Source organism: Crinia signifera, chromosome 8 (assembly GCF_055691185.1).
Source record: "Crinia signifera chromosome 8, ASM5569118v1, whole genome shotgun sequence".
Lineage (NCBI taxonomy): Eukaryota > Metazoa > Chordata > Amphibia > Anura > Myobatrachidae > Crinia > Crinia signifera.
In genome coordinates this window covers 50,998,480-51,070,568 of record NC_139224.1, presented here as the reverse complement: position 1 = coordinate 51,070,568, position 72,089 = coordinate 50,998,480, and the positions used below count along the sequence as shown (strand labels likewise).

The 72,089-nt window shown below is 44.4% G+C and overlaps 1 protein-coding gene across 1 annotated transcript; it reads left to right on the top strand.

Moving 5' to 3' along the window:
- Positions 1–28,476: 28,476 nt before the first annotated feature.
- Positions 28,477–50,205, top strand: PVALB (parvalbumin). The gene is made up of 6 exons (XM_083158025.1): positions 28,477–28,562; positions 29,831–29,987; positions 35,843–35,919; positions 39,875–40,007; positions 41,726–41,835; positions 50,014–50,205. Exons 3-6 carry the CDS (start codon positions 35,856–35,858, stop codon positions 50,040–50,042), a joined length of 336 nt encoding a protein of 111 aa, XP_083014151.1. The 5' UTR covers positions 28,477–28,562; positions 29,831–29,987; positions 35,843–35,855; the 3' UTR covers positions 50,043–50,205.
- Positions 50,206–72,089: the final 21,884 nt, after the last annotated feature.

Genomic DNA, 72,089 nt, shown 5'->3' with positions numbered 1-72,089 from the left:
GCTACAGAGCCCAAATAGCCCCAATTAACCCTTAAATGTCCCCCCAATTTTTGTACGCCACCCCACGATCCACGCCAACCCGAAGCGTGGCGAGCGCAGCGAGCCCGCGAGGGGCGGCGGTACGCGTCCTCCGACCTTTTCATGCCCTACTATCCACGTCGGCGTGGAGTTGAGAATAGAATAGTGTGGCGAGCGCAGCGAGCCACCGAGCCCGAAGCGTGGCGAGCGCAGCGAGCCCCGCGAGGGGACGCGGATACCTTCACAGGTAAACGCGTCCCTTCGCGGGCTTCACAGGTGTCCGCGTCGCCACGGACACCTGTGAAGTCCGCGAGGGGACGCGTATAACTGTGAAGGTATCCGCGTCCCCTCGCGGGGCTCGCTGCGCTCGCCACGCTTCGGGCTCGGTGGCTCGCTGCGCTCGCCACACTATTCTATTCTCAACTCCACGCCGACGTGGATAGTAGGGCATGAAAAGGTCGGAGGACGCGTACCGCCGCCCCTCGCGGGCTCGCTGCGCTCGCCACGCTTCGGGTTGGCGTGGATCGTGGGGTGGCGTACAAAAATTGGGGGGACATTTAAGGGTTAATTGGGGCTATTTGGGCTCTGTAGCCCATTTAACATTGATTCCTATGGGAAAATCGCGGGCATTGAGCCATTTTACAGTAAAATCGCGGTCAATCAGGCTTTTTAACATTGTTCCCTATGGGAAAATCGCGGTAATCGCGGGTACCCGATTTTGATGTACCCGCGATTTACCCGCGATGCCTGCGATTACCGCGATTTTTTACCCCCGACGCCCGCGATTCTGATCGCGGGCGCCGTTCTAGGTAAAGAGTACCATTTTTTTTATATAAGAGTTCAGGCACACACATACGTTGCTTTCTTAAAACTAAAAAGACCATGGTTTATAAATTTTTCTTAAAATAAATCAGTGTAACTTTCCATCGCAAAATATTCTCGATACCACCACAGTCATAGTGATCATTTTCAAAAATGATATAACATTGAATCATTAAAAGAAGTTCTTATGGGGTAGATGTATGAAGCAGTGATAAGTGTAGAGAAGTGAGCATGAGGAGAAATTGCCCATGATAACCAATACGCACTAAAGTAACATCTATTATTTGCATAATATATAATTATACAGAGCAGTTGGTTGGTTGCCAATGTCCACTTCTGCTCTGACTCATTTCTCCTCCTGTATCACTGCTTCATACAGTACATCTACCCCACTGGGAGGTGTATCAGAGCTTATAAAACGAGAAAGTGGAGATGATGTACCAACCAATCAGCTACTAATTGCCATGTTACAGGCTGTGCTTGAAAAATTAAAATAAAGCTGATTGGTTGATAGTTGATACTAGTTGATACTTGCCGACTTCTCAGCTCCCGTTTGCGGGAGACCGGGGAGAGGGCAGCTAGTTACACTAAATATGGGGCATGGGAGTTCTCAAATGTAATTTGATAGCTCCGCCCATGGCCCCGTCCTATATACGGCACAAAATGGTGCGGGGCCATGGGCGGAGCTATCCAAATTACATTTTGAGAGAGTACCGTAGCACTAAATCTTTCAAGGAAGGAACATTATTAAAGAATACAGCAGGGAGCAGAGGGAGAGAAGCATGAGGGAAGCACCGAAGCAGCTAGCCGCTAGCTTACCATCTTATCTGTGGCTCATCAGGTTACGTCTCTCACCATGTACGCAATAGACCTGGGTTCGAATCCCATCAATAGAACCATCTCATCTGTGGCGCTGCCTTCTGCTGCTTGTGCCACTCCTTCTGCTGCACGTGCCACTCCCTCTGCTGCTCCTGCGACCGCCCCATGCTGCGCTGCCGCTGTGGCCACTGCCAGGGCTATGACCACGTCCCACAGAACCCCGGCCGGCAGCCGTACAGCCGCCAGGTCAGCCCCGGCACTTTGTGACTTGCGCATGCGCAATTTCACACACAGGAGATCAGATGGAGAGGGTGCAGCACTGTAAGGCACTGTTGTTTAAAAATATAGTGTCCTTTTAGGGTGCCATTTTTACTAGGAGCTCTGTGTTGTTTTTGTGTTCAGGTATGACACGTCTGAATTGTTGCCTCCCTGAAATGGCCTATTCCTGTCAATCACTCTGTGACTGTGAGCAGTTAACCATATGTAACTGGGGGTCGATGCAGACCTGCCAATTATGGGACAGCCACGCCAAGAGGCGCTGGTGATTGACAGCGTAGTGGGCATGTGCCCACCCATTTTGGATGTCAGTTCCGTCGGATCCAAACATGCTGCCCCCCCATCTGAGGATATATCTGCAGATATATCCTTTAGCGATTAAAAAAAAAATTCTCTGATGGGCCGAATGAGTGATATATTAAAAAAAAAAATCATCTAGTGTGTATGGAGTGCTGTATTAATATTGTAGAACGAGGGTGAATTTCCACCAGCTTAGAGCTTCTGTGGAGTGACAATGGCTGTGTGCTTTATCCAACCCTTAACTTCAATTCAATGCAAAATCAACGGCGATTTTATTTTTATATGTACTATTAATACCCCTTTCACACAGAAAATGAAATACCCGGGTGAACCAGTTCCACCCGGGAATTTCTTTTTCTGTGTGAAAGGGCCCTTTTTCTGTGTGAAAGGGCACACCCGTGTCGTAAATCCCATGTCTCCAACCCTGGAATTGACCAGGGTCGAGGACACAGGATTTATGACCCGTGTTGACCCTTTCACACAGAAGAAATACCTGTGTTATTCAGCAAATTATCGGGTAGAAATTTTCAACCCGGTAATTTGTTCTTCTGTGTGAAGGGGGGTCAGGCTGCTCCCGGCAAAATGACACAGCATTTGAAATGCCGTGTATTTGCCGGGATTTTCAGACTTTTCTGTCTGAAAGGGGTATTACTAACACTCGCTTTAAGTGCCAGAAAGATGCAAACACTTTTTTTTAAGCTTAACACAGATGAACTGCTGATTTCATCCATTGATAATTGATTTATGCATGGTATTTCATATATTAAGAATGCATGCATCATGGTGTGTCATGGGATAAGGGCCCTTATTCAGATCTGATCGCAGTACAAATTTGTTCTCAAAATGGGCAAAACCATGTGCACTGCAGATGTATTGAGAGAGTTAGATTTGTGTGAGTTATTTTGTTTCTGTGTAGGGTAAATACTGGTTGCATTATTTTTACACCGCAATTTAGATTTCAGTTTCAACACACCCCACCCAAATGTAACCCCCCTCTGCGCATGTTACATCTGCCCCACCTGCAGTGCACATGGTTTTGCCCATTTTGAGAACTAATTTGTACTGCGATCAGATCTGAATAAGGGCCAAGGTTTGTTCAAGGCATTTTGTACATTAAGCATGCCCACATCATGGAGTCTCATTTGATAAGCATTTAATCATGGCTTTCATACGATTGAGTACAAAAGTGTTTTAATAACATTCTAAAAAAGTAACCAAATATTTCTGAACCAAACTCTGTGACCTGCAATTATCAATGCTGCAGCTGTTATCTATGGAAAGACTCGCTGGTTAAATGCTTCTCACAGTCAACAATTGCAACAGTGACATCTGCCGGTTCTATAAGCAAAGATAAAAAGCGATAGAACACATGCTTATACGGTAATGATGGTACATTTTCTGTCTAATTAACTAAACTGCTGATGTGAATTACAAGTTAAATATTAAATTTTGCATAACATATAAAAACAATACATTTTGCTGTTACACACACAAAAGAAGGGAGCTGCTTTTCCAACCATTGGGCAATGTACCATCTATATTTAAGTCTCCGAGCAGGTGCTTTGGGTTGCACAATGCCAGCTGCCAGCTAGTATTGGCAGTAGTAAAATCACAGTGGACCACGTTACCAGCAGTGCCTCCCAGTGTAGGCACAAAGTCATTAGAACATAACTGCAATATCAAGAGCTGTGTGTTGATAAAGATACTGCTCGAAAAAAGAGTACATTAAAAACAAGAGTCTGACTTTCAGTAAGAAGCCCCTCTTATTGTGAGGATATTTTTAGTTTGTAGCATTACAGTATATATATCATATAACCGTGACGCTGAAGGACCCATTTAATCAGTGCTATATGCGAGGCTAGTGTGATGATCCGCCACAATACCAGCTAAAGATGACAGGTGGCAGTGACTCGTCAACATGGACAACTGGTACATGTGAGGATCCGCCACAATACTAGCTACAGCTGACAGATGGACGTTCACTGTCCACACTGACAACTGCACATTCTTGTGCACTTGCTGCAATCAGCATGTTACTAAAGGTCAAGTCATTTAGGGCCAAGGGACCTCACCTATATGCAGCCTTCAAACTACTCTTCGCACAAGCAGTGTTGGAATTTTACCTCTATCCTGGTGCTTTGAGGTTATTTTTTCTTTGCATGTTTATTGAGCCCAGCTTAGTTCCTTATAGTGCTACATTCTCCAACCCATCTACTGCAAATTTGTCCCTCGTAATGCTTCATTCTCTAACCTATCTACTGCAACTTTGTCCTTCATAATACAGTACTTCATTCTTCAACCCATCAGCTTCAGCTTTGTCCCTCATAATGTTACATTCACCAACCCATTAACTTTAGTTTTGTCCCTCATAATGTTACATTCACCAACCCATTAACTTTAGTTTTGTCCCCCATAATGCTACATTCTCCAACCCATCAACTTCAGCTTTGTCCCCCATAATGCTACATTCTCCAACCCATCAACCTCAGTTTTGTCCCCCATAATGCTACATTCTCCAACCCATCAACTTCAGCTTTGTCCCTCATAATGCTACATTCTCTAACACATCAACTTTACCTTTGTCCCTAATAATGATACATTCTCTAACCCATCAACTTCAGCTTTGTCCCTCATAATGCTACATTCTCCAACCCATCAACTTCAGCTTTGTCCCTCATAATGCTACATTCTCTAACCCATCAACTTTACCTTTGTCCCTAATAATGATACATTCTCTAACCCATCAACTTTACCTTTGTCCCTAATAATGCTACATTCTCCAACCCATCAACTTCAGTTTTGTCCCTCATAATGCTACATTCTCCAACCCATCAACTCCAACTTTGTCCCTCATAATGCTACATTCTCCAACCCATCAATTTCAGATTTGTCACTAATAATGCTACATTCTCCAACCCATGGGTCTTCAACCTGTGGCCCTCCAGATGTTGTGAAACTACATGTTCCAACATGCATTGCCACAATTTTTCCTATGAGAGCATGCCAAAATTGTCAGGGCATGCTGGGACATGTAGTTCTACAACATCTGGAGGGCCACAGGTTGAAGACATGTGCTCCAACCCATCAACTCCAACTTTGTCCCTCATAATGCTACATTCTCCAACCCATCAACTTCAGTTTTGTCCCTCATAATGCTACATTCTCCAACCTATCAACTTCAGCTTTGTCACTAATAATGCTACATTCTCCAACCTATCAACTTCAGCTTTGTCACTAATAATGCTACATTCTCCAACCCATCAACTCCAACTTTGTCCCTCATAATGCTACATTCTCCAACCCATCAACTCCAACTTTGTCCCTCATAATGCTACATTCTCCAACCTATCAACTGCAGCTTTGTCACTAATAATGCTACATTCTCCAACCCATCAACTCCAACTTTGTCCCTCATAATGCTACATTCTCCAACCCATCAACTTCAGTTTTGTCCCTCATAATGCTACATTCTCTAACCCATCAACTTTACCTTTGTCCCTAATAATGTTACATTCTCCAACCCATCAACTCCAACTTTGTCCCTCAAAATGATACATTTTCCAACCCATCAACCTCAGTTTTGTCCCCCATAATGCTACATTCTCCAACCCATCAACTTCAGCTTTGTCCCTCATAATGCTACATTCTCTAACCTATCAACTTCAACTTTGTCCCTCATAATGCTACATTCTCCAACCAATCAACTTCAGCTTTGTCCCTCATAATGCTACATTCTCTAACCCATCAACTCTACCTTTGTCCCTAATAATGATACATTCTCCAACCCATCAACTTCAGCTTTGTCCCTCATAATGCTACATTCTCCAACCCATCAACTTCAGCTTTGTCACTAATAATGCTACATTCTCCAACCCATCAACTCCAACTTTGTCCCTCATAATGCTACATTCTCCAACCCATCAACTTCAGTTTTGTCCCTCATAATGATACATTCTCTAACCCATCAACTTTACCTTTGTCCCTAATAATATTTACATTCTCCAACCCATCAACTCCAACTTTGTCCCTCAAAATGATACATTCTCTAACCCATCAACTTCAGCTTTGTCCCTCATAATGCTACATTCTCCAACCCATCAACTCCAACTTTGTCCCTCATAATGCTACATTCTTCAACCCATCAACTTCAGCTTTGTCACTAATAATGATACATTCTCTAACCCATCAACTTTACCTTTGTCACTAATAATAAAACATTCTGTAACCCATCAACTATACCTTTGTCCCTAATAATGATACATTCTCTAACCTATCAATGTCAACTTTGTCCCTCATAATGCTACATTCTCCAACCCCACTCTGGAGCGAAGGCTCAGCGAGTTTAAAGCCATACGCTCCAGGGGTTTGCACATGCGCATAAACGCGCATGGCCAAACCCCCCACCATCAGACATAGGGCCGAATACGTACCTCTTTGTCTGCAGGATGAAAGTACATTGGTTCTTAAGATCAGGCCGATAATAATAATAATAATAATAATAATGATATTTAAATAGCACTTTTCTCCCAATAGGACTCAAAGTGCTTTACCATTGTCTTTACAGCTCAATATACAAAACAAGCTTAACAGTAGATATCAGTAAAATGTTTGAGTAAATAGGTAAATGATTCTACAGTTGGGGCTTCTCGCACTGTGCGAGGTAGAGAGTTCCATAGAGTTGGAGCAACAAAGTTGAAAGCTCGACCCCCAGATGAATTCAGGGAAATTCTGGGTACTGTTAGTAGTCCTTCTTCAGTGGATCGTAGTAATCAAGTAGGAGAGTAAGGAATCAGCAGCTGCTGCAGGTACCTTGGGCCTTGGTCATGTAGGGCCTTGAAAGTGAGTATTCCAATCTTGAAAACAATTCGCCATTTTACAGGTAGCCAGTGAAGGGAGTATAGAATGGGAGTTATGTGGCAGGAGCGGGGCTGGTTAGTTAACAGTCTGGCGGCTGCATTTTGTACCAGCTGCAAGCGGTGCAATTCTTTTGATGGGAGACCCAGGTAGAGAGCATTGCAGCAGTCTAGGCGTGATGATATAAATCCATGAATGACTTTAGGCAGGTCTTCTGGGGGAACGAAGTGCTTGATTCTGGCTATATTCCTTAGATGATAGAATGAGGATTTGATTGTGGCTGACACCTGATGTTTAAGTGCAGGCCACTATCCAGGACCACACCAAGATTCCGCACATGATCAGAGTTTTCCTGTCAGTTGTCTATTCTATCGTCTTGTCCTGTGGTTTCTCATCAGGACTTCTGTTTTTTCTGGGTTCAGCCAAATGGCACTCATCCACTCCTGGAGCTCAGCAAGGCAGCCATTTAATGTTAGATAGAATACAGACTAAAAGAACGAGCGCTAATAAGCATCTAAGGGAAATCAATCCAATTAGCGAAGAACCACTCTACACATAATGATACAATACCACAAGAGGTTTGGATAATTTCCACAGTGCTATTGGTGATGCTCCCTTATTCTCATGTGGGATAAACCCAAAAAGAGAAAAGAAAAAACAACAATAGTGTAATATTGCTATTGAATGACGTAATCACAATGTGAAACACCTTTGATTACAATAAACTAGTGATATTGGTTTCAGTATTGCGCTCTACCTTTGAGGTTGTTTTTAGGTGCACCAAATCTGGGTCTTGTCCAAAGACCTAGTAACATATGTAGTACAGGGGGGTAGATTTGCGCACTCTGTGAGATCTGGTTTGTGCGGTTACTCGCTTGTGGCAAGGTGTATGCAGAGTATATATGGACTATAAGGCTGATGTAGTGAAAACAAATGGTCTTTATTTGTAAAAAGAACAATCAAGATAAAAAGTCTCTTAATTGGGGGCGGTTGGCCTGGGGGTAGGTGCCACTGGGGCCAGAGGTCTTCTGTGGATCTCACTATAGTGTCTTCCACAGGCTCTGGAGTACGTGTCAACTTCCCTGTGTCGACCTGGGTGGGGTGGTGGGCCAGTGGGAACTCCGTGCGGATGGGGAGCACTGGGGTCCCGCTGGTGGGGGTTGGTGGTGTGGGAGTTTGTGGTGAGCAGTCGGGGTGTGGGGTGTAACCCTTGGACTGCTGGTTCGCTGGCAGGAGTCTCAGTCCGTGCGGTGAACACTGTCCTGGTGGTCAGAGTAAGTGCTGGGTGGTATCGGGGGCTGGCGTCCCTAACCCTCCGGTGGTGCACCTGGACACTTACCCGATACCTGGTGGTCGCTCCGGCGAAATGGATCTCTGCCCGATGTCCTCTTCAGTCTTCACCGGCGTCCACTGTTCCCGCGGTGCTGCCGGCTGCAGGTCCACACTGCTACTACAGCTGTTCCTTCCACTTCCGGGTTCGGCTGGCTTGCGTCACCCGGGGTGTGAGGACGGCCGGAGCGGTGTGCGCTCGACTCCTTCAGGAGGAGACTTGTGAGTACTTGTGTGGTGCAGGACTGGGGTCCTGGGGTCCTACGCGTTTCGGCACAACGTGCCTTATTGAAGGATAACATGTCTGTGTCTCTGGGCCTCCTTAAATGGCCATTTTGGATGACGTCATTGGGGGAGAGACCAGAGTGTTGCTGCTGTATTGGTTTGGGTGATTGGGGGCAGGTGTGGTTATCAGGCTCAGCTGTGCTTAGAGTCTGATTTGTAACTGCTGATGTACCTTCTGTTATGGATGAACCTGTTGATTGTTGACACATGCTGTGTCAACCCTGTCCTAGTGTGCCCACTGGTGGCTCCTTATGTTTACAGTCAGCTTAGTAGATTATATGATTATATGATTACGCATAGGTGTTTGTGGGGAAAGTGTGTTGACACTCTGTTGTGTCGACTGTAACTGTAGATAGGTTGCTGTGGGTATAATTGACTGTGTCAATCATTGGGGTAGTTCTTGACATTGCGGGGTGGGACTGTCAGCTGTATTTTGTCTGCTGTGGTCTTTAGGCATGTCTGTGGGTGGGGTGGGTCATGCTGGACTGGGTGGGCGGAATATTTGCAGAAATGGCTGTGTATGGGCACCTAAATGCCTATGGGTCGGTTAGGCTATTTCACTGATATTGAATTCTACATTGTGGCCTTTGGGTTGCATGGTCTGAAGCGTGTATATCCATTTAAGCTCTTCTTTATTTATTCTTTTGTTGTAGTCCCCCCCTCTCCAGTTTGGTTGTACTTGGCTGATGTCTGTAAATGACATAAGTGCAGGGTTGCTACCGTGTGATTCTTTGAAGTGTTTGGATAGGCTGTGTATTTCCAGTCCTATCTTGATGTTACGTATATGTTCATACATTCTGACCTTGACTGGCCTGGTGGTCCTCCCAACATACTGTTTCCCACATGGACAGGCTATAACATAAACTACCCCTTTGGGGTGACATGTAATTTCTTCTTTGATCTTGTAAGTGTGCCCAGTTGTGTGTGATGTTATGTCCGTTGTTTTCTTCCTTCCTAGTCTGTTTGTAGTCTTGCATCCCACACATGTGCCACAGTGGTGAAAGCCTGGTGTTTTGGTGGTTCCATCTATTTTAGTCTGTACGGAGCTGGATGGTGGTATGTGGTTGCGTACCAGTCGGGTCCTAAGGTCAGGGGCCTTTCTGTATATTATTTGCGGTTTGTCTGTCAGTACTTCACTTAGTGTCTCGTCCTGTAGTAGGATGTGCCAGTGTCTTTTTATGATGTTCTTTATCTGAGTGGCGGAGTCATTGTACTGTGTGATGAAGTAGGGGCCCTTGTCTGTATTTTTTATGTTGGTGTTTGGTGGTTTTTTGTTTAGCAGTATGTCTCTGTCAGTGGATCGTAGTTTTTCATATGCCTCGTCTATTGTTTTAGTGTCATAGTTTTTCTCTTTCAGTTTTTGTTTAAGTTCTTTCCCTTGGTTGTGATATTCCTCCATGGTGGAGCAATTTCGTCTTATTCTCGTGAATTGTCCTATGGGGATACTGTTGAGCCAGTTTGGGTGATGACTGCTGGTGGATAAAATATAGCTGTTAACGTCGACTGGTTTGTGGAATGTTCTGGTTGCTATGTGTCCATCCTCTATGTAGATCTCTAAGTCTAGGAATTCTACTTTTGACTGACTGTATTGTGTTGTGAAATTCAAGTTGTATATGTTTCTGTTTATGTGTTTGGTGAATTCTTGCAGTGTGGATTCTGGTCCATCCCATATTATCAGGACGTCGTCTATATAACAGCACCAGAGGACGAGGTTCGCTCCGAAGTCATGCCCCTGCCATACACTCTCTTCCTCCCATTTGCTCATGAACAGGTTGGCATAACTCGGAGCGTACCGCTATGGGGTGTGTGTTCAACCAGAACATTCCACAAACCAGTTGACGTTAACAGCTATATTTTATCCACCAGCAGTCTTCACCCAAACTGGCTCAACAGTATCCCCATAGGACAATTCACGAGAATAAGACGAAATTGCTCCACCATGGAGGAATATCACAACCAAGGGAAAGAACTTAAACAAAAACTGAAAGAGAAAAACTATGACACTAAAACAATAGACAAGGCATATGAAAAACTACGATCCACTGACAGAGACACACTGCTAAACAAAAAACCACCAAACACCAACATAAAAAATACAGACAAGGGCCCCTACTTCATCACACAGTACAATGACTCCGCCACTCAGATAAAGAACATCATAAAAAGACACTGGCACATCCTACTACAGGACGAGACACTAAGTGAAGTACTGACAGACAAACCGCAAATAATATACAGGAAGGCCCCTGACCTTAGGACCCGACTGGTACGCAACCACATACCACCATCCAACTCCGTACAGACTAAAATAGATGGAACCACCAAAACACCAGGCTTTCACCACTGTGGCACATGTGTGGGATGCAAGACTACAAACAGACTAGGAAGGAAGAAAACAACGGACATAACATCACACACAACTGGGCACACTTACAAGATCAAAGAAGAAATTACATGTCACACCAAAGGGGTAGTTTATGTTATAGCCTGTCCATGTGGGAAACAGTATGTTGGGAGGACCACCAGGCCAGTCAAGGTCAGAATGTATGAACATATACGTAACATCAAGATAGGACTGAAAATACACAGCCTATCCAAACACTTCAAAGAATCACACGGTAGCAACCCTGCACTTATGTCATTTACAGACATCAGCCAAGTTCAACCAAACTGGAGAGGGGGGGACTACAACAAAAGAATAAATAAAGAAGAGCTTAAATGGATATACACGCTTCAGACCATGCAACCCAAAGGCCACAATGTAGAATTCAATATCAGTGAAATAGCCTAACCGACCCATAGGCACTCAGGTGCACACACACAGCCATTTCTGCAAATATTCCGCCCACCCAGTCCAGCATGACCCACCCCACCCACAGACATGCCTAAAGACCACAGCAGACAAAATACAGCTGACAGTCCCACCCCGCAATGTCAAGAACTACCCCAATGATTGACACAGTCAATTATACCCACAGCAACCTATCTACAATTACAGTCGACACAACAGAGTGTCAACACACTTTCCCCACAAACACCTATGCGTAATCATATAATCATATAATCTACTAAACTGACTGTAAAAATAAGGAGCCACCAGTGGGCACACTAGGACAGGGTTGACACAGCATGTGTCAACAATCAACAGGTTCATCCATAACAGAAGGTACATCAGCAGTTACAAATCAGACTCTAAGCACAGCTGAGCCTGATAACCACACCTGCTCCCATTCACCCAAACCAATACAGCAGCAACACTCTGGTCTCTCCCCCAATGACGTCATCCAAAATGGCCATTTAAGGAGGCCCAGAGACACAGACATGTTATCCTTGAAAAAGGCACGTTGTGCCGAAACGCGTAGGACCCCAGGACCCCAGTCCTGCACCACACAAGTACTCACAAGTCTCCTCCTGAAGGAGTCGAGCGCACACCGCTCCGGCCGTCCTCACACCCCGGGTGACGCAAGCCAGCCGAACCCGAAAGTAGAAGGAACAGCTGTAGTAGCAGTGTGGACCTGCAGCCGGCAGCACCGCGGGAACAGCAAACGCCGGTGAAGACTGAAGAGGACATCGGGCAGAGATCCATTTTGCCGCAGCGACCACCAGGTATCGGGTAAGTGTCCAGGTGCACCACCGGAGGGTTAGGGACGCCAGCCCCCGGTACCACCCAGCACTTACTCTGACCACCAGGACAGTGTTCACCGCACGGACTGAGACTCGAGCTAGCGAACCAGCAGTCCAAGGGTTACACCCCACACCCCGACTGCTCACCACAAACTCCCACACCACCACCCCCCACCAGCGGGACCCCAGTGCTCCCCATCCGCACGGAGTTCCCACTGGCCCACCACCCCACCCAGGTCGACACAGGGAAGTTGACACGTACTCCAGAGCCTGTGGAAGACACTATAGTGAGATCCACAGAAGACCTCTGGCCCCAGTGGCACCTATCCCCAGGCCAACCGCCCCCAATTAAGAGACTTTTTATCTTGATTGTTCTTTTTACAAACAAAGACCATTTGTTTTCACTACATCAGCCTTATAGTTCATATATACTTTGCATACACCTTGCCACAAGCGAGTAACCGCACAAACCAGATCTCACAGAGTGCGCAAATCTACCCCCCTGTACTACAATAAACTCGTACCAGATTTTAATGTCTACTTAGATCTAGCCATTTAATGTTGTTATTGTGTTATCAGTGCCTGGAGCAAAGGACAGGTACAGTTGGGTATCATCTGCATAGCAGTGGTAGACCAGGCCATGACGTCTGATTATGTCACCCAGTGGGAGCATATATACTGCAAAAAGCATGGGAGAGCGTATAGAACCCTGTGGGATACCACAAGACAATGGCACTGGTGGCGAAGAGTATACTCCCGATGAAACTCTCTATGACCTGCCAGCGAGAAATGATTTGAACCAGCTAAGGACTGTGCCACCCAGACCACAGAAATTTTTCAGGCGCTCAATTAGAATCCCATGGTCAACGGTGTCAAATGCTGCAGAGAGGTCCAAAAGGATTAGGATTGAACAGTCTCCCCCATCCCTTACATTTAGAGGAGCATTGAGCACACATACCAGAGCTGTTTTTGTCTTCTCCTGAAGATGATTCCAGAAGCTGGGCATGGAGGACTGTTGAGGCGCCAAGGTGCCATTGAGATTGTGCTTGCACCAAGACTTTTAGCGCACATTGAGTGACAGGAAAGGTAATGTGGCAGCAAAATCGCAGGGGTGTCTTGTCCATTTTCAGGGCATGTATATTCCGTCAGCTGTGATTTTGGGCCTAATTCAAGTTTGTATGCACTTGTTTACGCAGCTGTGATTTTTTGTCACTGCAAGTGAAGCTACTAGCTAGAAAAGATGATAGATGCTTATTGTAGCCCTGAATATAGATCTATAGATATATTGGTGGTAGAGTAACGTGGCGCTTATTGTTGAGGATCTGCCTGATCTGCACCGTACGAGCTCACCCAAAAAGAGCCCAAAATGAACAATAGTAGGAATTACTGGGTATTGCTGAATACTGGGCGCTCCCCCTTGTTTGGAAAGAGAGAAAAAAAAATCAATTTTACTTCCCTTTTCAATCTTATCGTGGACCTCTTCGGATTCTCCTCAGAAATGGTGATGTCAATATCCAGATGTCGAAGTGCATGAAAAAAAAGATATTGCAAAAATGTGAAGGATGGTTTTCAATTTTAACACAAGGTTATTTTGCGGTATACTATTCCTTATAAATATTGATGTTAGAACGTACCGAACTCACACAATTAATAGATTATGGAACACACATCTAGGTTTCTTTAAAATATCTGACAATGGCGTACCGGTACTCACGATTAGTCATAAAATGTAACACGCATCAAGGTTTCTTTCTTCTTTAAACGATTTTATTAGTTGATAAAATGTATCACTTTAAAACTATAAAACAGGGGGTTTGAAAGGCAGCAGGTGGAATGAGGTCCAAACGAAAAATATAGTGGAGTCAAATCCGAATATCACCCAGAGTAAAGATCGCAGAATCAACACTGCACCCAATACCTCTCTCTCCCAAATTAAACACACTGGGTGACATTCTATGGGATGAGATTTCTGTTTTTTGGCGTTAATTAGTAAACAAAATGGCGACATCGCATTTTTCCATCAAATCGCCTATTTAATAGGATGCGCAAAGGGACCGAAATCGCATATTATGTGCGTTAAAGCATGCGGACCAAAAGTTCGTGATAAATTCGCAATTATATCGCATCCAGATGTTTTCGTCCAGAAAAGTATACAAATCGCTTATTTAATGCAATGCGTTTTCGCAAATCGCACTTTTTAGGTGTCTAATAATCGCACTTATTTCAGACCAGGTTCTGTTTGGCTATTTGGGCCAGAACTCATTTTGGTCAAGTGCACACATGGTTAATTTCAGCACAGGTGCCCTCATTTTCACTCAGAAACACCCCTACATAAACCCCAACATCATTAAGGACACCTGTGAGGGTTTGAGACATGGAGATTTTGCAGAGTGGTTTGGAGTTGCTTATTTGTGATGTGGCCCATTTGGAGGAGCTGCGCAGGAGGGAGGAAGCTGCACGCCAGATCCAGGTAGCCCCCCGACTACTGCGTACCCCATGTATGTATCGTGCTCGGCTGTACCTGGACTCCCTCTCGGATCAACAGGTTGTGGGGATGTTTAGGCTGAACCACATTAACCTGTTGGACTTATATGAGCAGGTGAGAGATGATTTGGACCCTTTTCGGGGTGGCAACTATGCAGTGTCTGGGCTGCACAAATTAATGAGTGCCCTCTACTATTTGGCCACAGGCTCCACTCAGTCTGTGACCTCATGGTCCTTGGGGGTATCACAGGCCGCTTTCTCTAAGCATTTTACTCAAGTGTTACTTGCTTTAAAGAAGTTGTGGCGGACATACATCAGATTCCCCAGTTCTGAGTTGGAGTGGCAGGACCACAAGTTGGCTTTCTATAGACTCTCAGCATTCCCTCATGTGCTGGGAGCTATAGACTGCACACATATTGGGATTAGGGCACCGCACGTGCGGGGCCACGTCTACGTCAATAGGCGTGGGCCGCATTCCCTGAACGTGCAGGTTGTTTCTAATGCTCACCTCAAAATCCTGAGTGTTGTTCCAGGCTTTCCTGGGAACTGCCATGACGCCTATATTCTGAGACACTCAGCCCTCTGGAACCAATTTACCGACCACCAAATGCCAGAGGGCTGGCTACTAGGTAAGTACCTTTTTACATATTACCCTGTCTGTCCTTATTTGTACCTGCTCTAATGTGTGTGTTTCCTGTTTCATAAGCATATTGTTCTTCTACCAGTGTCTCCTGTTTGCAAAAAACACATACCTTACCATATAAGGCAATCACTTCCTATCTGTGTTTTAGGTGACTCAGGATATGGGTGTGTTTCCTGGCTCATGACACCTTTGCGCTCCCCAGAGGGCCCTGCACAGCACCGGTATAATGAAGCCCATATTGCAACCCGCAATGTGGTGGAGCGCACATTTGGCGTTTTGAAGAGTAGATTCCGGTGTTTGGACCGGTCATCGGGTAAGCTGCTTTACCACCCTGCAAAAGTAGTGATGATCGTCCAGGCTTGCTGCATGTTGCACAACATAGCCCTGTCCCAACCTGCCTATGTGGAGGAGGAACATGCAGCAGTCGTGCAGGAAGCCCAACCTACCACACCTCGGGCAGTGAGGGGTACGCAGAGGGGGAATCTGGTGCGCACACACATCATCAGCCGTTACTTTTCTGGTAAGCACATGTGCCCTGTATTCCAAAATGTACCTTTGCTGTAAGTGTACTCATAAACAAATTATTTACCAATACCATCTGTTTCCACCCACATTTAGCCTAATACACAAAGCCCAATGGATGCAGCTGGTGGTGCTGGTGTTGTGGAACTACACGTGCCAGCATGCCCTGACACACTATAACCATTATAGTCCAAACCATGAGTGTCAGAGCTTGCTGGAATATGTAGTTCCACAACCTTGGACGGGCCAGGAGTTACCCAACACTACTTTACAGCAATCCCATTGTCATATACCATTACACTATGTCATAATTCACACAACAATTGGTTCATAAATAATACACTGACAAAATGGTATGCGTTTAGACATTTTTACTGCAGTATACTATGTCAGAAGCAATCTGCATTTTTGTCAGTAAAACATTAAAACTGTCGGGGAATGTAACAAGATGTATTGCATATTAGATGCAAATTACAAAAGTTTCCAAAATATGACCTATCTTCTCCCACCATCAGGCCACCCTACACCACTTCTTGAACCTGCACCCAGGCCACCACGGGTCCTAATACTCCGTGGGGGAGCCACTTATTGGGGTGCTGGATACACTACTGAGAGTTGATGCTGCTGCACCTACGACATTGCCTTCCAGCTGCTGTAGTTGGGCCTGCATACCTATTAAGGCATTGGTCTGCGCTGTGCATGATTGGCTTAGTGCAGCTATACTTTGCGCAAGGCTGCCAATATGGCTATTCTGTTCTCTTACAGCAGAAGTTAGATCTGCAAAATGGGTGTCAATGCTATTAGCAATGCGCACATGAGTACCTACACCTACCCGTACACTACGTGCAATTTTTCGTAATTGAAGAAATGTGTCACGCATGTACCCCTGGATGTTACCAATTTGCAGGCTTTGGGAGGCCATAAATTTCTCCTTGAAATTGACCAAGGAGTTAGCTACTTGGGAAGCAGAAGCTGCTGTATGGGGTGTGTTTGTGGGTGGGGGTGGGTTGGGAGACACCCCACTTGGGGGAAGATCCCTCTGTGATGAGGTCTGTATTTCCTCCTCTGCTGCAAAGGTCTCCACGGGTTCAAGAATGATGTCCATTTCGTCCAACACCATCATCGAAGAATCTGTTTGATGTGTTCCTAGTTGTATAGTACCTGTGGATACAGATGTACCCCGATACAGCATGTAACATTGACATTAATAATAAGTCAGATGGCTAAGTCAGATTACATTCATTTCCGTTGCAATGTAGCAGCAGGAGATGAATGTAGTGTGACATATTGTGGATGTGACATGGGTGTGTGTACTGTTTGTGTAATGGCGTGATTTTTGTTCATTTACCTGCTTCCACAGATTCTGCAGCAACGGGCCTTCTTGTCTTTGATGCGCGAGCACTTCGGGACGGACAATCTGTGAAAGGAAAGATGGGCAGCCATTATGTACCTTGCAATGGATAAGCATTTACGGCAAACATGCATTGAAATGACATTAATGGACAATGCTTCCTTTGGTTAAGGACTACATTATTTAGTCCCCACATTATTTGACATCTGTTTTTTACCTGATTATTTTGTTAGAGTATTATTAAAATATTAGACACATTACAACTGTTGGATAATCTGTGGTATGTAGCCATGGCAGCTAAACCACCAGTACACCTATGTGTTTTTGGCCACATACATGTTAGGCTGCTAGAAAGAATGTTACAGTGTTGATCAATATCAGCAGTTGTGGAACTACAAGGCCCAGCATTATGAGCAATTTGAAAGTAGAAGCAGGCAATTTCTTGTGCATGACCTTGCTGGGCTATGTAGTTCCACAGCAGCACTTTACTTAGCATAACAATTCGAGTGAACATTACAGTTTGAAAACATTTGCATGTATGTTTAAGATTGCATGTGGTCACACTTACCAGCTCTGGATGGCGTTTGCGGCCTATCGGTATCCGCGACGTGCATGCCAGGCAGGACCTCAGGGGGTATGATTCGCTTCAACTTGACCTCATAGGACGTGTAGCAGACAGTGGTGGGGCTTCCTCCGCCAGTCTTGGTGGCGTCCTCCAACTCCATGGCCATTTTACTTTTCAGCTGCCTTTTGATGTCATTGTATCTCTTCTTGACATTTCTGACCAGGCGCTTGTGCTGACTTACAGCGTTCACCGCCTGGGTGATGTCCTTCCACATAGCCCTTTTCCGCTGTGCTGTGGTCTTGTGGTGAGTTTTCCCAAGTAACCGGTCAAACACAGGCATGATAGCCAGACAAGCGCAGCATTTTCTTCGTAGGAAAATCTGACCTTTCGGCCACTTTTTGTGCGGCCAGCTTCTACCTCCTCCTCCTCATTTTCTACTCCAGCCACGTACCCCTCCTCCTCCATGCCAGTGTCTTCCTCCTCCACACCTCCATCTTTCTCCACCTCTGACATGTGGCCCTTCTGCAGCTGCGGTGGGGTATGGTCAAGGTCTTGGCTATAGGATGGGGATGCCAGCGGATCCTCCACCTCCTCCTGCTGGGGCTGGACGCCCAGGGCCTGGTCTGGGGCTGGCCTTGCTGTGGCCATGCTGCCTGCCACACTGCTGGCTCTCCCACTTGGCTGGCTGCTGCCACTGCTCCCTCTGCCACTTCTCACTCTGCCACTGCTCCCTCTGCCACTCCTAACTCTGCCACTGCTCCCTCTGCCACTCCTCACTCTGCCACCAACACCTCTTCCTCTACTCACACTGCCACTGCTCCTCTCCATGCTCCTTACTTCCTATCAAAGAGTGAAATGGCGCCAGTGCCCCTTTATATAGGGGGTGTGATGCATAATGGAGGGGACAGAGGTGGGCCAATAGGTTGGGGGGTTCTTAGTCATGCGGAGACAGTTTTGTAAATCGCACTCCGGTTGGTCCAAAACTCGCACATGACTGGCGTACTAAATCGCACTTTTTTGTGACTTAAATTCGCACCACTTTGCCGCAAATCGCACCACTTTGCACTTTTCAGCCTCCAAAGCGCATCCCATTAAATATGCAAATTATTACAAAAAAATGCGATTTGAAAAAGGGCGAATAGCGGCGATGTGGTGCGATATAAAAACATGCGCATTTATCTCAATCCATAGAATGTCACCCACTGGGTCTGCATCAACATGTTTTGAGAGATATCCTCTCTTCCTCAGGATATCAGACCAGTGTGTGGAGTCGCCTTTTTATTCTATGTTTAGCTTCCGCTTCCGGGTGATGTGACCCAGAAGTCGAATTGAAATATTTTTTTTTCTCTCTTTCCAAACAAGGGGGAGCGCCCAGTATTCAACCCCACCCAGTAATTCCTGAATATAGATGCCTATTCACTTGACATGTGCCCCTGCATATACAGTAGGTATATATTTAGTGATAGGTGTAGACTTTTAGTACAGCACTTCCACTTGCACTGCACTTAAAGGCCTACTTGTTAAATGTCCCTGGTGACAGCAATAAGCATGATATTATTAAACTCAATACAAAGCCAAAAAATATACATTTATCCCCATGAGCTATACACTGCTTCTAAAGTTGTTCGCAGGCATGAGTTCAATAACATTTCATCATAAAAAATAAAAAAAAATAGTAAAACATGCTTTTAATAATTCTGTAACAGCCAACCCGAGATGGTGGTTGCAGAACGTACGTCATGGAGATACAAGCTCAGGAAACCTTTGTAAGAGAAAACACTCTTGTTTGTATGCACTTTCCTACGCAGCTGAAAATTTGGAGGCTACGGCTATATAAATATATGTGTGTTTGCTTGTGTAGTAACAAATATTCTGTGGAACCTATCAGTTCCTTCTATTGACGAAAAATGCATCACTCCAAGGACTGATGCAAAATATATTATTATTTAATGAAAGCATTACGTGCATAAAAATGTTGTTTTTCGAGGCCAGCAGACCCTTCCATCAGGTCATGCAACAGAGTGGGACACATGCTACCTTAAGCAAGATCTAAATGGTGAGGCTGTGGGTATGTGGCGTTCCCCTGGCAACAGAAATCTTGGGGCCCGGTATACTGATATCTCTGGGGCCCCGTCCCAACCACACACCCAGACTTTTATTACATGGAATGTGTTTTTATTATTAGAAAAAAATTGATAATTAATATTCACTATGCAATATAATAGGGCACGGCAGATGGGAGGGTGCAGCCTTGTGTGTTGCATGGTTCGCTGTGTTGTGTGATATCACTTAATGCATTACTACTGGTAGCCAGAAAGGTGACCAGACCTAGGGGGGGTACTGGATTGGGGTCTGAGTAAGTTTCCTCTCAGGTACCCAGGTGGGCCGGCAGCACCTTTAAAAACCATGGTTGGGGCAGCCATGCTTACAGCCACTGAGCCTCCCAGAGCCTTGGGGACCCTCACAAGGTTAACCCCCCCCCCCCCCCCCATCATCTGCCCTGCTCCCAGTGTTATGGCAGCATACCCAGAAGTTACAGATTTGCACGCTGGGGGAACACTATAGACAAACACACACAATTGTGTGTGTGTGCAGAGATCATTTTCTATCTTTTTTTCTTGTCTAGATGAATCCCTCTTTTCACGCACCTGTGATGGGCTTATACATTTATTTGAGCAACTACCATTGTGTGTATCAGTGTACTGAGAGGCACCCCATAGACAGACAGCAGACTACTCATTCATCTTCCTAGTACGTACAATCTTTATTAAAAGTGACAGTAAAGTCAGGCGATCTGTGAATCCACATTTTCTACGTAACATAGAGGAGTTTTACAATTCCCTTAAGTGCCGCATAATCTGTGTAATACTCGTGGGGATATAAGCAGATGTTCAGTAAACACTCAATTATAATCAATTAATTATTAAGCAAGCAAATCAGAACGTAATAACATTTCTTAAAGAAGACGTACAGAATTTAGGTTAGGACATGCTGGGATATCTTCTCAGTGATTGCAGGCAGCATTCACGCCAAAATCCATTTATATTTTTGGTGTGTAATAGTGTTTGTTTATGTTATTGCTGTATCAAAAGAGCAAAAACATGTATAAGCCCAGAAGCCAATTATCGAAAGTGTTGATAAAACTATATCGGGAGAATGGTACATTTTTGCTGATGGCCATGTATCATACACATACATATGATCACCAAGAGGCCGATGTAGAGTTCAGTGTAAGGCGGATTATTACGCCAACTAAGCAGCAACTAATGTGTCTGTGGCACCTAAGCTTGCAGCATAAGCTTACTAGCGGAGCATGCATATGTGAAAACACACCTGATACGCTCAGCAAATGGACTTCAATTCCTCATCAGCATTCCTCATGTTTTTCCTGCAGTTTCTATGAAGAGCTTTGCTAAGCAGTCTAAGAAGAGGAACACACCAGGGACAGTATGGGGAAAGACTTGAGTGATTTCACTTGCGGTTTAGTAGGTTTTATGCATCCTGAATAACAAAGCCTCACTCACATGTCTATAATACAGCTGTCATGACTAGAATATCATTTTTAATGGTTTTAAATAAGAGATAAAATTATTAATAATGTTGAAAAGATTTAGGAGCGACAGAAGGCAAGTAAAATGCCTGACGGACACTGATAGTACTTACGATGACTCAGAAAACACTGTAAGACATCTATGGTTTGCGGTCGATGTATAATAGTTTTGCCATTGATGGGGGAGATCCAGATGGTTTCTCTCCATCGATGGCACAGCATAACCAAATATTTATTTATTATTCTCCCGAAGGTGCAGGGAGAAAGAGCATAGTTCCACCCACTGACATACATGAAGCCACGCCTCCATGTTCTGATTGGTCCATGGGCCCACCAGTCAAAGACAATAGATGACCATGGATAGGGAAAACATCAATGGTCATCCATTAGATATTATGCTGCCATCGATGACTGTTTCTACTATCAACATCGATGGAAACCACAGATGGCGACCAAAACAATGGCCATCCCTACCTGAAAAGGAGTATGATGGGTAGGCAGACTGTCCCCATCTAGACCTGTGTGTTGTTGACGAGATCTGGTTAACCGCCGATGATGAGTCAGGCCGTTCTTTCTTTTGCCACCATAATAAGCCATTTTCATGATAAAATCAAATAAATTGTAAGGATTAAATAGAGAACTGGAGATGGCTTACATGACAAGGACCCCAATAAACAATTAGAGTGAAGGACTGTGGTGTTTTAAATGTAAAATGTTAATTAGACTAGAACGGAAACTGTGAAAAAAAAATAGTTACTTTCATACAGATGAGGCAGTTCTCATCCTTGCCGCCAGGCCGCCATGGCGGAGGTTCTGGGGCTCCGATATTCTTCTTGCAACGGCGTCCGCCAACGGGCGTGGGTGCACGCCATGCAATACAATCCGCCACCACTGGGTGGCTAATGCTCCATCAAGCTAGCAGTCAGTTTATTCTTTTCCAAATACATCACATACTGTATTAGGGACAGTATAGGCGATACACATGGCAGAAAAGAAAAACTATTGGGTTCCTGAACAATGCCCGCCAGTCACATGTTTTGGCCTGATACTGAGTCACATGTAATGTAGATATTTGCGCAAATGGTTGATATGTTTTTAAAATGTCGCACATGGAATCGTCACAGAAGCGATTGAGACCCATGGTCTTAGAAATGTAATGGAATTATATTGGGTGTTCCTGGGCCTGGTCGATTATTATATGACTGCACATGTGCCATACTTGCCTACTTTTGAAAACTAGTTTTAGGGAGATTCTAGTTGGTAGTAGAATTTTGCACAGCACCCCATTGAGGGGGCGTGTCATGCTCCACTCAAAGGGCGTGTCTACTTCCGTATATATGGAGAGATTGTGAAAAGAGATTGTGAAAAGAGATTTTGAACTTGGCACCTAGAAGCGTGGGTGTGTGCTGCTACATCTGAGAGTAATCTTTTAAAATGACTTAGATCGAAATGTAGAAGATCCCCAAAGCAGTTAGTAAGAGCTACTATACTTGCTACAAGTATATAAGTGCTGGGAAATGGTGCTGATGATTCAACGTAAATGTATGTGTATCTCATTCCTTTTTCTCCCCAAAATGTAACAGTGTAATGTGGGCTAGGTGAAATGAGGGAGATTGCTAGACTAATGAGGGAGAGAGGGAGATCGCTGCTATTTCAGGGAGTTTCCTGCAGAATGCACATGGCAACTATGCCATGTGCTGTTTTTGCATTATGCATGCGTGGGCGCAATTTGTGAATGAATATCCCAACACATACCAGTCGCTTATTAATTGACAGGAAGCCAGCATTTAGGGGTGTAAACATGGCAATTTTCTGGTGCTTTTGTTAAAATGCAGGTGTGCCCTGGCATTTTTTAGGTGGGTCTCTGATAACCACTTCCTGCCTGGTTCTTTAGCTGCTTAGTGGAAGCCATAGACTGGCACAGATGGAGAAAAAACTGTTCCAATGTTTTTGCAAATGGATCTGCAATTGCATCACTATCTGAAATGTATTTGCAATTTTGCAAGGAGATGTTATTCTTTCAGGGTGGCAACTTTTTGCTCACAGGAAACTGCTTTTTCTCTAATTAGCTAACCATGATGAATTTGGCCCTTTATTTGGTAATTCTGCATTTTCCACAATTTCTATTCTGTGAATACAGCTGAGACAACTCATTCTGCTGTGTGGACAAGCCCAAATTCCATCAGTAAAAAGAGCAAAATATTGTAACTGGATATCTAACAAGGTACTGTACATACTGTAGGAACAGTTCTGGAAATTCCCCTCATTATGAAACTGAATGTTTTCCCCAAATCGGTGGACTATACAATACAGTAAGCACCTCACACAGCATATACTTTTCAAGGTCACAGTTTGACCCCTGGGAATTTGGAGGTTATTCAGAGCTGCTAATTTGTAGTGCCCTGCGATCATGTAATCGATGACAAGCCAGAGTGAAAACCCCCCCTGTGCAAGCCTGAGAAGAGCGTGCGAAAATATTGCAGTCATATGATTAGCTGCAAATCCACTGGCAACCACTCACCAGCGAATGATTTTTCAGTGTGTGAAGTCTGTGTGTGGTCCAAGACCTACTCAGCCAGTGCGATAGAAACAGGCTGATCGAGGTGGAGCTGATGCCACACGCCCAGAGCCGGCTCTGCCTCGACAGTGGGCACTAGCAGAGGCATAGAAGGCTAGAGGGGCTGCCCAAGCTCTGTAAGCAGTGCACCCTCCCTGGCTAGCTAGCTAGCGGTACCCAGGGCAGCCGAGAGGATTGCCGGGCCCCGGTAAAAAAATTGGGGCGTGGCCTAAGTGTGGGAGATGTGGGCACCTGCCGCACTTAGGCCCCAAAAATGTTTAGAGGAGGGTGAAAGAAAACTGTAAAAACTGTAATGTCAGCAGCAGCACACACCTACAGCATCTGCTGTGCTGACAGCAGGCTCAGCATGACCTCTCACGCTGTCAGTGAGACACTCATGCTGAGCTTGAGGAAGGGAGGGGTCGGATCTGCGGGGCCCCTCCAGTAAGCCTGGGCCCGGGAAATTAGTACCCACTCCCCCCCCCCCCTCTCGGCTGCTCTGGCGGTACCTGCAATCAGATGCACTGGGCACAATCAGAGTGAATCTATCAAGAGGGCAGGGCCACAGGGGTCCAGGATATGGCCACGCCCGACCGTGCCTGGACTAGTGATGGCCAATGTTGCCATTGCCAATAATGCAACTGGCCATCAATAGAGTTAAACTGTGCAATGAATGACCATCAATGTTTTTACCTATCGATGGGTAACCTTTTTTTTTTTTTGACTGATTGGCCTGTAGGCCAATCAAAACACAGGGGCGGGGCATCATGGGTGTCCCCCGGCCTCTTGGCGAAAAAAACGAAAACAAAGCTATTTGTTTAAGTTGAACATCGATGAAGGGAAACCATCTGGTTCTCCCCCATCGATGGCAAAACTATTCTACATCAGCCATAAACCATCGATGATTGTGAATCATCGATGGTCGATGGTCCTCCCAAGCCTGGACCCAGGTGGACTAAGGCAGTCTTCCTGTGTACTGCTCAGTGACTGTCTCCATAAGGTAATGAGTGTGTAGGGGCCGGGTACACAGTGTTTTGAAGACGGGCAATGCCCGAAATGCTGTAGAATAAAGCACAGTTGGATATAAAAACCGCTTTGGCACTTTGGGACTCATCAAATTCGGCTGCCTGCCAATTGGAGGACAACCATAACAGGAGTGGACAATTCGCCACCAGAATGGTGGTAACTATCAATACACTCATCATCTGGTATTCGTTTACAGACAGGAATATGCCAATATGCAGGGCAATGTATGAGCGGACAGTAACACTGATTGTTCTGACAGCTGCAGCGCTAGCCACTCAGCAGAGGATGCACAGCAGGGTGGTACCGGGCAGGAGAAGCGCTCTCCCGGTCCCGGTGGCGTAAGTTCGTCCCAGTTGCCGGGAGGCAAGATAAACATTTGTGCCCCCCAAATAGCTCAATCAGTAAGGTGTCTCTCTCCAGTAAGACATGTTATGGGTTCTAATACAGGATGTGACACTTGCAAGAATGATGTTTAGAATAATGAGTGTGACATCTATTTTTCTGCAAGGAGTCAGCCACAGAAACAATATTGACAGCTTTTAATTAACTGATTCAAAAGGACGAGAGGAGCCCCCTTGGGAGCAGGAGCCTGGCGGCAGATGACTCTATTGCCTCCCAGAGTTACACGTCTGCCTGGCTCTGCATCCCTGCTGATGGCCACTTTTACTGCTGGCTACGCTGGAATAAGGCTGAAGTCAGGACAGAATGAGCTGGTCAACAGACCAATGAGCTTATTTAACAAGGATTGCATATACAATGCAATCTGGGTGGAATATTACCAAACAGGATCGCATTGGAATATGGGATCCTATTGCGGTATGTATGTCCCTCTGAAAGGAGCCCATCCCAGTGATGCAATCAGGTGCTGGGGGGGGTCGACACATCCTCAGTCAGCACTGACCCCGCCAACTCCACTGCAACAATGTGCTACCGCCATCCCAGGATATGATGCATCGGGCAGTATTGTATCCCCCAGAGATTCCTGCTGCTGCCCCTCCATTTTACATTTGGGGGATGCTTAATATTTGCGGTGTGTCACGGCAGCCATTTTTCCAGTGATCTGCGCATGTGCAGTCAAGTGCTCTAGACCTCAGACCCTACTACACAGCACTGCAGAGGAGGGGGCCCAACCGGAGACGGCTGCACATGGGCCTCATCCTCTCTTAAAATGCCCCTGCATACAATAGAATATTCTATCAAAGAACCAACAAACATATGCAAAACAAACAGCAAACAGGTGATACCATACAGATAAAATAAACATAATAATCATAATAATAATAATAATTGTAATATGCATAATTCGTATTATTTTTATTGCACAATATAGACTATTTAGGGAGAAGAGATAAGAACCTTTTAGTCCGTTGTTTTTGTTTCTTTTTATTCACTCCTTTTAGCTGCAAGTATCAAAACATAGACTTAAATCCTACTGCGAATAAAACAGAAGGGAGAGACAGGAGATAAGCAGAGACGTGACAACCACTTGACTTCCAGAGCGGACGGCACTGCACGGGGACAAAGCTACATTTACACTGAAAGTCAGTAAAAGCTTTAGGATGCTGTCACACGGACACTGTTCCTGTTATGGTTTAGCTTCCAGCTATTATACTGTGAACTGTACTACTGTGAAATGTATTAGTTCTGACTAGAGGGAGTATCGCAGGGCAGATGATCTCCTCTGACAATGGTTATGAAGCTGCAAGTAGCATTTAGGAGAATGAGTAAAGAAGAGGTGCGCTAATGTCTCCACTGCTCCTGTGATGTAAGAATGGAGTCTCACACCAAAGTGAAAACAATGATTTTAATAAAGACATAAATATACAAAAGACAATAAACAATACACAATAGACATTAAAAAGGTTTCAATAAAGTATTTGGGGGCTGTATGGGTCCGTATTCGGACCCTTTTCCGATGGTCTGGGGTTTGCACATGTACATATATACACATGTGCAAACATCTTTAGCGAGTATCTGAGTATACTTGCTTGCTATCCTGGGGGCAGATGTATCGAACCTTGGAGAAAGATAAAACTGAGAGAGGTAAAGTATCATCTGACATTTTACAGGCTGTGTATGAAAAATGACAAAAGCTGATTGGTTGTTACTTAATCTCTCCCCAAGGATTGACATGCCACCCCTCAAAGGAATGTCATAATGCTGAGGAGTTGAAAACCCTTCTGGATTCCATCAGCTTATTTAGTACATTGGGGGATTAGCCGAATGGTACTGTTTGCTGTGAATCTCATCACCGTGGCCTTATGGTGATGATAAGAACCACAATATGGCACAATAGAGGACACAGCCATGATGACGCAAACTGCAGTTACATGCCCAGGGGCGTAACTATAGCACCGCAGCCCCCGCCACCGCGGGGGGGGCGCTGTGCATGTGGGGGCGCCGGGGGCTGCGGTGCTATAGTTACCCCCCCCAATCCCCCGCAGACTTACGTATCTCGCTGGTCCCGGTGGCTCCGTTCTTCTGATGAGGACCACCACAAAATGGCCGCCCCCATATAGCACACTGTTCTCTGAAACTGCCTGCTGTATGGGGGCGGCCATTTTGTGGTGGTCCTCAGCAGAAGAACGGAGCCGCCGGGACCAGCACAGCGCGATAGGTAAGACTGCGGGGGAGGGGGTTAGCATAGGCGACGGGGCGGCCGGGGGGGGGTGCTTGACGGGGCGGCGGCGGCGGGGGTGGCACTGCAGCACAAGTGGAGGGTTGGGGGAGTCGGTGCTGTGGGGTCTCTGCAGATTCCAATGGATCTGGCTGTCCGTATAGCATCTGATGAAAATGCCCCTCCAAAAATGTCCACCGCCTTGGAGGAGACAAATATAAGAGGTCCTACCGGATAGATGGATAGATGTTAGAGGTCCTAATGGGTAGCGTATATCGCTACCCAGAAGATGCAGATTCATATATATATATATATATAAGAAAACCCTGGACACATGCATGAAACCCTTGGCTATGAGCATGTAACCCTTGCAATAAGCATGAAACCTCTGACATTGTGCATGTAACACCCAGCAATGAGCATGAAACCCCTGGAAACGAGTTTGAAACTCCTGGCTACAAGCATGTAACCCTGGCAATGAGCACGAAACCCCTGGCAACGAGCATGTAACTCCTATCAATGAACATGAAACCCCTGGCAATGAGCATTTAGGTAAAAAAAATAATATAATGTATATTTAATCGGGGGGGGGGGGGATAATTATTTTTTGCAGGGGGGGGGGGGGCACAACATTGCTAGTTACACCACTATCCCCTCCATAAAATGTATGGAATATAATTTGCAACAGTGATTCTGAAACCTTCCCTTAGAAGCCACAAACAGCGCATTCTGCAACATTTACAAAGAGTAGTAATTAGTGATTGTCTAATTCTACAAGTTCAACATCAGTCTACGTATTAATTAGCTCATGCCCTTGATTGCAGACAAATTAAATCGATGCAAAGTTTAGGGGTGCCAGAAGACAGGTTTAGGACCCAACACTGCACATTGCACTGGGTTGTAGTTATGATTTATGAATGGTAAGTTATTATTTGTATTTCAGTGTTTGGTGACCTCTAGCTGAGTTCATTTGTACAAAAGGCATGCTCAGGATTCCGCTGACTCTTGGCTGACAATTTCATACCTGCAGCTACAACAAACTATGTGTTTGTGTCCAAGTGTATTCATTCAGCAGTCCTGGCACACAGCAAATTTCCACGGGGAGGCGGAGTGACTTGTGGCTAATCCATGACGTTTCCATTCCAAGTGTGCTTGATTCTGTGTAACCCCTGGCTTGGTCCAAGCTGCAGCAAATGTTAAGAACAGACTAAGGGCCTTATTCTAGTTCACTCTTTCTGACAAAATCCTTTTAGATGGACAAAACCATGTGCACTGCAGGGGGGCAGATGTAAAATGTGCAGAGAGAATTAGATTTGGGTGAGTTATTTTGCTTCTGTGCAGGGAAAATACTGACTGCTTTATTTTTACACTGCAATATAGATCTCACTTTGAAGTAAAACCCCAGCAAAATCTAATTCTCTCTGCACAAGTAACATCTGCCCCACCTGCAGTGCACATGGTTTTGTCCATCAAAAAGGATTTTGGCAGAAAGAGTGAACTAGAATAAGGCCCTAAGTCCAGAAACCCAATACAGAACATTCCACAATTTAAAGTCAGGTAACAAAGGTACATCACCTAGTCCACTATAAATACACAATAAATATATATATATTTTATTTTTTTAAACCAGTGCATGCCGTACTGTGCTCTCTGTGACTGAACTCGGAACTAATAATTCCATTATTCTCAGGTATAAAAAATAGAAAACACTATTAGATCAGTTAATACTTCTAGTTTTAGATATTCCGGCAGTTTATCCAAAAGCCATCGAACAACTATATTAAAATCCATGCAAGGCCCAGTCTGTTCTGCTCCTGTCTGGGATCCTGCAGACATTTCATCACATTCCTCATCCACTTACATATTACTTGGATAAGAGCCCTCAAACTTCTGATGTTTTTTTTTTTAAAACAATTATATATATACTGTATATCTATTTTACCACAAACCTGTGAATGTAGCTCAATGGTAGTAGCAGATTGCCATTCTATAGGGGCACACATACTAGGGGGTCTGTGATACCCCCACCCCCACTCTTAGATTTCAGGCAGATTGTCTTTTTACCAACCCTCCTTCCTCCTTTGGCCTCGGAGCCCGAGTCCAGGACCTGAGCCCCTGCCAGGCATATTAATAGAGTTTCTTGATGAGTTACTTGTCAATAAACATGATCTCTTTCCTGCTGCCTCAGGGTATCTGACACCAAGGGACCTGGATGCTGAGAAGGAGGGGATGAACCTTCCCAAAATAGAATAGATGGAGAAAGTATTTAAGAAGGAATCCCCTCTCTGGAGCACCTCACCATTGCCTTGTCTCAGCCCTTCCCACGGACCGTGATCCATCCCAAAGTGAGTACAAGGTGGTGATGCTCTGGGTGGTAGAGAAACTGGATGTAAGGAAGCAATGTTCAAGCATTGCTTATCTACCAGTATAATGCTGCTTTTGGGTGCAGGCTTTCTAGGACTCAGAGGACACTTATGGAACCTTTGATGGAAACACACAGGTTGTGGTAACTGAGATGGTGAATAATGTGTGCACTATTGTGTTGTTAGTGAGCGCTGCCGTCACGGAGCAGAAGATGGTGACGTGTGATTGTGTACAGTGAATGTGTAAGGCATATTGGTGATTTGCATACAGAGTGTAATATAGAAGGACAGTGTGGCACAGGAAAAGGGGAGTTTAATTGCTGCTATTATTTAAAGGTTTTTAATGCAAGTAATGAGTTTCTTAACATCCTTTAACAAATTACAGCTTTACGGTTAACAGGACTTTATTTAGGACTCTTTAATTCATGACTCTTTGCTCTGTTCTTACAATATTCCCTGCTAGTGTCTCTCAGGACCAGAGATGTCTTTGTTCAATATACAGTTAACACATACCTGCTAGGACCATAACACATCCCACAGATACAGCACAGCATACAATGAACATATTAAAATGAATTATAGTGATATTTAAAATCACCAAATTAGATTACAATTAAAACACTTATGATCACTATCTTATAATTTACAACTTGGAATACATTATCACATATTCTGTGACATGTTCAATTGATGAAGTAACTGTGTAGTGTAGTGTAATATAACAATAATAATAATAATGATAATGTGTTTTGATACATATGTCTACCCATCGTGTGTTTATAGAGTTTGTAAGGAATGACATCATGCCCATATGCAGCAATACAAATAACTGGACTTAGGGGCCTACACACATGGAGATGTGCTGAGCGTTCTTCATGATGCTAGATTGCTCAGAATGCTCAGCAAGATTGCTCAGCAAACAGTGATGTGTGCTGAGCGATCTGTCAGTGCCAGTGTTCTCCGGTGAGAACACTGGCCCTGACCGATTAATATCCAGCAAGCTGAATATTAATCGCTGGGGGCGCATCGCTGTCGCTATGGCCCCTACACATGGAACGATGTTGGGGCATTTTCTAAGCCATCTAGTGAGACCGCTTAGAAAATGCCTCTAAATCGCTATGTGTGTAGGCCCCAATGGTTATGTGCACAGGAGTTGATACTGCATGATGATCTGTTGGTTGATGGGCATGGTAATATATTTTCCTATGACAAAACCTCTATGTTCTCAGATCAATGTTATATGTTATATTTAATGAATCTAAAAATCTTTCTAGAATAGCTGATCCAAAAACAAAAAATAAATAAAAATACTGCAGATTTCTGCATGATGTGGACACAAATAGCAACACCCAAATATTTAACATGCATATGATTGTATATGTGTAGGAATCTGCATCCCATGCAGAATACAGCTGACATGTACAGCTGGCTATGAATAGAATTGCATTGCATGATCAAATACAGACTATATAGCTACACGTTCGCTTTAATGAATGTCAACATGTTCCAGTCTGAAACAGTCAGGTTAATGGTTCCCTATAGAGCAGAAATATGAATATTCAGCAACTGTATTTAATTAATGACTGAGAGCCCTAATGTGCTCCCATAGATAATGTGGTTTTGTCTCTAACACTTCTGTTTGATGCTAAATAATAATAAGATATAGGGGCTTATGTAACAGCCTGCGCACTCTGCAGAAATTACGGAAAGTCTGTTTTTTTTTTAAAGCGGCAATCATTTAAATCTAGGCAAAAAAAAAAAACAGGTTGGTTTTGCCATTTACATGATAGCTGCTATAAAAATACGGGCAGACTCGCTGTTCTTTCTGCAGAGTGTGCAGCTTGCAGACTATTACATAAACTCCATAGCCCGAGACCATCATAAATAGATGACAGTAATAGATTTATGAAGTGATGGCAACTGCGGAGAGGAATGACAGTTCAGTGTCAGTAAGGAGCTAGAAAGTATATATGAGCCAAGAGCCTAAATATGGGCAAAAAAGAAAGGGTGCAGCGCAGCTGGCAGCCGCTGAGTTTGTCAAATTGAAGATGTTTTGGGGCAGCACAAATCTAGCTATGGTACAGGTTAGGGCGGTTGGATTTGATTACCTTTAAACAGCAACAGCTGGTACTGTGTTAAAGATCTAAAGAGTAGCCTTAGATTAAACAGAGATAGTTTGCAAGGTGCAGAAATGATCAAGAGCAAGGGCTGGGCTGACATTTGTGCAGTTAACGCTAGAACAGTGATTGACAACCCTGCATGAAGTTTGGCAGCATACAGGATCAGACAGCAGGCAGGTTATTTTAATGCTACGTCTCCCATGTGCCCTGTTGCCTAAGTTAATTGCTTAACTTTTCTAGTTGGCAGAGTATGAACCATTAATTTTAAGATTATGGAGCTGGCAGGAAGTTAATACAGGGTTTTATCTAAATTAGCAATGGTAAAAGATGCCTGATAAATGGGCTTGCATAAAAGATGATGTAGGGGGGATACTTTATGGAAGGCAGAAGCAAACGAGGGCAGAACAAGTCAAAGTATGACTGCAACTTATGTAGGGTTAATATTTATTCACCATGTAGAATTGATATGGCATTTAGGGTAATAGTATTCCATTACTCAGAGAGATATGTCTACCTTCCAGCTGCCATCAGATGCCAAGCCGCCTGTTCCCATAAGAATGTACAATGCAGTTGCAAAACAGGATAAGGGGCAGTTTGAACAATAACAAAGACACACAAGATAAATGTTCAAAACAAACCTAATAAATAAAGCTGTGGAGGGATGCAGACCAGTTAGATTGTATTTGAGAGTCTTCCAGCTGCTAAAGTGCTTTAACTGTGTCAGATACTTATGTCAAGAGCTAATGATCATCAAGTTGTACATAATATCAGTGGATTTGCTCCCTCCAAGTTCTTCAACATAAGTGCGATGTGATTAAAGACCACTAAAAGAATCAAACTAATATACAAAGTCAGTGAAGAAAAATAAATCTCAGAAGCAATAGAGAAATAGGGTGATGATAACAACTACAGAATAGATTCAGGCACGGTTGACAACCCGAAACCATTTCTAAAAAAATATTCCCAGAAACCCATTGAAATTAACTAGTGAAGAGATTAGGTGTCTTATGTGTCAGAAATGTTTCCCTTGGTCTAAAACCTCTTTTAACATTACTAGAGCATCAGTGCATTTAAACAGGGACTTTTTATCCAGAACTATAAAATAGGACCAATAAGTTCAGCATACAAGGAAAAAATCACTTCACAGACATGGTAGTGGACAAGTGGAATAGTCTCCTGTCAGAGGTGGTAGAGGTTTAGACAGGAGAACTTGCATGGGGTAGTCACACCAAGAGACTGTGCAGACAGCAGGTGAGAGGGATGGGGGGGCGCGGGGGGGGGGGGGGGGGTGATGGGATGTAAAAAGAAACCCATAGACTTCTATAGGGTAATCCCTGATAAATATGGCGTTATCCACCATGGAGAAAACACGGTGGTTGGTGACTGATACAGTCGGAAATGCGGTAAAACCACGAAAACTGAGCTTTTAGCGCATTTTTCATTTGATACATCCCACTGTGGGGTACAATGTGGGGGGGGGGGGGTGCAGGCGGTGTAACCTGCCTTATATGTACAGTATATGTGTATATACATGTGTGTGTGTTAAAGCAACATGTAACAACATGTATTCATTTAGTAGTCCATTAAGGAGCAGATATCGTCTATTCCTGCCAGATGAATACCTAGCAAATGATTACACTTTCAGAGAGTGTAAAAATAAATGGTTGCCCGAGGTGTTGCTGTCTGCACTCCATAAATATATTGCTCTTCTCCCAGGTGCCAGCTGCCTGTGCCAGAGAAAGAGTGATGCCAACACAGAATAGGGGAGGGGTAGACAGGATACAATTACCAGTAAGTGTAGAACACCCGGTATCCTGCACTGTCAGCAAATTGCTATAGAAGAAAACTCTGCTTGGCAGACACAATGAGACCCTTAGTATCTATCCCTTGTCTGAGTCACACTGTAGCAGAGAAATTAGCCTCCGCTCATCCAGGAAAGGATCAGCACTTCTCTATTAGATGGACAATCCTGACATTTCTCTGTGTGTGCGTCACACTTTATAATCGGAGAAATGTGTGTAGTAGCCGGGGAAATGTCAGTAGGCCTTCAATAAAAGGTTTTTTTCATCGTCATCTTCTCAAGAAAAAAAAAAAACCAAGGAACTGAAAATCTTAATTAAAAAAATTCTATAACAGGCTAAAATATTGTATTAAAACATGACAAGCTTTGCTATCGCTAGGCCCTAGTACTGAATGTCAGTGGCCAAGACAATTTAAAATGTAACCTTATTCTACATACATGTGGGACTTGGTAGGTGTGATTTGTTTACTTTAGTTGTCAGATGGGCCTCTGGTCTTTGAGAAGCCCCAGAAAATGGACATTCATGTTTAGTAGTTTTATATACATATACATATAACAATGGACAAATCCAGCGCTCCTCAGAAAGTCATACGGTTTACTCACCCTTGTGCCCTCCTACACAGAGGAGTGCCGTCATACACAGAGAAGGCAAAGGTGGCACTCAGGGATTTTCTTCAATCAAGTGAATGCTTTTATTGCATGCTGGTTACACCCAACAATGTGTTTCGAGCATAAGCTCGTCCTCAGGGAGCATCCAACGCGTTGTTGGATGTAACCAGCATGCAATAAAAGCATTCACTTGATTGAAGAAAATCCCTGAGTGCCGCCTTTGACTTCTCTCTCTCTCCCTCTCTCTCTCTCTCTCGCTTTACATATATTCCAGCTACTAGCAGTCAAAATGACACAACAACATAACAGAAATGTCAGTGCGCAACACGCTTGAATCACCCCCGTAGAGGTGAGGCACAGCATTAGCCTTTTATTATATAGGACATAAGGTAAAAAGCAATAATTGTAGCTTAACAAAACTGTATGGGCAGGATGTTCTAAGCTCAAAAATCCAGTTGGCTCTCTCCCAACACCCCGCAGCAGCCTGCATCATTCTGCTCACGCGCAGGGGGACTGCCTTGTCATAAACCCAGCAGTCCTTCTAACGCAGCGAGCAGCTCTTATAGGGAGAGCTGTCCTTTGCCATTGTAATTGGATTCCTAGATACATACTGATGTTTTTGAATGCAGGTATATGTACAGCAAGTGGCAGAACGTATCGCACTGTGGATGCGATGCATAGTACATCATGCCCTAAATGTATAAAGACCCTGCCCACATTTTGAGGCAAAAATCATGGCTCGTGAGGGCCGCCATCAGAATTGAGTGTGAGGGAGTCAGCCAGTAATGGTTGCTATGCAGTATATGATGATACAGGACCTAACCAGCACTGCCTTTGCTGCAAAATTAAGAGCTCCAGTAAAAAGGACTAATCAATGAAACAGAATCCTCCACTGTGCTTTAATGTAGCAGTGAGAAAATGATTTATGCTAAAAGCATAAAGATCGTATCAGTGAATATATAAGAGGTTTAATTAATATTTAACCCTCTGTAATTGTCCCCCCCTCCCCCGCAATCTGGATAGCTGACATTGGTGGCCTTTACCATAAGCATAACTAGCTGCATCACTGACCTAAGCCATTGTATTCCAAACACTAGGGATAAAGTGACATTGGTAAATGTTCAGGTGACTGGCAATTTGCCCTGTGGCTTTCAGCCAGTGGTTTCACCCTCAGCTAGCCACCCCCCCTCACACTCTGTCACAGGAGATTGCGTGCCTGCAAGCAGCCGCAGTAGGTTTGCTGCCCCTTGGAAGAGATGAGTCCATCAGTATATACCCTGCTCTCACTCTGTCCCATTCTCTTCCAGACCCAGAGCCGCAATGCCTTCTATGACCGATGTCCTTGCTGCTGCTGATATCTCAAAGGCTGTGGGGGCCTTTGCAGGTAAGAGAAGTTATGCAGTGTGTGTGCTTGTGTGGGATGAAAGCTATTTCATCACTTAAAACAATTTAATGAAAAGTATGAGACTTTATAATAGCACGCTTTACAATGTACATACTACAGTGCTGCAGGAAAGCTAAGTAACTCTTTAGTGTCCTACCGGTACTGCATATGCTGCAGTCAGAACTTTATGCTCCTGCAGCAACATCAAAACATGAAAACTTTATGCAGGACAAACACTCGCCGGAGACGACAATCCTGTACCATGCTCTACAATTTAAGGCTTTTTTTTTTTTTTTAGCTTTATTGAAACAGGATTTCCCATTTAAAAAATTGAGTAGCACTTTAAATGGTGGTTGTCCTTGGGCAACCTCTGCCAAGTTTTATTGCCCAAATTGCGGCATTCACTTCCCATGGTCCCCTCCCATCTATTTCCCCTATTACTTATCTCCACTCTTTTGCTTTTTTTCTTGCTGACTTATGCATCTTATCTACTCTCCTCCCATCTCTCTCTCTCTTCTTCTTTTGTGGAAATCTCTCCATCTGTCCTTCACAACTGGTTATGTGGGTATAAATCTGCAAAAAGTGAGTCATTAGGCTGCGTTCACTCTAAAGGAACATCTGATTAACATCTTTATATCACAGAGAATTGCAGCCTAAGGGACACCACGCTTTATTGTTCCCAGAAAGCAATTAAAGATGAAATGATGCAAGAGACACATCCAGCTCAGATTATGATACGCTGTAAATTGTGTCATATAAAATAATAAGCCTTCTCATGTAATCTAGAGCATGACATTTAACGAAATATCCGGCTTTGGAAAGTTTGGCTAAAAATAATTTTGCAGGGAAAAAAATAGAAGAAAAAAAAAAGAAATTGCCATGGGATTCCTATGCAGCAAAATGATGCAGGTGTAGGATATAGGGACACTGCTTAACCCTTTGCGTGCCAAGTCAACTTGTCGAAATAGATGTGAGAATTGCAAAAGCAAGCGTTTGCATTCATCATTTTGACCTGTAATGTTTACCGTATATAGGAAATATGATTTTTTTTTGCACATTTTTTATTTGAATTTATATAACAAATGTGAGCGACGCTGGCAATTTTAGCGGATATTTTCTCTCTCAGAGAGATGTTGGCACTTCAAGGGTTAAACACTTATATACTATACACTAACTCAATTTCTGTGTGCATTTTATCTCAAGTCATTGTTATGAATATTTCATATGCTTATTTTTACTTCATTAGCTTCATCAGAGCAATAGACCACAATTACAATAAGCAGTGTCCTATATAAAGATGACACAAAGCACTATACTGTACTTGCATCATTTGAATTGTTACCAAATTTTATTTAGAGCAACTTTATGCATATTTAAGGAACATTTACGCGATTAATTATTTTCAGATCTTTTTTTAGTGACATCATATCTCTAAGCTTACTCTTTCTGTATCACACATGACTCAGCATTATGAGAGATGTAATCTAGTAACAGTGACGCGGACTTCTCTCCATATAATACATAAAGCTGTAATATAACGTTGTGCCAGCATGACAGGGCGATTAATATATGAATCCCGTCCTCATATTTTCCAAATCAAAACTTTATTTTTGAGGGTTATTTCTAGCCAAAGAAACCTACATTTTGTTCTTATCATGAACCAGTATTTTACAGATAGAAGTTTTTAATTACATTTTTTTATCAAACCTTCAGATTAATTATGCCAATACATTAGGAAGTTTCCAGCTTCGGACAAATATATCTAACTTGTTGCATATTCCATTCACCCATCCTAGTCACGCAGAATCAGCACCCTGCAAATATGTATAGTGTAGGGTGGACAGCACTCAGGGACTAGAAAATCCTTAAAAAGCTTATTTAACTAAATGCATAATACATCACCATGCTGACGTTTTCCAGCAAGGTAATGTATTATGCATTTAATCAAATAAGCTATTTAAGGGTTTTTCTAGTCCCTGAGTGCTGTCCACCCTACTAACTCTATCTATCTATCTATCTATCTATCTATCTATCTATCTATCTATCTATCTATGTCTGTGTGTGTGTGTGTGTGTGTATCTGTGTGTGTGTGTGTGTGTGTGTGTGTGTGTGTGTGTGTGTGTGTGTAATTTGATGGTTTTCCAATCAATAAATGGGGGAAGCAGTAGTATATCAAATTGCATCATGCTGAACCACTTCAATACTGCAATCACTATACATATATACAGTATACAGTCTATAGTCAAAGGACAATGGCTTAAGCATCTTTAACTGGTATATGATTGGATATTCACAAATAAAGGTCAATACTGTGTATATGGCCTCTCGCCTTTCTCAGGATGTCCTGCAGATTGCTAACTCATTGCCATGCACCAAGATATATTGCACACGGGATCGTAGCATGAGTATAAACTCTGTTGCCTGCTACTGAATTACATTGTGACTTCTAATATTCATATAATGTACAGTAAAGCGCGCAGTCTTATATGCTGTACCAGTGCTTCTTAAATCCAGCCCATGGGACATATTAACAGTTTTCCTAATCTCCTTGCTGAATCACAGGTTATTCATTGATGACTGGCCCATTTGAAAACTTCCACAGGTGGTTTTAATTTATTCCACTTGTGATTCTACAAGGAGACCCAGAAAACATGCACTGGTAGTGTGTCCCAAGGACTGAATTTTAGAAGCATTGTTCTACACACACACACACACATAAACACACACATATAAATACATGTTCGCGGTCGGAAAGTCAACAGTAGCCATGTTGACATTCTTAATGATGAGACCGTAATGTTAACATCAAAATGTTGACATGGCACCAGGTCGACGTCATCACACTGACAGGTTCTTTATGCCAATATCTGGCATCATGTTGCCACATGAAATGTTGACATTCTGAGGATGGTGTTGGTTAAGGATAGGTACTACCAGTAAGGTTAGGATTAGGCTGCAGGGAGGGAGAGAGAGTTATGGTTAGGCTGTAAAGGGTGAAGGGGTGTTAGGCACTAGGGGGAAGCTAAAGCCCCATACACACGGGGGAGATATATTGCTCAGCAATATATTGCTAGCAATACATTGCTGAGCAATATATTTCCCAGTGTCTCCTTTTCATCAGGGAACCTCTGCTGGGGGTGCCGCAGAGGTAATAAGCTGGTCGCAGGAGCAAGCTCCTGCGACCAGCGATTACAATGGGGCTGAAAACGGGAGCGCGCACCCGGCGATTTATCGCCGGGGCACACTTCCATCAGTGGCAATATGGTCACCTGCGACCATATTCCCAGCGATTATAGCCCCTATCGCCCCCGTGTGTACACAGCTTTAGGTTTTGTTTGCAGAATGAGCTGCAGTTGAGGATTCGGTTTTGGCTGCAGGGGATTATTAGGCTGCAGGGTAAGGTTAGGGTTAGGCTGCGGGGAAAAGAGGGGGGTTAGTATGAGTCATTAGGGAATGTGTTTGAGTTAAAAACTGGGACAGTTAATTGTCTGAACTCAGCTCCCCTGCCCACCTCAGGTCCCCTGCCCACCTCAGCTCCCCTGCCCACCTCAGCTCCCCTGCCCACCTCAGGTCCACTGCAGCTGCCAGAACAAGTTATGACACCAAGGAATGTTATCATGTCGACATATTATTAATGTAGACATGATTAATGTCATCATGGTCATTGTCAACCATTCATATCCAACCCCACACACAGCGCACACATTTTATAACGGTACAAACTAATGGCGTGTCAATTTGATATTCAATGAAACGGTCATATTTTTACGGTAGCAAACTTTATGCTAAACTCACTTTATTTCCCCCCCCCCCCCCCTCGTATGGGAGACATTTGTGAAAGTGAAGTTAGAGAATTCCCAAGACAGTTGTTTCCTTACTTAGTAAATTCATAATCTGTATCCCTCTAATTATCTTGAATCCCTCATCTACTATTTTGTCTTATGTCTCATTACAGCTGTCGATTCTTTTAACCACAAGAAATTCTTTGAATTGCTCGGCCTAAAGGGCAAGAGCAAAGAAGTCATGAAACAGGTTTTCCAAATTCTGGATCAAGACGCAAGTGGATTTATTGAGGAGGATGAGCTCTGGTAGGTTAATGGACATATGCTATAAAACTTCCACGCACATATAGAACATCCAAAATGTACTTTGCAATTTGCTGCATCTAGACGACGATACTTAAATTTTTCCACTTTAAGAAACCATGAGTTACATAAAGACATGCTATAAAAAGTCCTGTAGGCAAATGGAATACACTTAATGTAAGGCCAGCAATGTAATAACCTACAATTTGCAATTCTAATGCAATGGCTAATCTTCATATGCCCACCTAAGATTATGATAAAACTTCTGGATTTTCAGCAGTACACATAGGTCCTCACAAATTCTGCCACAGCTGTGAATGTGTACTCAGAATCAATGTGGAAATATACAATAAACAATATACAAATCACAGCCACTTGGATTTGTTTTGAGATGCCCACTGGTGGCTGTGAGTCCCAGTGGCTGTGTTCAGAGACGCAATAGTTTATCATCAAACTTGTGAGTAGCCCTATAATCTCTTGGCAGCATTGCAGGAAATTACATGCAGGAGCCGACGTTACTGCAGACGGGATTGTAGGTGCAGGCTGAAACACGCCTTGAAAGTGGTTTTGACAAGTCTAAATTTTTAGTGTCCCTCCCAGTTACCGCTCTGACTATCAATCATTTTGCAATAAAGTACAACTGCTGTGATGTCTCGAAATTTGTTGTGACGGATCGCATGCGTCCCTGCTCCCCGCCCGTCTCGCTGCCAGGAGGGAGGTCCCAAGATGGGTGGTCAGATGGCCAGCCAGTCTGACCACCTGCTCGGGTCCAATGCGCACGGGACCACGCATCGGACCCGACGGCATATCAGGAACAGTCGATTTGGTCCGATTTAAAGGCCCGATTGATCACAATCGGCTGAAATCGGAGTATGGGGGCTTTTAGTCTGTGAGAGTCATCACAAAACCATTGTGGTACATGGGTGGCTTAGATGCATACTCCAATAAACTCTCAACTGCAAAACATCAGGTTTGCGCACAACTCTGAATCAGACCCTTAGTTCTGTCTTCAGGTTTTGTCTATCTATAGATTATCCTCGAGTGATGTGATTGGGGCAGGACAATTTATGCCAAATTCCGCTGTAGAAATACGCAAACTTATGGAAATATCCAAACCTGTACTGCTAAATATTTGCTCTACTTACGCGTACATTTTATAATATATACACACAATTATCCTCCTAATGCACATAATTAAATGACCATTGTCATCCTAAACCTATAGATCTTAGAATGGATAAACAATATGGGACTCAAAGTTTGTATTAATTGTATCAGTGGAACTACACATCTACATGACAGCCCGAGTTGGCAAAATTTGTGTTTTTTACCAAAATTTTCTTCTAGTGCACTGACTTTTGTAAGTTACCCAGTGAACAACATTTGTATACCGCAAGTTGTTAAATTGCTGGACATATTGGCCAAAACATACATCATATTTATAGAAAGTCTTTATACAAGTTATGGTTTTATAAATTAGACTATGGGCGAAATTTAATGCCACCCTTGTTCAGCTGCAGTGCGGGGTTTGCCGGCCCAACTCTGACTTTGTTTAAAGGGTTAATCACTTACAATGCAAAACCATGCCTTGTAAATAATTGCCCCTTTAAAAAAATGTCCGAGTTTGTCCGGCATCCCGCACTACCACCGAACTCAGACGGCATTACATTCCACCCCCTATATTTTTATAGACTATACTAAATATATCTCCAATTCCGCAGTCTTATACTGAAAGGATTCACCCCTGATGGAAGATCTCTTTCTGCAAAGGAAACCAAGATCCTCCTAGCCGCTGGTGACAAAGATGGAGATGGCAAAATTGGCATTGATGGTACGTATTGTGATGGGCTTATAAACTAGTTTAATGTTCTATGGTGCACTACTTGTTCCATTTCACTGCATTTTCATGTAAATGTTTTGCAAGAATCTAATAGATGATCCAAAATGTAAAAAAGCTATGATAACTGTTAAGGCGCAAATCAATTCCAAAGGGAACCGCTGAACTACAGAAAATCAATAACACCAAAGTATAGTGTTTAAGGAAGTGTGCGCTCAATAGTGACCCCCACAGAAGATGTTCAAAGGGATGTTCATTCAAAAAGGTTAACAACTATTCTCTCATATGGGAACCTACTGCATAATAATGAAAATAATACAGGCATAATAGTGTGAAACTTTATGTCTTCCACCCCTGGTGACATCAGATGGAATCAGTGAGTTTAAGACAATACTTTGCAGAATTATCTACACACAAAAAAATATCCATGTGTGATAAGAAGGAAACCCTTAGGGCAGTGGTTGCCAAACTTTTTAGAATCACGGCACTCTAGAATATCAGAATTCTTTTCACAGCACCCCTAGGTCTAATTCTTTTTAATTCCGAAATGTACAGAAAAAATATAATAAATTAAATAATTATTTTTTAGATGTCATACTTAGGTTTAATTATGTGATAAGGGACAAGATTTGTTTCTGTTTATCTACATTTTGTATGATTGATAGCCACCAGCACTGTATTTGCCTATAAATTATTTGAATTGCTCCTGGGGCACCCTTGCAAGTGTCCCGAGAACAGCGGTGCAGCTAGGTGCCATGATGCCCGGAGCAAGGACATATTTCGCGCCCCCCCCCCCCCCCCCGGTAATGAATTGTGGGCGTGGCTAACGTGTTGGCATGTTACATTTGAATATAAAAACTGTAAAAAATAAGACACTTTATAAGACACTGTAACGGAATCTGCTGCGCTATATAAGACGCTGTAACAGAATCTGCTGCGCTTTTTATAAGACGCTGTAATGGAATCTGCTGCGCTATATAAGACGCTGTAACCGAATCTGCTGCACTATATAATACGCTGTAACGGAATCTGCTGCGCTATATAAGACACTGTAATGGAATCTGCTTCGCTATATGAGACGCTGTAACGGAATCTGCTGCGCTATATAAGACACTGTAACGGAATCTGCTGCGCTATATATAAGACGCTGTAACTGATTCTGCTGCGCTATATAAGACACTGACGGAATCAGCTGCAATATATAAGACACTGTAACGGAATCTGCTGCGCTATATAAGACGCTGTAACGGATTCTGCTGCGCTATATAAGACACTGTAACGGATTCTGCTGCGCTATATAAGACACTGACGGAATCTGCTGCGCTATATAAGATGCTGACAGCTGTAAATAAATAAATATATATACAGATAAAGATAAATACTGTACAGCACAGCAGGGCGGCAGCAGAAGCCAGAGAGATTCACTCCCCCCCCCCTCTCCCCTCCCCCAGGCCCCACGAATCCCCCAAACCCCAAGTTTATTACTGTTTATTAACATCATTAGTTAGCTTTAGAAGAAAAAAAAAGAAATCCACCTTGAATAATGAGGTAACAGGGCGGCAGCAGAAAACCTTCTTCTCCTCCAGGCTACAGCCAGCGCTTAGGAAGCTTGTATGCCTCCCCCCCCCCCCCCCCCCCCGCCTGAGTAGCACTGGCACTGGCTGCAGAGTCCCCTGCCGTATCTCGCGGCTCCTTGCCCGACTCCCCACTTGCTAAGGCCGCTGTCACTCAGTTAGTACAATCAAGTGGCAGGGAGGGGGTGGGGGGGACGCCGCTGCATACAAGAGTACTACCGGGAGGGGGGGCGCTGCATACAAGGGTACTACCGGGAGGGGGGGCGCTGCGTACAAGGGTACTACCAACCGGGCACCACCTCTAAAAGTGATCAGAACATCGGGCGCAATGGAGCCAGTGCCCCCTTTAAGGCTGGCGCCTGGCGGCAGATGACTCCATTGTCTCCGGGAGTTCCGCCACTGTTATGTGCCCATCTCTGCCATTATCTTCCTGTCATCATGCACATGGTCATGGTGCCCACTGCTGTCTTGGCTGCTGTCCTCATTTGCATTGGCAGTTACACCAAGCATGTACTGGAAGCAAAAGATACCTCTGAGACATACTACCCATCTCTGTCCACAAACCTCAACCATGCCTTACAGCAGAGGTGGCCGGACTTTTGGAACCCGGGATCTACTTTTTGTACACTTACTCACCAGGGATCCACTTACTCACTGGGGATCTACCGGAATCTCCCCCTGCCAGTTCAATATGCCCCTTAAACACCATGCCAGAATGAGCCAAAATTCACATTACAGTCTGCCACACGGAATGGGCCAAATTCACATTTTGCCACACGGAATGCGCCAAAAATTTACAATAAGTCACACGGAATGCGCCAAAAATCACAATAAGTCACACGGAATGCGCCAAAAATCACAATAAGTCACACAGAGTGTGCCAAAATTCACAATAAGTCACACAGAGTGTCGCCAAAATTCACAATAAGTCACACGGAATGCGCCAAAAATCACAATAAGTCACACGGAATGCGTCAAAAATCACAATAAGTCACACAGAATACACCAAAATGCACAATAAGTCACACAGAATGCGCCAAATATCATAATAAGTCACACTAAAAAGTGCCAAAATTCACAAAAAGTCACACGGAATGTGCCAAAAGTCACAATAAGTCACACAGAATGCGGCGAAATTCACACAGATTGAGCCGAAATATGGTTATGCAGTGGGAGGAGGGTCTCTTCACAAGTGTAATGTTGTCTCAGTAGCTGCCTGTGATGGAGTTTTGTGCCCCATTAAAAATGTTTATGTACTTTTAAAGAAGGCACAAAACTTCAATCACAGGCAGCAACTGGGACGACATTACACTTGTGAATATGCCCACTTCCCCCTCCCTCCGTGTAAGAGCATAGAAGACTGGAGAAAACCCTCCCACCCCACATGTAGTGCATTTTACCACAATTTTACTGTACTTGCCAGGATCCCGGCTGCCGGCTGAGCCTCCGTGCTGCCGCTGTGTCTCCTCACTGCTTATGAGAATCCCCCACTGACACAGGGCTCCCGAGTCCCACGCTGCTGTGATCTCTCCGTTGTTGCTGCTTTGCTTCCTGCTTCTCACTTGCGGTGCGCGGGCGACGTCATGACGCCACCCGCGCACTGGATTACTGGGAACGCTGAAGTCTCTGAGAACCTCTCAGAGGCTTCAGCTTAGTTACAATGGACATGTACACTGAAACGGATGTCATTGGGTTCCGTGCATCTGCACAGTAATCACCCAGAAACATCCAGGTGACTGGAGTGCTGCTGCGCTGCGCTGCACAGGAGTGAGTCAGCCGCCCGGACGGTGCGCTTGGGCGAGCAGAGCAGGAGACAGGCGCCGGGCAGGGCAGCCACCGCGCACGCTGCCCGCCATTACCGTTATACTATTAAGTATGATCCTCCTTATGCAGGGATCATTTGCGGAGGGGGGGCGGGCCGGCGGCGCCATTCGACCAATCGGCGCCCGGAGCATGAGCTCCGGTGGCTCCGCCCTCCCTACGCCTCTGCCCGAGAATGCCACGGCACACGGCTTGGGAACCACTGCCTTAGGTTATATCAGCATGTAGCAAGCACAGGGCTGAAACTAGGATTTCGGGAGCCCGGTGCAAAGCAGTTTTTTTTTTAACACCGCCATCCTTGACAACCCCCCCCCCCCCCCCAGTCTGAGATCTATGTATATGATGATGCTTGTTTGTTGTATCACAAGATGGGCGTGATGTGTGATTTCCCACCTAAGGGTAAAAGTTACTAAGATGGGTGTCCTATTAAAGATGAGATGTTGCCCATAGCAACCAATCAGATTCTACTCATATTTATTTAGTACCTTCTGGAAGATAATAGATAGAATCTGATTGATTTATATGGGTAACATCCCATCTTCAAAAGAACTCCCATCTTAGTAAATGTACCCATAAATGAATTGATAAACATTTTACCAAACAAGCCTGTGACAAATGTGATGACATTGCACCTTTTGTCAAGTAACTTTATTATTAATTTGTCTTCACCTATCGGAGTCTGTTTAAAAAGATATATATACAGTATATATATCTTACAATGACGCGATTTGTAGGCCATGCCACCTTGCCGTTGATGTTCCTCCTTGCTTGGATTCAAAGTTATGAGGTGTGGATCCTGCCCGCTTCCCCAAGTGACGTTGGCGGCCCATGTGACTGATGATGCAATTTGCAGAGAATTACACCATAACCACACGCACAATGGTTCAGACAGTAGGGAGGAGGATTGGAAAACACAATTCATGTCACCACAGCCCACACTTCCAATTTGTGCATCCTCTCCAGGGAGAAAAAGTTCTAAACTATAGTTGCAATTAAAAGTATAATAACTGCAGCCTATAGTAGTACTATGTTTATGTGCAAATGACGAACAGTAAGGAAGTACAAGCAGAGCAGAATTAAGGCTCTCTAGGGCAGTGATTCCCAAAATGTGTGTCATGGCATCCTGGAGTGCCACGATTTGGTGGTCCAGCACCAATTCAAACTATTTATGGTCAATGTAATAGACAAAACCAGTGCTAATGGCTGCCAATCATAACTTTTGTGTAAAAAAAAGAAGCATATTTTGTCCCTTACCACATAACCAAACCAAAGGATAACATATAAACACAATCTACTTAATTTCATATATTTTTTGCTACATTTTATTTTCAGCTTAGGGGAGCCGTTAAAAAATCCTGATATACTAGGGTGCCGTTACTTTAAAAAGTTTGGGTTCCTGAGCTTTAAGACAAAGTTGCTCCTATAGCCTCCAGAACCTATGTCTGCATGTCTGTGCCCCTTTATATCTCTATTACTGTTCCCCTATATGCCTGTATGTATATACCTCTCTATGGGCCTAATGCAGTACCGTTCGCTAAGCAGTGTCCGCTTGCTGCCTAGTGCGCGTCTTTACGCCACCCGCTCGCCTTCCGCATATTTGGCTGAAGGTTAGAGAAATCATTTAATGGTCGCGGACCATCGAATGATTTCTCTCCCCTTCAGGAAATAAAAGCCCCATTTCCACCCCGGTCCATCCCACCCATGCAATGAACGGCCAAGGTTAGTGTGCTGTTGCGGCCGGGAGGGCCGGAGGGCGAAGGGAGGTATTGGACCAGGGCCCCTACCGGGCCCCTCCAGCAAGCCTGGGCCTGGGTAATTAGTACCCGCTCCCCCCCTCTCGGCTGCCCTGATTATGCCCCCCCACCCCATATCTTTGTCAGTCTGCCCATTACCAGCCACCTGTATGTATCCTATTCTCAGAGATATTGTGCTTTGTAATTGAGATAATTTAGGGAGCAGAACAGAATGACGAATCCAAATCAAGATTTCAATGCAAATACTATAAAACATCTCTAACACAGAGTTAGACAAGGCTAAAATGTGCAGAAATCTACATAACAGTTCAACTGCTCTGAAGTGAATTGGTTTAAACCAGAAAGCACTTATTCTGTTGCACATAACAAGAGAACATTAATCAGTAGATGATATTTTAGTGATTTAGTTCTTTTACATTCTAATTTCTATCATCCTTTCAAAACGTATCTGCAGTAATGTGCATCATACGCCTTCATCGATCAGCAGTCATTACAAGTACAATTAATCCAGCTGTAGAATTACATTAGAAGATATGCCAAGATTAGTCCTTATGCAGCATTATATAGTATTTAGCATGATAATCAATAGTGTCTTAAACCTATTCCTCTAGATCTGGGGGACAGTAGCATTGCGAACAGTATAACAATACATAAGCACCAGATTACTAGACGCAAAGGCTCATTGTTGTAGGAAATGCAGCCCTCCAATGTAGGGATATTACTTTAGTGACTTATATATTTATAGATACACTTAGGCACAATAACAAAATGTGGAGTGGAATCCAGTATGTACTGGAATGTGTTCCATGTCACAGTAGAGAATGGTATTCAACAGGTTGGTCATTGCGGACTTATAGCTTTTCAGGGTGAGACCTAAACTTGACACATCAGCAAACATAATATAATGAAATTAAATAAAATAATGTGAAAGTGAATTGACTCTATCACACAGAGCTATAGGTAGACTTTTGGTGCTCTGGGGCAGATGTATTAAGCCTTAACAAGAGATAAATGCAAGGGTGATAAAGAGAGATAAACGTCCAGCCAATCACCTGCTAACTGCCATGTTACAGGCTGTGATTGAAAAAAAGTCAATAAGGAGCTGATTGGCTGGACGTTTATCTCTTGTTAAGGCTTAATACATCTGCCCCTCTGTGCCATAAAGAGAATTGCGATTCCCCCTTCTATCTTTCCAACCGGAATAGGGTTGGAAAAGAGTGTAACAAAGCTGATCCCAAAAAAAGCCCGTCCTATGCTGCCCCTTACAACAATATGCAAAAAATAATCAGCATTGCAATTGAGCAGATCTATGTATGTGCAGCCACATATCCAATCCCTTGCAGCCACATACTACATAGATCTGCTCAGCTTCAATGCTGATCATTTTTTCATGAATGAGGTGAGCTTAATAACATTAACATGTAATAAAATATATTTGCTTAACGATATTTCTAAGCAGCATTGTAAAATGATGCCAGGAGTTCCATCAGCAGAGGACTTTAATTAGTCTAGCCCAAAACGCTCCTCTTGTCCCGGTATTGCTGATTAGAAAAACCCTATCCAAAAGGTACTATAGTCCCCACTAGGCGTTTCATGGTGATACTCCTGGAGATACGAGGTTGTTCTGACAGTCTTTAAAATAATGTGAACTCTGCTGTCATTGGTGCTCACGGAGAGCTATTCCTAGCAGTAGCATAATTAATCATATACCAGTCAAACATCCTAAATTGCTAAAATTAGATTTCTTTTTGTGGGCAAGAACTGTTGGAACAGAGAGAAAGTGATCCCAGTCATGTCATCCCAGAGGTTTTGTTCTATGCGAAAGGCCCTATTTCTCCACCTACAAAGAGAATTTTAATGTAAAGGCAGCTCTGAGGCCCCCTAATACCCCTTTTACACTAAAAATCCAGGACTGACAAGGGAAATTGGATGTGTCTTACAAGTCGTGGGACAGAGGCTTAAAACCCTGTTCACACTGCAGGTTGGACCTGGGTCTTTCATATGCCGGTGACTGGAGAGGACTCATCTGCAAGCACTCCAGAGCAGACTCTCCATAGGCTTTGAATGGGACCCAGGTCAGATGACCCGGGTCAACCATTTACTATATACTGCAGCCTTATCCTTATTTTCCAAGGACCCCCTTCCACCTTTTCCACTGGGCCATGACCCTGGTAAACTCAGCTACTGGAAAAGTGGTATGAGTGTCTTGACTTGACTTTGATTGTATAAGTATCATGCCTGGAGAAATTAGCTGAGCTTCAAATTCAGAAGAAGGTAGGAAAACGGGCATGTTTAAAGGCCATATTCAATTAGCAGCACTGATTAAGTTAACGTTAGAAAAGTCTGATTTTTTATATCCGAAGCTATTCAATTACAAGCTCTGTTCTCATGCTGTAAATCAAAGGCTAACGCGTGGTAACAAGTAAATTCACGAATAAGTGCCCATTCGTTTGCAGCACCAATGACAAGGGCAGAAAGCCTCACTGTAGTGCAGACTGAAAGCCTGTTGCAGGCTACCACAGGTTGCAATTATAGCCCTATAAGCCCGCTGTAATTAACGCATTTAATTGAATCTGGCCCTAAATGTACTGACAAGCTTCTTTTGTTTAACCCTTTGAGTGCCAAGGTGATTTGTAAAAATAGGTGTGAAAATTGCCAAGCAAACATTTCATTCATCATAATGACCTGTAATGTTTACCTTATACAGGAAATATAACCATTTTGAACACAACATTTTTTATTTGAATTTATTTAACAAATGTGAGCGACGCTGGCATTTTTAGCGGATATTTTGCTCATCTCTCACAGAGATGTTGGCATTTTAAAGGGTTAAACAAATAAATATCAGCAAGCAGACAAAATTACCGAAAAAAGTATTACAAAAAGATATTGGGCAATGTATGAAGCATGAGAAAATATATGCATAATTGCAAAAGTAAATAATAAAATAGTTTTACATTTCGAACGTTGTATGTAAAGAGTTTGCTTTCCCTTAACCAGATTACTCTCATCTTTATTCACAGAGTTCGTAACCCTGGTGGCTGAATCCTAAGTCACTGAAGCTCTGTTGTTATTTGTGCACAGCGTTCACCCTCCTTAAACGCCAAATTATTTATTGCTCCCGTTTTATACTCCATCTCTGGTCTCTGCCTCCTGGATCTCCGTGCTGGAACAAATCATAACAAAATGCAATAAAGGGCAAAAACACCTCAGAACCTGGAATCTCTTGTCTAATTTTTACCACTAATTGGTTTCTGCTTTAATTGGGCTGTAAAATGTAGACACAGCTTCGAATGTTATAGGTTTATGGGCCTGATTCTGGATGACTCAGTGAAGATCGCAGCTTACCGGGTCCCAGAGTGCCGGCCCTGCCAAAAAAAAATGACCCCCCACTGCCATATGCAGCTGCAGCAGGAGAAATCATTCGATATTGGAGACTGACTTATTTTTGTGGGCTCTGGGATGAAGACAGGGCTTGCGGCTGACATCATGTGACGTCAACTGCCTGCCCCCGACACTCTGGGCCACGCCCACATTTGCATGGAAATGGCCAGTGTTTTAACATGGATGCCCATGAAATGCTTTGCATTCCCATGCCCCAGCTCCCCCCTCCCTGTGTGAGTGCCACGCCGACTGAGCAGGTCAGCGGAAACGCCCCGCACAGAAGCCCCACACATGAACATATGAGAATATGTGCATGTGCAGAGGCTTACCATTGGTCCCCCGTGTGAACACGCTTTTCGACCAATGAAACCAGAATGAGGGCCTATGTCATATTTTACACTTTACCAGCAGTTCACATCTGCTCCTGTGTATCTCATATGTATAAAATAAGACAACTAGGCCTGATGCCAATGTAAGAGACATGTAATCACCCACAAATAATGTATAATTGCATAGGTATTGTGAACTAGCCCAATAAACACAGTGGAGGTAGCCATTTTGTGCTCTGAAGCAATACTCATGAGAGTGCAGCCTGTGAATTCACTACCAATTGATTGGGCAAGGTGTGTAATCGAAAGCTACACTTTAAGCTCAACATAGTTATTATTGACTGGTGTCTGCCATGATGTTGGGGCATATGTATCATAGCTTGAAGAGACAAAATGTGGAGAGAGAGATATAATGCCCCTAACTGACATTTTTCAAAAACAGGGGCAGATGTAGGGGCATCTATAGAGAGAAGAGGCCCGTGTGCAGCCTACCCAGCCGGCTCCCCTCCTTTCTGCCAGGATAGGCGCCGGGAGCAGTAGGGTCTGAGCACTCTAGTGCTCAGACCCTACTGCGCAAGTGCGAACCTCTGTTGTACAGATCACCTGTTACACCACTGCAGTTAAAATCTATCTCATCTTGACAACACTATAGGCTGTCTCCACGGGAGCCAAGACTATCCTGTGATCCACACTCTCTTATTTTTGTAGAGTTGAAAATCTTAGCCAGCTGCAGAGGCAGATCCAGGAGGGGGGGGGGGGGGCACACCATGATAAGGGAAGCATGGTTACGGGTTTGTGGTCAGATGGGGGAGTGGGGATGTGGCCCGTACATACTACCCCCATTAAGATGTTAGGGTTTAGGCTGTAAGAGGGTGGGTTAGGATTAGGGTACAGTCAAAGGAAGGAAAGGTTACAAGTGGAGTACCCCAGGGATCTGTACTTGGACCGGTGCTTTTTAATATTTTTATTGGTGATATTGCAAATGGAATTGAGGGTAAAATGTGCCTTTTTGCAGATGACACAAAAGGTATGCAACAGGGTAGACACACCAGGAGCGGTAAAACAAATGATTTATGATCTAGGTAGATTAGAGGAATGGTCAAGATCATGGCAACTACAGTTTAATGCCAAAAAATGCAAAATCATGCACTTGGGTTGCAAAAATCCAAAGACTAAATATAGTATAAATGGCACTATAATGGAAACTACTGAGGAAGAGAGGGATCTAGGTGTCACTATTTCAGGGGACTTAACCCTTTCAGTGGTGAGTTTTTCTGGGGCCTAAATAGGACAGGTTTTTCCTGTCCCAGAAAAACCGTCCACTGATGGGTTAGATGAGTCCCAGCGCTCCCCTCCCCTCCTGTGGCCCCCCAGCCCCTCCACTCCAGTGGTCTTCAGCGGAGCTCCCCTGCCGCTGCGGCCGCTGCCAATCATAGCAGCACACTAGCCGGCAGCAGGCGGCAGGCTCGGGGAGGCTCGGGAGGACTCGGACGCCTGAACACCCAAGCGATCCCCAGTTCCCCGAGCTGTGCCAAACATCCCCGAGCCTGCCGCCATCTCTCCCAAAGTAATGGCGGCGGCAGGGGAGCTCCGGCGTACGATCGCCGGAGCGAAGGTGAAGGGGGGGCACAACAGTGGAGGTGGGGAGGGAGCGGCCTAGTGGGGGTCGTTGCTGAGGTGATGCACTAGTGGTGCACACCTGCAGGCACCACTGGCGCACACCTGTAGATTTGTGGCATGCCCGGAAATTTTCTGGGGCTGCCCGCAGCTTGGCCCGGAAAATTTCCGGGACTGCCACTGAAGGGGTTAAAGGCAGGTAGGCAATGTAACAAAGCAATGAAGAAGGCAAGTCAGATGCTTGGTTGCATAGGGAGAGGTACAGTATCAGCAGTAGAAAGAAAGAAGTAATAATGCCACTGTATAGGTCATTGGTACGACCTAACCTAGAGTATTGTGTTCAGTTCTGGAGGCCATATGTCCAGAAGGATATAAATACATTAGAGACTGTACAAAGAAGGGCAACTAAAATGGTGCATGGCCTACATCACAAAACGTACCAGGAAAGACTAAAAGATCTTAATAGGTATACTTTAGAGCAGAGAAGGGAAAGGGGGGACATGATAGAAACTTTCAAATATATCAAGGGTTTTAACGAGAGACAGGTGGCAGACATTCTTCACAGGAAGAGGAGCAACAGAACACAAGGACATGCACTGAAACTAGAGGGAGGAAGATTCAGGGGAAATTTGAAGAACAATTACTTCATAGAAAGAGTAGTAGATAAGTGGAATAGCCTCCCATCAGAGGTGGTAGAGGCAAATACAGTAGTACAATTTAAACATGCTTGGGATAGGCATCTTGATATCCTTACAAAAAATAAGGATCAAATATGGTTTGAGGTAACATGTTTAAAAAAGGGGCAGACTAGATGGGCCAAGTGGTTCTTATCTGCTGTCAAATTCTATGTTTCTATGTTTCTATGAAGGGTTCAGAGGATAAAAGTAGGAAGCAGGCAGTGAGGGGTGGAGGGAATGACAGTGGGAAGCAGGCAGTGAAGGATGCAGAGGATGAGAGATGGAAGCAGGCAGTATGAAGTGCATGAGATAAGTGTGGGAAGTAGTAAGTTATGGGTACAAAGAAGGAGAGTGGGAATCAGGCAGCAAGGGGTGCAGGGGATGAGAGTGATAAGCAGGCAGTGTGAGGTGCAGGAAATGAGAGTGGGAAGCAGGCAGTGTGAGGTACAGGGACTGAAAGATGGTAGCAGGCAGTGTGAGGTGCGTGGGATGAGAGTGGGAAGCAGTAAGTAGAGATTGCAGGGGATAAGAGTGGGAAGTAGGCAGCCTAAGATGCAGGAAATGAGAGTGGGAAGCAGGCAGTGTGAGGTACAGGAAATGAGAGATGTAGTAGGCAGTGTGAGGTGCATGGGATGAGAGTGTGAAGCAGTTATTGGGGATTGCAGGGGATTAGAGTGGGAAGTAGGCAGTGTGAGATGCAGGGAATGAGAGTGGGAAGCAGGCAGTGAGGGGTGCAGGGGATGAGAGTTGGAAGCAGGCAGTGAGGGGTGCAGGGGATGAGAGTGGGAAGCAGGCAGTGTGAGGTGCAGGGAATGAGAGTGGGAAGCAGGCAGTGAGGGGTGCAGGGGATGAGAGTGGGAAGCAGGCAGTGAGGGGTGCAGGGAATGAGAGTGGGAAGCAGGCAGTGAGGACTGCATGTTCACAGCTGCACCATGTAATAAATTGTCTATATATATATATATATATATATATATATATATATATATATATATATATATATATATATATATATATATATATATAAAAGCTCATATTGCTGAAATCACACCGGTTCCTGAAAATTGGAACCTACTACTTACATGGACGTCATTTGTGGTTAGTGACATCCATGTAAGTAGTAAGTTCCAATTTTTAGGAACAGGTGTGATTTCAGCAATAGGAATTTCTATACTTAATTTAAATAGACAATTTATTTAAAGGACCTTAATCTCAACCCTAATAACATAACTGATCACTGATTTTCTTACTGACTGGAATCTACACCTACCTCAGTGTCACACCAAGATGGCATAAAAGCAGACTTACTTACCTGATGCCCACACAAACATCAAATATACACAGACAAATGTACAGCACAATACAGAAACAATTACCCCTAACCCTTTAACCTGCTGATAATATTCCTGCATGTGTTATCTCCTTATCTTCAATATTACATAATGGAAACAACCATATTAACTTTGCAAATCTTTAAAAATATTTAGATAAGAATTGGTGGTGCTGAAAGAATTTATTGTGTCAGCTATATGCACATACAATAAAAACCATAATTAACAATAAAAACCCAATATAACTCTATTACGGGAGTCTGACCGGTACAAAGGTGACGCTGACATATGTAACAGGCTCTTATATAGCTAAAGGGAGTGGTTAATGAATATAGCACACACATAGGCGAATCTAGGGGGTGGTCCGGGGGTGCACTGGACCACCCATGTAGCTGAGGGATTGTAGCTGAGGGATGGGGCTTTCCAACGAGCACAGCCCTGTGTCTCCAGCCCCCTGGGAACCGGAGATACTGCCAGGCAAAGCTGGAACGTTTTTCCTATAGGATAACATGGGACCCGCTAATTCCCCACCCAGTTCAACGGCTGTCAGTTCCCCCTTCGGCATCACTAAAGCTCGAGGTTGATCTCAGTCGAACCCAAATCGCTGGGCCTTCAATCTGATACCAGGTTGGATCCATACGGGTTAATTGGTTCCAGGGATATTGAGGTTAAACCTTTTTTTTTTCATTTCTTAAATATAATTTCATGACTGTTTATGTTCTTTGAGGGCAGATTTCTCTGGAACCAAACAGCCCAATTTCACGGGACCAAAATCATTCAAAGCCAACTCAAAAGTTCTTCAATATGATACTGGTCTCATGTAAATGGGTCAGTTGGTTCCGAAGATATAGCTGGTTGGTTAGAGGGGGGTAGGGAGAGGGGAGTGGTTGTCTCTCCCCCTCACACCAGAAAATGCAGGGACTAGGCTGGTGTATAACACTCCCTTCCCTCTCTCTGATCACAATCTCATTACCCTCTCTCTCTCTTCCATTACCCCAAGCTCACTGACACTGAAATCATGCAAGCCTACTCTAACCCGCAGAAATACTAATGCAATTAATTTTCCACAACTTACCACCTCCCTGCAACAACAGCTCTCACTAATTTCTACATTTACCTCTCCTGACTCTGCTGTTTCCCACCTCTACCAGACTCTTGAAACAGCCCATGATGACGTGGCTCCAGCTACCCATTACACCCCGCGTAGGCTTAGATGCCAACCGTGGCACACCAAAACTACAAGACAACTACGAAATCATTCACGTAAAGTAGAACGCCAATGGCGCAAATCTCGTAGTACGACTGATTTCCTCGCATATAAAACTAGCTACTACTCCTACAGCAATGCTTTGGACACTGCCAAACAAACATACTACCAATCTCTCATCTCTTCTCATGCCACCAACCCTAAGCGACTTTTTAACACCTTTAAGTCTCTTCTGTACCCTCCCCCTCCTCCCCCACCGGCTACCATCAGTGCACAAGAACTTGCCTCCTACTTTAAGGACAAGATTGATAACATCCGAGATGAAATGGTATGCTCTTCCACAACCTCTAACCCTCTTTCTTTCCCACCTGAACCCTCTGGCACTTTCTCTTCATTTGAGCCCACAAATGAAAAGGAAGTATCCGCACTCTTCATATCCTCTTACTCTACTACCTCTCCTCTCGATCCTATACCTGCGCAAGTCATTAAAAATCTATCTCCTGTGATTATTCCAACCTTAACTAAAATCTGCAATCTCTCTCTTACTACTGGTACTTTTCCTTCTCTGCTCAAACATGCAGTGATAACTCCTATTCTAAAAAAACAGAATTCTGACCCTAACTCTCTCTCTAACTATCGTCCTATATCTCAGCTCCCATGCCTCTCCAAGCTACTGGAGAGACTTGTCTACTCTCGCCTCACAAACTTTCTTAACTCTAACACCCTATTAGACCCACTTCAGTCAGGTTTTCGCTCTCAACACTCCACTGAGACAGCACTGACTAAAGTGGTGAATGATCTGGTAACGGCTAAGTCTAAAGGCCATTACTCACTACTTATTCTTCTTGATCTTTCTGCTGCATTTGACACTGTTGATCACTCTCTTCTCTTACAAACACTACACTCCCTAGGTCTTAATGATACAGCCCTTTCCTGGTTCACATCTTACCTATCTGATCGCTCTTTCAGTGTTCGCATCTCTAACTCTACTTCCTCTTCATTACCTCTGTCAGTCGGAGTTCCGCAAGGTTCAGTCTTAGGTCTTCTGCTCTTCTCAATCTATACCTCCTCTCTTGGCAAACTAATCAGCTCTTTCGGATTTCAGTATCACTTGTATGCTGATGATACTCAAATCTATCTATCAACCCCAGAGTTGTCACCAGTGGTTTTGGGTCGAGTTTCTGATTGTCTCTCTGCCATCTCATCTTGGATGTCTTGTCGCCAACTCAAACTCAATATTTCCAAAACGGAATTACTTACATTGCCGCCAACTAAGAACAGTTACCATCCTGACATCTCCATCGCTGTTGACAACTCGATAATCTACCCTACCCCACAAGCTCGTTGCTTAGGGGTCATCCTCGACTCTGAACTGTCCTTTCTTCCCCACATTCAATCTGTCTCCAAATCATGTTACATGCATCTAAAAAACATATCCAAAATACGACCCTATCTCACACAAGACACTACCAAATCTCTTATCCATGCACTCATTATATCCCGCATTGATTATTGCAATAGTCTCCTAACTGGTCTTCCCAAGAACAGACTCTCACCACTGCAATCAATTTTAAATGCTGCTGCTAGGCTGATCTTCCTTGCAAGACGCTCATCGTCTGCTGATCCGCTCTGCCTGTCCCTCCATTGGTTGCCTGTATATTACCGTATTCAATATAAAACACTTCTACTTGCTTATAAAGCTATTAACCATACTGCACCAGCATATATCTCTGCACTTATCACAAAATATCTCCCATCTCGACCACTACGCTCTACACAAGATCTGCGTCTCTCTTCTGCACGGATCACTAGCTCCCATTCATTATTACAGGACTTTTATCGGTCTGCTCCCATCCTATGGAATGCCCTTCCACGCACATTAAGACTCTCCACCAGTCTCCAAACTTTCAAGTGTTCCCTGAAAACTCACCTCTTCAGGCAAGCCTATCATATTTAAGTTCTACATGCATAACCCTCCGAGGCACTTATGTATTATATAGCTTCCCTTCTGGACTTGTAACTGCTATGCTATTACTGGTGCCTGTCCTTATGTTTCCCCCCTATATCCCTATAGATTGTAAGCTTGCAGCAGGGCCCTCCTACCTCCAAGTCTGTCTGTTGTTACCCAGTTTGTCTTATCACTGTCTACTATTGTAAAGCGCAACGGAATCTGCTGCGCTATATAAGAAACTGTAAATAAATAAATAAATAAGGGGTCAGCCTGGGAATGTCCCTGCATGATCCTGGGACCATATTCCCGGGTAAATCCCTGCATTTTCTGTTGTGAAAAGGGTATTATTTCAAACAGCCATGAGCTGCAGTGCTCTGAATACAGCCGGGTAGCCCCCTGCTCTCTGCCCAGCTGTCAATGACTGTCACCCCTGCAGCTTCCGCTCCAATTCTTCTCCCTGCTTTCACCTCAGTCCACCCCTCCCTTTAATCATGTGGTGCCAGCGCCCGGCGTACTCCCCCGACGTCACGCACAACAACAGCGCGCACAATATTTCAAATGTCCACTCGGCTAGAGGGGACACCAGGAGGGGAGTGGGAGTGTGCTCTGCGCTGCGCTCTGCTCCTCTCCCCATAGAAGCAGCTGCACCGCTCTCCCTCTCTCCCTGCAGCAGCAACGAAGGCTCATATAAAAATGTACAGTAAGTGGCACTTTTGGGGGCATTGCTTAAGGGACGCTACAAGTGGTGGTATGTGGGGGCATTACGCATAATGTGTGGCTTAATGTGTAAGGGACATTACGGTGTGTAGCATCATGTGTAAGGGGCATTATGTGTGCAGCATCATGTATAAGGGCGAATGGGGCAGATGTATTAAGCCTTAACAAGAGATAAATGCAAGGGTGATAAGGAGAGATAAACGTCCAGCCAATCAGCTCCTTACTGACTTTTTTCAAACACAGCCTGTAACATGGCAGTTAGCAGGTGATTGGCTGGACGTTTATCTCTCTTTATCACCCTTGAATTTATCTCTTGTTAAGGCTTAATACATCTGCCCCATTATGTGTGCAGCATCATGTGTAAGGGACATTATGGGGGACATTTACCAAAATGGATTCGTAGAAAAAAGGTGTATTCGTAGGGAGAAATACACCTTTTTTTTACGAATTTGTATTTTCGGGATTTACAATCCCAAAAATACAACAATTCGTAGTCCTAAAGATGGAACATTCGTATTTGTAGTTACAAATACGAATGTCTACACCATCGATAGAATACGACAGAAATCACCATTCAAAAGAATGGTGGTTTCTGATTTACTAAGCAGCCGTATGGATAATACGGCTGCTTAGTGGTGTAAAACACCCACGCAAATACGACAGGAAAATAGAACACCATTTTCATGTCGTATTTGCGTTTTTGCCTGCACGGATCAGTCAGATCCGTGCAGGCTGCATGGTGTCAAAAAAATAGAAAAATAAATAAATAAAAAAAAAAAAACGGCGTGGGGTCCCCCCCACAGCCGAAACCAGCACCAGGCTGACAGAGCCTGGAGTCGGTAATTAAAAATCAGGGAACCCGACAAATAGGGGTTCCCCGATTTTTAACAACCAGCCCCAGGCTCCTGCTCTGGGGCTGGTTCCCAAAATACGGGGGACAAAATGACTAGGGGTCCCCCGTATTTCAAGAACCAGCCCCAGGCAAAACCAGCCAGCGGGTAATGCCACAGCCGGGGGGAGACTTTTTATGCAAGTCCCCCCGGCCAAAGCATTAACCCTACCGACCAGTCAGCCTGGCCAGGGGCCCTGGGGGAGTGGGGACCCCCCCAATAAAGGGGTCCCCCCCCTCCAGGACTTACCTGACCAGGCTGAAGCCTGGTGCTGTCCTCGATGCCCCTGGGCGGTGGGCATCGAGCTGATGGTTTTGTGTAAAAAATAGAATAAAAACCATTGTTTTTTACTGTGGCACTACAAGTGCCAGCAAGCTGGGACTTGGATAACCACAAGTCCCAGCCTGCTGGGCATTAAAGGGCCCGCTGGGTCTTGTAGTGCCACCGTAAAAAAAATAGTTAAATAAAACACACTGACACCCGTTTTAAATAAAAGTTTAATACACACATTACATACATACTGATACTTACCTTTCTTGATCCCGTAGGTAGCCCTGGTCCTGATGTCCTGTGTCGTCCTCCAGGTCCATGTCGGCTGTCTGCGTCGTCCTCCAGGTCCATGTCGACGGTCCGTGTCGTCCTCCAGGTCCATGGCGGTGTCCGGGTCCGAAGAAATCCATGTTGGAGCTGTGGAAGGAAATCCTACTCACCTGTTCCTGCGCTGAAGAAGTCTTCTCTTGATCCGACGTAGTCCAGGTAATCTTCCTGCTGTCGCCGGTCCCCGCTGTCTGCGCTGTCTCTGCATCGCGCTGAGGAGAGATGCTGAAGTTTCATATTCGGCGCCTCTCCTCAGACTGAATTCTATTGGCCGCCTAGCAGGCCAATCAGGAGCCGAGAAAGTCGGCTCCTGATTGGCCTGCTAGGCGGCCAATAGAATTCAGTCTGAGGAGAGGCGCCGAATATGAAACTTCAGCATCTCTCCTCAGCGCGATGCAGAGACAGCGCAGACAGCGGGGACCGGCGACAGCAGGAAGATTACCTGGACTACGTCGGATCAAGAGAAGACTTCTTCAGCGCAGGAACAGGTGAGTAGGATTTCCTTCCACAGCTCCAACATGGATTTCTTCGGACCCGGACACCGCCATGGACCTGGAGGACGACACGGACCGTCGACATGGACCTGGAGGACGACGCAGACAGCCGACATGACCTGGAGGACGACACAGGACATCAGGACCAGGGCTACCTACGGGATCAAGAAAGGTAAGTATCAGTATGTATGTAATGTGTGTATTAAACTTTTATTTAAAACGGGTGTCAGTGTGTTTTATTTAACTATTTTTTTTACGGTGGCACTACAAGACCCAGCGGGCCCTTTAATGCCCAGCAGGCTGGGACTTGTGGTTATCCAAGTCCCAGCTTGCTGGGGAGGCTTGCTGGCACTTGTAGTGCCACAGTAAAAAACAATGGTTTTTATTCTATTTTTTACACAAAACCATCAGCTCGATGCCCACCGCCCAGGGGCATCGAGGACAGCACCAGGCTTCAGCCTGGTCAGGTAAGTCCTGGAGGGGGGGGACCCCTTTATTGGGGGGGTCCCCACTCCCCCAGGGCCCCTGGCCAGGCTGACTGGTCGGTAGGGTTAATGCTTTGGCCGGGGGGACTTGCATAAAAAGTCTCCCCCCGGCTGTGGCATTACCCGCTGGCTGGTTTTGCCTGGGGCTGGTTCTTGAAATACGGGGGACCCCTAGTCATTTTGTCCCCCGTATTTTGGGAACCAGCCCCAGAGCAGGAGCCTGGGGCTGGTTGTTAAAAATCGGGGAACCCCTATTTGTCGGGTTCCCTGATTTTTAATTACCGGCTCCAGGCTCTGTCAGCCTGGTGCTGGTTTCGGCTGTGGGGGGGACCCCACGCCGTTTTTTATTTTTTATTTATTTATTTTTCTATTTTTTTTACACCATGCAGCCTGCACGGATCTGACTGATCCGTGCAGACTGCTAGAAATAATTCGTATTAGCGGCCGTATATACGGCCGCTAATACGAATCATTACACCATCGGAGGGTTACAAAGCAGTCGTATATGACTGCTTTGTAACTGATCCTCCGGAACACGACTTTGCATACGACTTAAACAGTCGTATGCAGTCGTAGGGGAAATACCAATACGAAAAACTAGGTTTTTCATATTGGTAAATTTCCCCCTATGTGTGCAGCATCATGTGTAATGGGTACTATGGTGCGCGGCATCATGTGTAATGGGTACTATGGTGTGCGGCATCATGTGTAATGGGTACTATGGTGTGCGGCATCATGTGTAATGGGTACTATGGTGTGCGGCATCATGTGTAATGGGTACTATGGTGCCATCAAGCAAGAACCCCCTAGCAATGAGCACATAGTTAAGCAGCACTTATGTGGCAAATATGTAATGGGCGTTACGGTTTGTTATATAGTATGTAATGGGCATCATGATGTGTGGCACAATGTGTAATGGGCATTATGGTGTGTGGCCTTATGTGTAATTGGCATTACGGCGTGTGGCTTTATGTGTAATGGGTATTACGGAGTTTGCTAAAATGTGTAATGGGCATTACTGTGTATGGTCTAAAGTGTAATATCACAACCCTTTTTGTGATGCCACGCCTCCTTCTCATGAGGCCACACCCCCTTTTTGCTGCGAGGCTACGCCGCGCAAAGGTCCCCCTGCTGTTATGTCTAGATCTGGGACCAACCATTACATAATTCTAGATTCGCCTATGAGCACACATGTCCATTCTGTTTTTCTTGATCGTATACTCCAAGGGGATGCTTAGCTGTTTACAAAAGCAGAAAATGAGACATGTGCGATTTTTGGTAAAAACCGGCCGAAATTGCACGTTTTCCAAAAATCGCACATGTAATAGGGTGCGATTCGCGGTAAAAATGTGATTTTTCAAAGGTGCGATTTGGTGTGAATTTTAAACATGACCAAAGATTGCTACCTATTACATTTCACCCTCTGTTGTAAATGTTTATACACACAATTTTCCTAGCCATTACTGATCAATGTTTTTCTGCAGATGTACAATACAGTATAAAACTGGAATGACTGATACCTAATAATAGGGAGAACCCTTCACGTGACATGTGACAAGACAAATTATATTTTGAAGGTCAAAAAGGTTGCAGCACAGCATCCTCTATTCATTTGTTACTATACTTGGTGCAACAGATCCGTGGTATGATTAGCATTTTTTGAATTGATCACTGGGAGATCACTAATACCCTCTGCAACAGTATTCAGAATATAATATAAAAAACCCAATTATCTTTAATTAGTTCTCTATTTGGTTTAAAGTAAAATGACAAGACCCATGCCAAGGTCATATAACTGGCATTTCCCATAATACTGTATGAAATGGGTTTGAACTGAGTTCAGTCACACCCGTAATGGTAGGGGAAACTTAGTTCCCTCTCCACCACAGCCCATATGTGTAAGTGACAATATTGTGTGGCATACATGTATAGGAGTACTACTGTGTAGTGTAACTTGAATAAGGGGCACTACTGTGTTTCATAAAGTGAATAAGGGGCAATACTTTGTGGTGTTATATGAATCAGGGTCACTATATATGGAACCTTAATCTGATCCGTTTGCAGCCAGCGTTCATTCGCACGGGGACCAATGTTTGACGTATGTGCATGTCCAGCCGCATTTCTGCGCATGTGCATATGCCCGATGTGTGCGGCCACAGTGAACAGACTGTTTGCTGGGTGCACACACCCAAGGCTGCGGCTGGGGGGTGTGGGATGGTGGCGGCCAGAGCCATTTGGAATGCCTAGGGGCACCAGCAGCTTCTGCTGATTAAAATGATATGCAGCATGCCTATATTCTGTGTGTGAGTGAGGCTGTATCTGCATATGATATAGTGTATTCATGGAAATCATTGCAACATAGCATTCCGTATGCAGGTACAGCCACAGTCGCACACAGAATATAGGCATGCCACATATCATTTTAATCATCTGAAGCGCCTTATGTGTCCTGGTCACATAACAATGCAAATAAGACAAATTTTCAGCAAAAAAGGCACCCAACGTTAGCAGAACTGGCCAGGAGCTGCATGGCCTATTGAGGCAAGATGTATGAGGAAACATCTGTATCCAAGCAGAGGCAGAGGTCACAGTGTTAGCGGCTGTGCGAGTGCTGTCTGTGGGTGCGTTGGTTGCGCAATAGTGTTCGGCATAAATGTAAGGGGCATTATGTGTGTTATGTGTATAAGGGTATTAATAATGTGCAACATATGTGTAAGGGGCATTATGTTTTTCATGTGTATAAGGGTATTAATAATGTGCAACATATGTGTAAGGGGTATTATGTGTGTCATTATGTGTATGAAGGGCATTAATAAAGGTTGGCATATGTTTAAGGGGCATTATGTTTATAAGGACATTAATAATGTGTGTCATGTGTAAGGGGCATTACTGTGTGGTATTATCAGGGGTGCCGAGAGAAAGGGGTAGGGGGTACAAATTACCCAGGCCAAAGTCTGATGGAAGGGCCCAGTGGGGGCCCCGGGCCCCCTCCCCTTAAGTGACAGCAGATTCTGCAGCTCTTCTCCTCTGCCCAGCACACACTGCTTTGTGCTGGGTCGCAGTATGGCCATGGAGGTGCTTAAAATACAATATTTTCTTAGGATTTTTTTCTAAGGGTATAAAGTGAATAATGTGAGGAGTAATGTATATAAGGTAAACTGGTACTACTGTGTGATGTAACGTGAATCATGGACACCATCGCATGATGTAATGTGAATAAAGTTGCACTACTGTGTGGCATAATTTGAATTGGGGGTACTATTGTGTGGCCATGCCCCTTCCCAGCAAGAACATACCCCTGTTTGGGCTGCGCACCAAATGTGTGCACTGTTTCTATTTAAAATATTGCGGGTAGGAGCACCAAAATGATGACTGCTATGATGAGGGTTGATGGTGCTGGGAAAGGGCGTCAGGGTGCCTAGGGCGTCATTTAGGCTAGGGCCGGCTCTGGTGGTGGCTAGGCGCGCCCATGGGAACGCTCAGCATTTCATGGGCCTTTCCATGGTAATCGGCCGTGACGTAAGTGCGGGAGGCGGACAGCTGACTTCACCGGATCTAAGCTTTCCACCGACTTCCTCCCGAGGGTGCACGCAAATCTAGGTGACCTGAAAGTCATTTAGATATGCGTGCACGTTCCACATCATTTGATGGTCTGCAAAAATCAAATGATGTGGGTGCTCACCCACAGGCTGAGAATGGCTGTTTATGTTAAGTATGTGAGGTAGGGCACACATTTTGTAGTTTGCAGGGGGTGCCAAAAACCCTAGCACTAGCCTGGCTCAGCCTAATGCGGGGAGCGGGGGTTGGTTGCAGGAGAAATGAGTTCCACCACCTCTCCACAACCACTTTCAAACCTGGCACCCAACCTACCCATATTACAAACAGGGAAGACATGTGTAAATAAGCACCCCGGTGTGCCTCAAGACAGTTGCAGTGGTGCCTCGGGTTGGTAGTCCAGGACCAAATCAAAATATTTATGGTCAAAGTGACAGGCAAAACCAGTGCTAGTGGCTGCCAATAATAACACATCAGAGGCTCAACACTGAAGGACCGGCGCCCATAGAATGTCTATAAAAGTATAAAAAATAGCACCTATAAAAATATAAAGACATAAAATATTGATTAAAGTGAAAACCAATCAAGTTTTATTTGTTTAGCTGTGTGGTTTATAATAGGTTCACATACCTAGTGGAGATACACTTAGTTTGTGAAAATTCAAATGTCCAAATATTCAATTGTAAGACGACACTTCAATACCTATAGTGATATTTGAATCAATATTTATATATTTTTTATATACATTTTCATAGGAGCTATTTTTTTGGAGTTATTGATTTCTCCACATATTAGACGTCAATTCCTCTTGCATTTAAGTGAAATGTATTACATTCTATTTCTAATCAAGGTATGTCCAACAAACCACATCAATACCAGAGTTGTCACTTTATACTCATCTGCTCTTCTCCATTTTCATCTTTCTCTTCTTTGACCCTCTTGGGATATATTTTTTGTGAATGTACTGTATATATATTTTCAGGGCAATGAAAATGAGTAAAGCTCATTGAAACGTTGGCATATCATGCAAAGTTTCTGAGTGCATTTATTTGATCTAAACGAAGCCATGCAAAACGCTGCTATCAGAGGTGGTATGTGATCCTGGATATCACGGAAGGCAACAGACATATTGCAAGTATATAGCCAGTGCCAGAACACATCCACACTATATATATATATATATATATATATATATATATATAGAGAGAGAGAGAGAGAGAGAGAGAGAGAGAGAGAGAGAGAGAGAACAGACTCCTGTTTCGCGCCACTCCTTATTAATAGATGTTTCTAGGCTGCCGGACTTACGAGTACCTCTTGTTGGATGAGGTAAAGAGAGAGTATGGATAACAGTTGTAAGTTGGCGCCCTTGGTTAGCCCTATTAATGATTGGGTCTAAACAACCTTTTAACTTAGTACGAAGCAGTAAAGTCCAAAGATTATGGTCCAAAATATATATTTATTAAAAAGTCTCTTATTCACCACATCGGACGTGGTACTTTTGGACCACACAGGATTTCAGAGATTTTCTAAACAGCATAACAATAATTCCCAACGCGTTTCGTCCCTATAGGGACTTCATCAGGGGATTGCGAAAATCATTGACTTGGTCCTCATGATTCTAAAGGGTGGGATGTGTCCCCTACCAGGGGTTATTTGTATAATAATTCAGAGAGGTGATATTGCTTATAAACTCTCTCTCTCTACGCCAGGTTTTTTATCCTTGTTAGAGGTTGAATACATGCGAGGTAATATGGAGAGCTTTAGTAGGTTTTAGAGGTTCTAAATAGTTGCTCCATGTGGGACATGTGCCCAGAGGCGTAGCTAGGGTGAAGCCGGTGGAGCACCTGCTCCGGGCGCAGAGATGTCACCTGGCGCCGGAGACGTGCACTCTGCCACCGGCTCCCCAGCCCTGCTCGCTGGCTCCCCCGCCCAGACACTTTATTTCTTGCTGTGCCGAGTTCCCGGCGCAGGAACACAGGGCGACCCCCGCCACCACTTCCGACCCCGGGGCACAGGACACACTCCTTGTGCGCCGGGTCCCGGGATCCCCACACACACTCTATTGTCACTTCCGGCCCGGGCACAGGACACTTGCTGGCGCGTCACACAGGAGACTTTCCTGTACAGAAGCGCAGCAGTGGCCAGGGCAGGGAGGCTTTTACACAGCCGCGGCTCGCAGCTACTCCTCAGTGCAGAGAGGACATCAACACAGCTGTGCCTGCACTGCCTGTGTTAAAGCCGGCACCCTGAAGCTACAGTCCCGTCCCTCCGTCCCAGCAGTTCATTCCTGCTCACACTGACAGCCTGAAATAGACCTCTTCTTTATAAGCATCAATGTCCCAAATAACAATCCCCCCACCCTTATCGGCAGGGATAATCATTATGTCCTCGTAAGACTTCAGATTTTTTAGAGCCTGCCATTCAGAAAGGTCTATGTTGGACCAAAACTTCGGCAACAGCAGCAACTCATCCGAATAAACCACTTAGAATTTTTTGTCTGGTGAGTGCTATTCTTTCCCCATTTGGGGATAACAACCACTGTGTATATATATATATACAGTTTTATATAAAATCTTGTAGTTTTATATAGGATTTTATATAGAATTGTAGTTTTATATATCAGCCTATTATTTATTTATTTACAGTTACTTATATAGCGCAGCATATTCCGTTGCACTTTACAATTGGAAACAACAGTGATTAAACAAACTGGGTGCAAACAAACCGACATAGAGGTAGGTGGGCTTTGCTTATAGGGTCCCTTGCCTTAAAAGTTGGAAAATTTAGATAAAGATAAGCAAAGATGGGCTAGATACAGAAAAGTAAAATAGTATTCTAAGATAGTTAATTCCAAAATGTAATAAAACAGAATGCTTGATTTATTTGTGCCCAGCGATGTAAAAAAAAGTCAATTGATCTGGTGACTTCCAATGAAAAATGCATGAAAAGTTGCCCAAACAATGGCGGCACTCGGAGGCTTGGAATATAGCTTAAAAAGCCTTTACTGTGTCTACAATGATTCAGGTCTCACCAATCAGCAGGTAGTAAAAGCTAGTGTCAAAAAAACATACATATATACATAAAACATAATTACCTGATTATTCCAGAACATTAACAATCAATACTATATGTGCGCTTCATCGAGAATCTTTTGATCATTTGGACAGGTCAAGAAAAGGTATAGCGATCTTTGCTAGAGTCACACAGTGCAACCCGACATGAAGTTCAGTTCACCTTTCAAATCAGCTGTGTCAAAACACTTTCTAGGCATAAACATGCAATTATGGTCGGGGTGTCTAGTACCTCCATCTATCGAACTGAAAGACCGTAATACGATCCTTCGACATCAAAGTTTCCATCTTATTTCACAAAAGAAATGATTACCTTGCTCCCAGGAACTAGAAGCACCACTAGTGATCCAGAACAATTAAAACAACATCTTGATAAACAGGTCAACAAGTTCATAGAGATAAGATATATACGAAAGAACTGCAATTACCCAAAGATAAGGTATAATAAGGTATAAACCATATATAGGAAAACAAGTCTACAATTATATAACAAGAAAATACATCCAAATAGTAACATAACTTGGGCTCAGCAATTTACTGTAATACTAAAAGTAAATATATCACAGAAAAGGCCATAGATTATTGTCCCTTCGGAAATACTGTCCCTTAGGAAATACTAATAAACATTGCCTTTATTACTGAACTCCAAACACATGCCATATCATACTAGAGCACCTCATTTGAGAGATAAGTCGAATATGACGTGTCTTTGCGAAAGAAGCAACAACTTAGGCATTTACTAAGACCAGTGGCAGCTCGTACCTGATTGGAGGAGGGGGTCTGCCTCTGGCCGCAGCGGGGGTACCGCGATTCAGGCATCCCTCTGTCGCCGCCACCGCTGCCTCTTCTCCTGGGTCCCCGGCACCTGTGCTTTGACGACAGGCGCCGGGACTGGTGCATGCGCAGTACAAACATATGTACTGCACATGCGGCCAGCTTCTATGGGCTGCTTCGGCAATAGCCCATAGAAGGATCTATGGTCCTGGCGCCTGTACAATACAAATGACAGGCACCAGGACTAGCGCATGCGCAGTACCGATATATGTACTGCGCGTGCGCACTCACTGTTTTTGCACAGCAGCCCACAGCAAGGCATCCCAGAGGGAGGGAACACCTCCCGATGGGACTGCCTTGGTGATTGGCAGGTTGGATTTCCAATAGGAAGTCACTGCCAGTCACAGTGAAGCAGGGCAGTCTCACAGACTGCATCTGGCTTCACTACAGTGGCGGATTTCAGTAGCGCACGCAGGGGGGGTTTCCAAGTATCCAGAAACCCCCCACAGGAATCTACGGGCCATTGTCTGAAAGCTGAGGGTCCCCTCTTTCCAAGAGTACAAGAATTTTTAAAATCGGACCTTGGGAACCGGAGATATCTGACTTCAAAGCAGTGGACCCCATCCAAGCCTGTTAATTGCTGTTCCCAGTCAGATATTTCAGGTTCTGTCTGACGTAGAGTTTTTCTGAGGATATATTCCAAAATCTGTGACTCTCCCACTTTGAAGGACACTAGAAGCTTGTCTCTACTATTCCCAGAACCAGAGATATCAGCCTTCCAGCAGCTGGTTACTGCTCCAGCTCCACACACCTGGTATGTAGTTTTATATACTCATTGGCAGATTGCTCTGCCTCCTGAACTCTGATCCCCTAGTCCCCAGTACCATTTGGTAGGTGGAATTCTTTAGTTTTTAATTCCATTAAAATCTAAGAAATCTATTTCCAGGAACTGGAGACATCTGCAGTCAAGAAAGTTGTCCTCCCACCAGAAAATTATGAATAATAAGCCCACTCCACTATACACCCCTCCTCTGCATATTAAACATCCCCTACCACCCTGGAAGTTATGTATCAGGGCCCCTTCATTCAGCCCAATGCCCCCTTCTCCCACCCCATCTCCCACCTCATCTCCCACCATCTGTGCAGTAAAGGGGTAATTAGTGGAAATTACTGATCCAGGCCCTACATGCTGAGCGGTTGATATAATACCCCCTACCACCCGCGGGACATCAAAACATATACTGGGACACCTAAGTGTCCCTCTCCGTACTTTGCTCCGCACCTCTGGAAACCCCCTTCTGAAAATCCTGCGTTTGCCCCTGGATTTTACCTCGGAGGACTGACAGCTGTATAGTGGGAAGAGCAGGGTCCATTGGAGGCACAAAAAAGGTCCAGCCACTATACAAAGTGGGTCAGGGAAGCAAGATATTCCATAGCATAGAGGAAGTGAAGGATATAGGGTTTAACAACTAATGTGGTCAGATTGTGGCTCTAGAACCCCACCGCTTCTCTCTCCTGTGCCTCATTTCCTGCCCACTGCCTCCACCACCCGAGCCTGCCGCTGCCTGTCCCTACTTCTCAACACTGACCATCCACTGTCCACTAACATTGGAATTCCTGCACAGTTTAAAAAAATTGGACTTGCTTCATCAATTTGCCTATGTACTCCACCACCTGGATCATTTCCCCCAGTACTATTTTTCTGGAAAAATAGGTCCAGGAACTCAAGGTCTGGGGGTGAAACAAAGGTACTCACAGGTGACTGTAAAATAAAACCTATCTTATGGAAAGTACATTCTGGCCCAGAACAGGTTCAGGAACCCAGTTCCTGATGATGTCATATTTAATAAGAAGTTCAGGAACTGAGGCCCTGCTGAAAAATAGCACTGACTGCCCCACAGTCTCTATCCAGCATACAGAGTAAATTTTTCTGCTTTACCCCTCTGGTGTTTATGTAATTGGGTCCTCTACACTCAGCCAGATGCTAGAGGTACATACCCCCCCCCCCCCCCCCCATCAAGTCACTTTACTTTTGCATATAAATCAATCGCCAGATTCCCTGTTCTGATTCCTGATCTCAGATTTTCCGATGATCTGCAAAATACAACATGCTAGAAATCTTCGACTCGCCGATCATGATCATTTTTGAGTCAGACTTGGCATATTGAGTATTTCCAACATGTGGGATTTTGGCAAATATTTTTACCTAATCGCAGAATTTTGCTAACTGATTGTTGATGTAGGGGCCTCTTAACTACAATAGAACCCACCCACCATGCAATCAGACCACAATTACAGGGAGTGCGTCTTACCATAGAACACCATCTGTGTATGAAAGGCTGCCAATATTTGGCCATCAACAATTTATAGATTTGTTACATCCAAATATACACAACAAATGTGCTAGATACATGAAATAAGAGTCATCTGAGAATTGTAAATCGATTTCTCATGCCTTTTATATGCCAAGCGTGTCACTAAAGCAAATAGGGTATTCTACAAAAGCCTGACAAGCCAACTGAAGCTTTCCACATATATCTCCATCATTTCCTGTCAGGAGTCAGTCACCCACAGTATTGCTAAGGAACGTGGGTTTTCAAGTCTGTCCATTGCTAACACCATGGGAAATACATGTCTTCAGGTTTTTGTCAGTCATTTAAGCAGACACATCCCGAAGCTTTGCCTCAGGCTAATCTTCTGTACTTCACACATAATCTTATTTCTGCACTCTTCTTTTTCTGGCTCAATGTAATAACACCAGTATTGCTGCAGCCAGGCACTGCACAGGCTACAACTTGTAGACATCCTAATGGGCTAGATGTACTAAGCTTGAAAAGTGATAAAATGGAGAGTGATAAACCACCAGCCAATCAGCTCCTACCAGCCATGTCACAGACTGTTTGAAAAATGACAGGTAGATGCTGATTGGTTGGTTGTGAGGACACTGGAACAGAAGCCTGATTCAGACCCATTTGAAGAAATGCAGAAATGCACTTCTGCACATTCATGCGCACGAGTGGGCATGCACAAGCCCTGAAACTGCGATCACAGGAGATCCTGTTTCAGTGTCGATGGGGGGCACAGGCAGGGCCGGTGCTAGGGTGTCCGGCGCCCTCCTGCAAACCATACATTTTGCGCCCTTTCACATTGCCATTGCAACAAGCTGCAGCCCGATTGTGAGAGTGTATGCAACATGCGATCCTTTGGAGGATCTCGGGTGCATGTACATGTACCCTTGACAAAGATCCCGCCGTGGATCGAAACGCGTTGGCAGCAGGTGGACGTGGTCCTTTCTATCACCTATACCAGTGCCGGGACGGAGTTATACAACCTCTGGATTACAAATTAAGCCCGGACAAAAGGAGGTGTAAGAACACCCTTCATATCCTGGAACAAGATACGGGACTGATCCGACCTTGTGCGATCCACTGGAACTTTTCTGTGAGTTTTTTTCCAACATTTTATACATTTTTAAATAAAATTTCTGCAATTAAGTTACTGTTTTTTTGAAACATCTTACTCCAAGCGCCTGAGCTGTAGTGTTCCTCTAACCCCTATCCTTTCATATATGTGCCGTGTCGGCTGATTGAACCGGCTGGGGAACATATTCGGGCTGCTGGGGAAAGGGCGCACTAGACAAATCACACACCACCCTTGTACATGCATGTACATGTATGCATACACCATTTCAGTGCTGTGTCCGCCAAATGTTGCAGGCACTAAAGGTGCCCATACACGCTGCGAGAATCGCATACGTTATGAGCTATATCGCATCCCATCGCACGGCATGCATGCAATGTGTGTGCGATGCGATCCGAAAGCAGTAAAAAAGTATGTGCAGCACTCGTGACTGAGGGGGAAAGGAGGGGAGAGAAGGAGGAGATGGAAGAAGAGGGGAGGAGATAGAGGGGGCGGAGTATTGAGGACTGGCAGTGGCACTGGCACAGCACACTGAGAAGAGGAAAGGAAGGGGAGGCAGCGCTGCTGCCTGTTAGTCATTTGATTGACAGGCGCAGGGAGCAA

Excerpts from the sequence above, each read along its gene's own strand:
- PVALB (XM_083158025.1), top strand. The coding sequence starts at position 35,856 with ATGCCTTCTATGACCGATGTCCTTGCTGCTGCTGATATCTCAAAGGCT. Across the intron at positions 40,008-41,725 it reads ATTGAGGAGGATGAGCTCTG|TCTTATACTGAAAGGATTCA; the intron begins GTAGGTTAATGG and ends CCAATTCCGCAG. Across the intron at positions 41,836-50,013 it reads TGGCAAAATTGGCATTGATG|AGTTCGTAACCCTGGTGGCT; the intron begins GTACGTATTGTG and ends CTTTATTCACAG.